The 71,336-nt window shown below is 48.1% G+C and overlaps 5 protein-coding genes across 5 annotated transcripts; 4 read left to right on the forward strand and 1 right to left on the reverse strand.

Moving 5' to 3' along the window:
* The first annotated feature begins 28,887 nt into the window (after positions 1-28,887).
* LOC124698095 lies at positions 28,888-29,505 on the forward strand. Its single transcript, XM_047230617.1, has one exon. It carries the CDS (start codon positions 28,907-28,909, stop codon positions 29,294-29,296), a length of 390 nt encoding a protein of 129 aa, XP_047086573.1. The 5' UTR covers positions 28,888-28,906; the 3' UTR covers positions 29,297-29,505.
* Positions 29,506-38,192: 8,687 nt separating this feature from the next.
* LOC124694550 lies at positions 38,193-43,508 on the forward strand. The gene is made up of 11 exons (XM_047227523.1): positions 38,193-38,443; positions 38,780-38,874; positions 39,015-39,208; positions 39,522-39,561; positions 39,806-39,887; positions 40,709-40,786; positions 40,872-40,997; positions 41,211-41,332; positions 42,711-42,750; positions 42,916-42,990; positions 43,112-43,508. Exons 1-11 carry the CDS (start codon positions 38,193-38,195, stop codon positions 43,278-43,280), a joined length of 1,272 nt encoding a protein of 423 aa, XP_047083479.1. The 3' UTR covers positions 43,281-43,508.
* Positions 43,509-47,647: 4,139 nt separating this feature from the next.
* Positions 47,648-50,720, forward strand: LOC124701344 (chitin elicitor-binding protein-like). The gene is made up of 4 exons (XM_047233403.1): positions 47,648-48,381; positions 49,870-49,987; positions 50,085-50,278; positions 50,378-50,720. The coding sequence occupies exons 1-4, from the start codon at positions 47,703-47,705 to the stop codon at positions 50,470-50,472; spliced, it is 1,086 nt and encodes a 361-aa protein (XP_047089359.1). The 5' UTR covers positions 47,648-47,702; the 3' UTR covers positions 50,473-50,720.
* Positions 50,721-65,817: 15,097 nt separating this feature from the next.
* LOC124695301 (uncharacterized protein At4g14100-like) lies at positions 65,818-66,676 on the forward strand. The gene is made up of 2 exons (XM_047228157.1): positions 65,818-66,286; positions 66,510-66,676. The coding sequence occupies exons 1-2, from the start codon at positions 65,818-65,820 to the stop codon at positions 66,674-66,676; spliced, it is 636 nt and encodes a 211-aa protein (XP_047084113.1).
* A 460-nt stretch (positions 66,677-67,136) lies between these two features.
* LOC124695300 (butanoate--CoA ligase AAE1-like) lies at positions 67,137-68,789 on the reverse strand. The gene has a single exon (XM_047228156.1). The coding sequence runs from the start codon at positions 68,787-68,789 to the stop codon at positions 67,140-67,142; it is 1,650 nt and encodes a 549-aa protein (XP_047084112.1). The 3' UTR covers positions 67,137-67,139.
* Positions 68,790-71,336: the final 2,547 nt, after the last annotated feature.

Consider the following 71,336-nt stretch of genomic DNA (forward strand, 5'->3'; position numbering starts at 1 on the left):
GTTGGCGCCGGAATCTCCGGTGTTGCGCCGCACTACATCCCGCCGCCATCAACCTTCAACGTGCTTCTTGACTCCTACTGGTTCGATTAAACCTTGGTTTCTTACTGAGGGAAACTTGCCGCTGTGCGCATCACACCTTCCTCTTGGGGTTCCCAACGGACGTGTCAACTACACGCATCAACGACCTCGTCGCCGTAGCCACCATGGATTCCGAGGGAACCCTCGCAGCCCCAGACTTCCACATAGCCACCATATCCGGCCAACTCAAAGCGTGCCGCCATCAGTGGCCGGGAAGCAAAGCCGAAGGTGCCAAAGAAGTTGTCGTCGAAGGGGGAGAAAGGCATCCAGGCCGCGAAGCGTCGCGGCCGGTGCAAGAATCTGAAGGAGAGGAATGCATCGGCGGCCTCCCAGCAGGCGTAGCCGTTGCCCAAATGGCATGGAAGATGCAGGTGAAAGCCGGCACCCACGGAGCCTAGAGGAGGCCATGCTCCTTGTCAAGCAAGAGAGGATCATGGCGTCGCTCCCCCGACCTCGTCGGTGAGCTCGGTAAGTTCCCAACTGCGTCAACGAACGCATGCACCCTCGTAGGTCCATGTGATGTCGCGATTTTCCTCCGGCGCCGCGCCGGTGCACTTCAACGGGCCGGGCCCCGGTTCCCGACCTGAACCAGACGTCGCGGGGCGGTGACTCGTGCTCGGCCGCGACACGGAAGACGCGATAGGTCCTGAAGGAGACCATGCCGGTGCCTCGCACCCTGTTTGAGGAAATGACACCATCTTCCCCGACGATGGACGACCCGGTACGTTTGCTCTCTCTGTGTCTCGCTATGCCGTGTGTCATTCGTATGACATCCGGTGATTCGTAGGCCTATTGGACGGGATGCAATAAGGGCAATCCAAGCCATGATCTTCGGCGGCGGCTTCGTCGACGAAGGCGGTGGCGGGACAGGGACGTAGGATCAGTGGGCACAGACGCATGATGGGTAAGACATCGATGGCAAACGGCTGTTCCCCACCCAGCCCATGCAGGCAACAACCATCTGCATCGATGCCAATGAGGAGGCGCCAACAGGGCCTGTCCTGACCAGGGATGATCCTAGCAAGAAGAATGGGGAGAGCCACATGACCAGCGGCTTCAACGACGACGAGGACAAATGTTTGTGCGAAGCGTGGCTCGCGACCAGCCATGACTGCATAAATGGTGCCCAACAAAAGGGCAAGGTCTACTGGGCCAAGGTGGTTCAAGAATATGAAGAAAGCGTCACACGCCCTATGAGATGAAAAGCGATAGCACGAAAAAGTCCATGGGAAAAAGATGGAACTACATCAAGCAAGAGACCTCCAAGTTATGTGTTGCCGTCGATCATGTTATTGCCCACCCTACGTGGGCGTGCTTGGAGTGGTAAAGAATCATCATTCCATCTATGTACTTAGCATTAGCAAACCATGAGACGTACTATTACCAATTGCAGGTATCCAGGACCTTGGAGAAGTTCAAGGCAAAACATATGAAGGACTTCTATATGGTCCATTGCTGGAAAATGCTGAAGAACGCGTCAAAGTGGGGGGGTGGCTATCAAGAATGGGACGACAAACGTTGGTCGTCGACAGCAAAGATGATGAGCACTGCCACCTCATCCCCGAGGCTATAAGGCTACCAAGGCCGATCTTACCCGGGAGGCATTAGCCCTTACGTTGAGCCAGACCTTGGAGAAGATCATGGCGAACTCTCTAAGCCGCCATGGTCTTAAGGGACAAGAAGAATCGTCTGGAAAAAGAGACCGCAGCTGCCATCTACCTCAACATCACCAAAGAGGTTATTGAGGTCCAAAGGATGGATGTCGAGGCTAAAAAGGCATACGCCAAAGCCAAAATGTGTGACGCCGAGTGACGTGGGCATTACCCTTCGGGTAACCGACATTGCCCTATCCTGTACAATCTAACTGGAGGCCCATGAAGGTACTCGATGGCAAGGCGGGCCACTTGGACGATGCAGCAGAAGATTCCTTGACGGACAAGACAAAGGAGGAGTCGAACAAGGAAAGTTTAGAGCTAGGACTATTGTAAACCTAGTCGTACCCGGTTAGATCTCTTGAGACCTGGCCTCCTATATAAAGGCCAGAAGAGGGGCTGCCGAGGGATACGATCAATCTTAGCAACTTTAGCCACCAGAAGTCTAGAGCTAGGTCGCCGCAACACTTAGCCTCTCGATGAGATCTCAGCCGAAACCTTCGGCATCCCATTGTAACCCAATATTCTCATAATCAAGATCAGACAGACAGGACGTAAGGGTTTTACCTCATCGAGGGCCCCGAACCTGGGTAAATTGCTCTCCCCGCTTGTCTGTGAACCGATGTCTCGTGTCAGCCTACAGGATTCCATCAACCCTAAGCCCCAATCGGAGGGCATTGCCGAGGAGTACCCTCGACACCGAGGCTAGAAGTATGGACGCCGAAGCTAAGATCCGAGCAGAGGACACAAGAATCATGCTGGCCGATTTGAGCAACATGGACTACGACGCCCTGACCCTTGTTACTTGTGAGTCTCGCATGGAACCGACGTCAGAACAAAACAGAGGGCAATTTCCATGGAGTTCAGCTGGAAGCATCTAACTGACACGCATGAATGCATATATCAGTGTAGTGTGCAGAAATTTACCATGCCACTTCAGTCGTGTACTAATTACTAGTGGTGTACGAGCCTGAAAGTAGTCAGACATTACGATAGCTTGCGAGAAATAATGCCAACTGGGTGTTAGATAGGCTAGACTAGGTTTGTGGTTGTTTTTGGTCATCTTGACCGACTGTGGAACGAGGACTGAAAATGACCAGTGTGACGAATCGAATGGATTAAAAAGCTTTGCTCCGTGAAAAAAATGTGAACGCTAAACTGGACAATGGAATTCTTGAGAGTCGTCTCATGCATGTCTCATGCATGATGCATGCAACAGATCACCAAGCGAAAATCCATGGACGTAGTTTAGCCTTGTCGCTGCGACATGCGACAACAACGTTTAGTTAGGCAAAGTGCCCGAGAATTCATGCCATCGTGGATTCGTGGGAGCCTGGGAGGTGAGTATGACTAGTTCTTGTGAATGCGTCGCGACCTCTGTTCGGCAACAATGGCTGGTGCAGTGCACGTTTTGTAGTGTACTGCTGACCGAAATGCGGCTGTAGATAGCTATACAACTGTCTTTAGACGGCTGCATTTAGAATTTATGCGATTGTTGGTTCTCCAGAATAAGGTACGGTCACTCGTGGATCTAATAAGTAGCCATACGGATAGCCTATATAAAAACTAGCATTTCCTCTATAATTATTAAAAATATCATTTCTACCGTTCCATAAAGCCTAAACCAAAGCACACGCCCCTACTCGAAAATGTGCTCTAGGTTTTTTATCCACCTTATTTAGATAATTTCTGAACATATTCGTAACATTAGCTGCTAGGTTTATTTTGGATTTTTGCAGGTTCGTGCAAGAAAGCAAAGAAGAAGGGAGGATTCTCTATTACCAACTTCCCCCATTGTCCTATCCTCATTGGCCATTCATCTTTCTCTATCTAGTGCCCCCTTTCTTCATGGTGTCCGAACATATATCCATAACGAATTTACAAATTAGCTTAGTTCTATGCGGGAATGAGCTGATGCTAGGTTGCAAGCGAACAACCCGCATAAGCCCGCAAAAGCAAAATCTAGTACAAACTAGATAATTTTGCTAAAAAATAATAGTACTAACCTAACAAACATAAACTATGAAGCGCGACGGATTGGGCGCCGCTCTACAGCCCTAGCTGACGCCACATTCACGGTGGTTCTTGTCTGCCACCTTTGAAGAAAGGAAATTAACCACAGTGCAGCATTTTCTTCACATCCAAGAAATTTCGTTAACTAAAAATTAATTAGGCACATCCAAGAAATTTGGTGCAAACTTTGGCGCCACACGACCTCTCCTTTTCCCGTGGAAAATAATTCTCAGATAGACAGCTGTGACGCGAGAGTAATAGTGCCGTTTTCTCTTGTCCTTGTTCTCTCGGCGACCGATTCAAAGTTGAGAACGCACCGTACAGAGTTCTTTGTCAAGTTCTTACAATTCCATTCTCCGACGCAAGTACAGATTCAAACATTTCATATTACTATATAGTACTACTGCTAGTGCATTGACGGATTTAGTTATGTTGTCTCATAAAGTACTCCGTATGTGTTTCGGAATGACCAGCAAAAGTTAATCTGACGATGCTGCCACCGGACCGGAGAGAGGAGACCTCGATCATGGTGGACTCCGCCGCGTGAGAGGGCGAGTGGATCACTCACCGGCATGTGTGTGATTTTCCTCTGCATGCAGGGCCGCCCTCCCTTCCAAATAGGGAACTCACGGACGGTCTGAGAGGCAGTGGTCGTGGATGGACTCTACGTCAACGCAGAGACGACTCGTCAAGTCGCGGGTCCTCCATCCGCGAGACTTCCCAAGCGAGTGACCACCTAGCTAGCCCAACCAGCATAGTATGGCTACGATTTGCTGCGAAGTTGCGCCGTTTCCATGGATAACTGGACAGCATCAGTTCAGATGTGCGCATCATTTACGTTCAAATTGGCCGATTACGCGTACGAGGACCTTTGATGGTGCATGCGCATTTTACAAGCGTAGAGTGGTGAGAGCATCTCCACTCGTCTCCCCGACGAGGCCCCGAACGCCGTTTTTTCCATCCGGACGGCGTAATTCGGTCCAGTCGCGCCCCCGGTTCCTCGTTTTCGTCTGGATTTGGGCCTAAATTCATCCGGTGATCCCACGTCATTCCCGCCCCCCCGGGGAGCTCTCGGGGACTCCGGACGAAACAAAAGCGCGCAAAACGGCGAGAAAACTTCCCGCGCGTCTGGTGGCCCCAACTTATCGGCGAGAGACACCGATCGTCGTTCTCATTGCATCGTCTTCCGCGCGCTGTAAAAGCCTGCCGCCGGTCAGGATTCGCCGGCCGCGTAGCTTCCACGCGGCGAGTTAATGCCGTCTCCTCGGTATCACGCGCGCCTACCTCTATTTATTGCCGAACTACCGCGTCTGCCCCGCATTCACCTCACTCGCCTTCCACCAAATCTCCCCCGAACTCGAACGTGCAATGGCGAACGACGGTGCGGCCAACAACGGCTTCGGCCGCCGCTCTCTCCACCAATGGGAGGGACGGCTCCTCTACACGGCGGGCTACCCGGCGCCGCCGAACTTCCGTGCACCGGGGGGATGGAGGCTGAGCGCAGGCGGTGTGCCGATCCCGCCGCCGCCAACGGGCGGTGCTGCACTCGAACGGACGATCAGCGAGGTGCTCGTCACTCTAAGTGACGAGCAGCGTGCGGATCCGCGTTTCTTCCCCGACAACCACGAGTCGTGGATCGCGTTCTTCCGGCGAAGGTACGAACGCGAACTGGCCTCCTACGACGGTCCTCCTCCTCCTCCGGCAAGGAACAACGCCGCCGGCCGCAAACGATGGTGGAGCGCGCCTAACCGCACCCTCGAGAATGTGCTCGCGCACATCGAGGACGGAAACTCCCCCGTCCTGGGGATGCCACCGCCGGTGGCGGCTACCGTGTCGCGCCGGCACGGTAGTTCCTGGATGCCGAGGAGGATGGCGCCGTCCTCCTCCTCCTCTGGCTCGCAGTCGGCATCCAGATCCGGCGGGTCGACGCCGGCTACCGTCAAGCAGGAGTGGGCGGCTCCTTCGACCATCAAGAAGGAACCGTCGTCGCCACCGCCGAGCAGACGGCGCAGTAGCGGCGCCCTCGTCATCCGCGACCAGCCGTCCTCTCCGCAAAGCGGGCGGAAGAGGAAGGCGTCGAAGAAGGAGGACGCCGCAAACCAGCTGGCCGAGGAGGAGGCGAGGCGCGCGGAGGACGCCGCGGTGGCGGAGCCGATCGCCAGGTCGCTGAAGGACCTGGTGCCCGCCGACAACGCCATCCCCGAAGACGCCGCACTGGAGTGGTCCAGGCGGGACTGGGAGCGCGAGGAGGCGGAGCAGCACACGGCCGGCCGCCGGATCTGGCTGCCGCGCGTCAACGCGCCGCCCGCGCCGCCACACCATCCGCCGCTAGGAACGTTGCGCCCAGGGAGGTGGTCAAGGTCGAGGACAGCAGCGACGACGACATGTACCGTCCGTCGCCGCCACGCGCCGGCGACGCTGGCCAGGGCACGAGCCGCTGGTACGAGGCTCCGCCGCCCTGCAACAACGCCGGCTCCAGCGACGACGACGACGGCGGCGACTACACGTCGTTCTACCGCCATTTCGGCATGTAGTAGGCCGTTCTGTAGTTTAAATTTTAGTTTGCCATCGCTGAATTCAAATATATGTTCGAATTCGGCCTACTTATGTACGAACTCGCCTCTATATGTTAAATATCATTAAATTTCGCTTATGTTTGAACGAACTCGGCAATTTTATCTGAATTCGTTACATCCATCCTGGACTCGCGGCTGGGAAAATGGGCCTCCCCAGGCCAAAGTTTCCTCCAATCCGGACAAAAATATCGTCGGATTTGGGCGTGGGGAGATCAAACGGCTGGAGATGCTCTGGTCTCTATCATCTCTTCATGTCAGTACAGACGCGTAGCCGGAGTGCGTTTTGGCAGGGACCGGGAAGGAATCAAACCACGCGTCTTTGGGCAGTCTCGACATGATCGATGATGGATGGAATAAGTATCAGACTTCAGACAGTACTGGCTTGCTTATTCGATTGGTTCTGCAGTCTAGCCTATTCTAGCTAGAGGGACGAAGGAATCCAATTCCACTCCAAAGCTGCTGCTGCTGCTTCACCGCGTCTCCGTAGCTAGATCGGATAGACGTGCCATCAGCTGTGGTTTCGTGGAAACGTCCCGACTGATCACTCTCTGTAGAGTACAACTGAAATTCGGCGTCATTCTCGCCATCTTTGACCTAAATGGCCTTGCCTAAACTCTAAACCATTAAGCACTTATGATCCCTATCGGATATCATGTACATTACACGTTATTTTTAGTTTCGCTACTTTTCGTTGAGTCCAGCAATCTAAAATAGTAGTATGATCTAGCTATCTTTTTTACCCTAGAGGGTTTAAGAAGTTTTTTAAGATCTAAAATCGGCGAGGGCATCTCCAACGGGCCAACCAAAATGGATAAACAGCGAACGTTTAGGACCACGTAGTCAAAAAATATATTTGCACCCAAACCCTGTGGCCCGACGCATACTGACCGATGGCTGGTTTTTCCGATGCACTGAGGCCGGATAAGTTTACCGGTGTGCACTTTAAGAGGTGGCAGGTAAAGGCCATGCTCTGGCTTACTCATCTGAAAGTATTCGAAGTTACTGATGGTTTACCTGAAGGAACTATATCTGACCAAGATCAGAACAAGTTCAAGGAAAACAACACTCTCTTCGTCGGATGCGTTCTAAGTATTCTTGCTGACCGTTTGTGTGATGTGTACATGCACATAACAGATGGTAAAGAGCTCTGGGATGCACTGAATGCTAAGTTCGGTGCAACCGATGCAGGCAGTGAACTGTACATCATGGAGAGCTTCCATGACATCAGGATGGTTAACAACCGTTATGTAGTCGAACAAGCTCATGAGATACAGTGCATTGCGAAAGAGCTTGAACTCCTTAAGTGTGCCTTACCTGACAAGTTTGTGGCTGGATGCATCATCGCTAAGTTGCCCCCTTCATGGAGGAACTTTGCCACAACTCTCAAACACAAGAGACAAGAGATATCAGTTGAAAATCTGATAGCATCTCTTGATGTTGAGGAGAAAGCTCGGGCTAAGGATAATACTGAGAAAGGAGAGGGTCAGTCTAGCGCCAACATGGTGCAGAAGAAACCCTACAGCAAGAACAAAGGGAATAACAAGCCCTCCTTCAATAAGCCTATGAAGACTACAACCTTCAAGAAGAAGAAAATGATAAACAAAGCAGATCTGAGCTGCTTTACATGTGGAGAGACTGGCCACTTTTCTAAGGATTGTCCAGAGAGGGCAGACCGCAAGAAAAAGGCGAGGCAAGTCAACACGGTGACCGCTAGCAATGCTGATGGGTACGGTAATCTCTTTACAGTTATTTCGGTATTTCAATCTCCATGTTGGTGGATTGATACAGGTGCTAATGTTCATGTGTGTGCTGACATATCCATGTTCACTTCTTACCAGGTCGCCCGGGATTCTTCCGTCTTGATGGGGAATGGGTCACATGCTTCGTTCGTGGTGTTGGCACGGTAGATCTGAAGTTCACTTCGGGGAAGATCGTGCGGCTGAGGAACGTGCAGCATGTCCCTACTATGAACAAGAATCTCGTTAGCGGCTCCCTTCTATGCAGAGATGGGTTTAAGGTTGTTTTAGAGTCGAATAAAGTAGTTGTTTCCAAGTTTGGACAATTTATTGGTAAAGGCTATGAGTGCGGAGGCTTGTTCCGCTTTTCGCTTTCTGATTTCAGTAATAAGTCTATGAACCATATTTGTGGCAATGTTAGTGATGATACCAGTGTTTGACATTCTCGTTTATGTCACATTAATTTTGGTTTAATGTCTCGGCTATCCAGTTTAAGTTTAATTCCGAATTTCACTATCGCCAAAGGTTCTAAGTGCCATAGTTGTGTGCAATCGAAGCAACCTCGGAAGCCTCACAAGGCGGCCGAGGAGAGAAACTTGGCACCTCTAGAACTCATACATTCTGATCTATGCGAGATGAACGGTGTGTTGACAAAAGGTGGAAAGAGATATTTCATGACATTGATTGATGATGCGACTAGATTTTGCTATGTTTATTTGTTGCGAACTAAAGATGAAGCTTTAGACTACTTTATAATTTATAAGGCCGAAGTTGAAAATCAACTAGAGAGAAAGATCAAGCGTCTCAGGTCGGATCGTGGTGGCGAATATTTTCCTAAAATCTTTGATGAATTCTGTGAGGAACATGGCATTATTCATGAGAGGACGCCTCCCTATTCACCCCAATCAAACGGGGTTGCCGAGAGGAAAACCGCACGCCGACCGACTTGGTGAATTCCATGTTAGCCACTGCTGGTTTATCAAAGGCATGGTGGGGGGAGGCTTTGTTGACTTCATGTCATGTCCGGAATAGAGTTCCTAACAAGAATAAAGATAAAACCCCTTACGAGGAGTGGGCTGGGAGAAAACCATCACTTTCGTATTTGTGTACATGGGGATGTTTGGCGAAAGTCAATATTCCAATCACTAAGAAGCGCAAACTCGGACCAAAGACAGTGGATTGTATCTTTCTAGGTTATGCTCCGCGGAGTGTAGGATATAGATTTTTAGTAGTTCAATCCGAGGTACCTGATATGCATGTTGATACTATTATGGAATCTCGTGATGCAACATTTTTTGAGAATATGTTTCCTATGAAAGATATGCATAGCATTGCTAGAATTTCTACTCGAGATAATTCCCGAGTCTAGTACATCTAATGAGTATTTTGAACAATCACATGAGAATGTTACGGAGAAGGATGACAATGAAGCTCCTAAACGGAGCAAGAGACGAAGGATTGAAAAATCCTTTGGTGATGATTTCATTGTGTACCTTGTGGATGATACTCCCACGTCCATTGCAGAGGCATATGCATCTCCAGATGCAGATGACTGGAAAGAAGTTGTTCATAATGAGATGGACTTGATTCTTTCTAATGGAACTTGGGAGCTATCTGAACGACCCCATGGATGCAAGCCTGTGGGCTGCAAATGGGTGTTTAAGAAGAAGCTAAGACCTGATGGTACTATTGAGAAGTACAAGGCGCGGCTTGTAGCTAAAGGCTACACACAGAGAGAAGGCGAAGATTACTTCGACACCTATTCACATGTCGCTAGACTTACCACCATTCGAGTACTACTGTCCATGGCTGCCTCCTATGGTCTTATCGTCCATCAAATGGACGTAAAGACAGCTTTTCTTAATGGAGAGTTGGAAGAGGAAATCTATATGGATCAGCCTGATGGGTTTGTAGTAAAAGGTGAAGAAAGAAAGGTGTGCAAGTTGCTGAAATCTTTATATGGCCTGAAACAAGCACCTAAGAAATGGCATGAGAAGTTTGACAGAACTTTGACTTCTATAGGCTTTGTTGTCAATGAGGCTGACAAGTGCGTTTACTATCGCCATGGTGGGGGCGAAGGTGTTATACTATGTTTATATGTGGATGATATTCTGATATTTGGTACAAACTTGAAAGTAATACTCGAGGTCAAGTCTTTCTTGTCAAAGTGCTTTTGTTGGGGGGATGACCACCGGTATGCCAAAGGCATGCCAAAACCGGATGGTTTAGGCCATCAAGATACCGGTTTAATGTTTATACCGGAGCACGAAGTTAAGGATTTGGCTAAGTGAAGCTAAGCCGGTATCCCCAGAAGGGGTATACCGGAACCGGATAGAAAAGACACCGGGCCACCGGTAAGAAGTGCACTGTAGCACGTCTGCAGGACTGGTCAAAGATTCTCTCCAGAGCTAGAAGACAAAGATGACCTAAGCAAAGTAGCTTTAAACGAAGGGCTGACGATAAAGAAGATGATGACGATGAAAGAAGCCGGAGGACGTCAGCCTCCCTGATTAAAGAAGACCCCGGTGTCATCCATGATTAAAGTAACTTTGTAAAGTAGTTTGTCTAGTCAAAGATGCCATTAGGGTTTCTTGCCCTGTAAGCCACCCTCTCCCCTATATAAGGAGAGGGGGTAGCCCTCTTCACGGGCACTATGAGAAAGGAGAGTCCTTGTACTGAGAAACTTGTAAACCTGAGGAGATCAATAAAGAAAATGATCTAGAGCGAGTTCTTCCTTATGTCTTTCTTCTTCTACCTCTAGCCTTGGCTAAGTTCTTGAGGAAAGCATCCGGAAGTTCATCCCATCTAAACCCTCCCCCGAATCCTCTAGCGTCCATTCGGCCCCAACTTAAGCCATCCTATGGCATCTGTCTGTTCCCCACGACGACAGTTGGCGCCCACCGTGGGGCATGAAGTGGCGCTTGCTGGAGTTCATATTCGGGCGGGCATCGTCGAGGTCGCCGGCGAGCGGACGGTGTCGGCGCTCGTCCAGCGCCTCTACTCCATGGACTTCATCAATGACAACGCGGGCTGCTTCACCAACGGCGGCATCTTCCCCAAGAACGGCCGCATCATCGAGTTCGGCAGCCACCGCGTCTACTTCGGCACCGTCCCTGTGCGCCAGCGCCTCTCGCCGGTGCTGGTGGCACCGGACCCGCCAAGGTGGCTCTGTGCTGGCCGTGCCGCCGGCAGCGTCGAGGTGATGATGGCTGGCGTGGTCGGCGCAGGCAAGGGGGCTATGGATGAAGGTGCTGGCCGTGCGGCTTCGACCCGTGCGGCCAAGCCACCGCTGGAGCGCGACGCTGGCGCCGCGGGAGCATCTTCTGCACCGCCGGAAACACCACTCCAAGCGGCGATGAACGTGCTGGCAACGCCCATCGCGCAGAACATCGACCCGGCAGCGGCTCAGGCGGAGCTGGAGGCACAACGCCAGAAGCTGCTCGCGAACGGCGCCGACATCGTCCGGGCGCAGCGCGAGCTGAACCTGACCCTACGTGAGTACAACGCTGCCCATGGCTTTGCTTCTGTTAGCGCTCATGCTGCTAGGATACCGGAGAACCGGCTTAAAGCTCGCAATCTAGATCAGGATTTGCGTAAGGAAGTTCTTTCCGGCAAAAGTACCTCTGCATCTGTGAGCGTTGTAGAGAAACCTAAGTACAGTAGCCCGGATAAAACTATAAAAGCTGCTAAGGCTGCAGTAGAGCTATGTGAATCGCTTTCCGGAGATGCTTTAGCAAAACAGCAAGAGCGTGTTAGAGAGCTGTTGGAAACTATCGAGCAGCAGAATGCTGAGCAGCTGGCTAAGCTGAACAAGGCTGCGGCCTCAAAATCCGCGCGTTCAACAAAGAATGCCGGAAGCAAGTCCCATGGGCATGCCTCGTCCCCCTATCCGGACAGAAGGAGAGAAAAAGAGATGAACGCACAGCAGATGACTGTGTACGATCCGGTTCTTGCCGGTAAGCAACAAGCCGGGCAACACGATGCCGGTAGAAAAAGCCAAGGGGCAGATCGAGGCTACGCCAAAGGAGGCTATGCCGGAAACAATCATGCCGGTAGATATGAAACCGGGCAAAACTATCCAGCTGCAAGGGCAGCGTACGATGAGAAAGGAGAGTCCTTGTACTGAGAAACTGATACGTCCAAAACGTATCTACTTTCCCGAACACTTTTGCTATTGTTTTGCCTCTAATTTGTGTATTTTGGATGCAACTAACACGGACTAACGCTGTTTTCAGCAGAACTGTTCTGGTGTCTCGTTTTTGTGCAGAAAATCCAACTTTCGGGAAAAACCTCGGGATTTTGACGAAAGGGCCTATTTTCCCGAATAATGACTGAGCCGAAGGGCAATTGAAGTGGAGGCCCGAGGGCCCCACACTACATGGCGGCGCGGCCCGCAGGGGGCCCGCGCGGCCATGTAGTGTGGCCCCCTCGGCCGGCCTCCGACGCCCCCTTCGGACTACTTATTCGCCTCGACCTAAAAACGCACGGAGAGAAGTCGAAGTCGCCGTAAACCCTCTAGAACGCCGCCACATCGCGAAACTCCGTCGCGGGAGCCGAAGTCTCCGTTCGGCACTCCGCCGGGACGGGGAATTGGAGGAGATCATCACCGCCATCACCGCCAACGCCTCTCCATCAACCAGCAATGTTTCCCCCATCCATGTGTGAGTAATTCCCCCGCTGTAGGCCGAAGGGGATGGTAGGGATTGGATGAGATTGGTCATGTAATAGCATAAGATTGTTAGGGCATAGTGCCTAGTGTCCGTAGATGGTACTTTTATGATATTGTTGCAACTTGTTATGCTTAATGCTTGTCACTAGGGCCCGAGTGCCATGATCTCAGATCTGAACATGTTATTATTTCATCATGATATTCGTTGTTTATGATCTTACCTCGCAAGTTGTATACACATGTCGCTGTCCGGAACCAATGGCCCCGAAGTGACGTAAATTGGGACAACCGGAGGGGATGGTAGTGATGTGAGGATCACATGTGTTCACTGGAGTGTTAATGCTTTGCTCCGGTACTCTATTAAAAGGAGTACCTTAATATCCAGAGAGTTTCCCTTGAGGCCCGGCTGCCACCGGCTGGTAGGACAAAAGATGTTGTGCAAGTTTCTCATTGCGAGCACGTACGACTATAATTGGAACACATGCCTATTGATTGATTAGTACTTGGATACCGTTTTATTATTATCTCGCAAATGCCCTGCTATGATTGTTACATGAGTTTCTCTCATCCATGCAACGCCCGTCATCCGTCCCCGTGCCTACGGTATTTTAATCCCGCCGTTTACTATAATCACTACTCGCTGTCTTTGTTACTCCGTTGTCGTTATTTCACTATCGCTATCGCTATAAAACCGTTACTACCGATAAACTCTTGCGAGCAAGTCTGTTTCCAGGTGCAGCTGAATTGACAACTCCGCTCGTTAAGGCTTTCAAGTATTCTTTGTCTCCCCTTGTGTCGAATCAATAAATTGGGTAATACTTCCCTCGAAGACCGTTGCGATCCCCTATACTTGTGGGTCATCAAGACTATTTTCTCGGCGCCGTTGCCGGGGAGCATAGCTTTATTTGGAAGTTCACTTGGATTGATATTGTTCGCTGCAAATTCTCCATCATGGGTAAACCTCGCGATACTAAGGTCGCCATATTACCATCCACTACAAGAAAAGGTACAACTCGAGTACCTCTGCTGCTCTTGATTCACCATCTCGTGATTGATAAACTTGTTTCACCGCCACATGCTTCAAATGCCGGTACTTCGCTGAATCTGAAAACTCTCATAATACCGATAATATTTCTGCCGTGCTTGATGATAGTGGTTCATTGGGAACTTTTCTAGATGCTACAATTGCTAGGTCTAGACAAATTGAAAATACCGAAACTCCCGATGTTACTACACTCGTTAATTCACCCGAGCTTGAATACTCTAGTGATGATCTTGATGAAGATTATGTGGAACTTGATGATGATTTTATTTAAAAATGCCATGCTACTACCGATGCAAGAAAAATTAAAAAGTTGCTTGCGTAACATACCGTTAGATATAAACTGTCTCCCGATCCTAAATTTGCCACATCTCCTATAAACATTAGGGATAAAGATTATGATTTTTCTCTTGATCTATCTCATATAGCTATTGTTGAGAAAACACCTTTTTGTGGTACCGAAAAAGAAAGTGCCGTTGAACACATGACTCGAGTTATCTACTTTGAGTAGCTTGTTTTCTCGATGATGTTAAGAAGCGTACTTACTTTGTTGCTAAAATCTTTCCATTCTCATTAAAGGATGACGCTAAAACTTGGTATAATAGTTTGCCACCTGGTTCTATTAAAAGTCCAAAAGAATTACTTGTCGTTTTCTTTCGGAAATACTTTCCCGCTAGTGCTCAACATGCCGCTTTGCGTAGAGTTTATAATTTTGATCGTGGAGATGAAGAGAAATTGCCCGAGGCTTGGGCAAGATTTTGCTCTCTTATTAGAGCTCCGTCCGACCATGATTTAGAAAAGCATGATTTACTTGATATATTTTATAGTGGACTAACCATTGAGTCTAGGGCATACCCGGATAGTTGTGCTCGGTCGTGTTTTCGGAAGAGAACTCCGTACGACGCTCGAAGAATTATTGGCTAAAATAGGCCGGAATTATGATGATTGGAATACGCCCGAACCAACTCCAACGCCAATAGTGAAGAAGAGGGGTTTAATTAAATTGAATGATGAAGATATGAGGGAAGCCAAGAAGTCTCTCAAGGAGAAAGGTATTAAATCTGAAGATGTGAAGAATCTACCTCCAATAGAAGATATATGTGAGATAATTCCCCCTTCATCCATGATTGAGGTAAACTCGCTTCAACGCTTTACTAGGGAAGATATTCCGTATTCAAAACCTCCCGCGCAATGCTTAGATGAGTTTGATAATTATATTGTTAAGCAAGAAAATTTTAATATGAGAGTAGAGAATCATCTAATGGAAAATTCTCAAGCTATTAGTCAATTGCATGATATTGTGGAGAGAACCTCCAATGATGTTAAGATGCTTGTTAAACATTTTCATATGATTCAAACTCAAATTGATCAACTCACTAAAGTGCAAAATGACTTGTTAGGAAATAATGCTAAAGAAAAACATGCTTATGAAGTAACAACTAGAGGTGGTGTCTCTACCCAGGATCCTCTATATCCCGAAGGGCATCCCAAAAGAATTGAACAAGATTCTCAACGCATTGAACCTAGAGCTCATTCTAAGAAAAAGAAGAAGAAACATAAAAATGTTGTAGAATCCTCTCGAACCCGTTAATGATCCTAATAGTATTTCTATTTCCGATGCCGAAACCGAAAGTGGTAATGAACATGATAATAGTGAAGATAATGATAAGAATGATACTCCTGATAAAGAAGAGGTTGAAAAAGAACCTGAAAAGCATGCTAAAAATAAAAAGTACACTAAAGAAGATTTTATTGCTGAGAAACATGGTAATGAAAGAGAATCTTGGGTGCAAAAGCCAATGCCTTTTCCTGCTAAGAAACTAAAATCAAAGGAAGAGGAACACTATAATAAATTTTGTGATTGGATGAAACCTTTATTCTTGCAAATCCCTTTGACTCGATGCTATTAAATTGCCTCCTTATTCAAAGTATATGAAAGATATTGTTACTAACAAAAGGAAAATCCCCAATGAGGAAATTTCTACTATGCTTGCTAATTACTCTTTCAATGGCAAAGTTCCAAAGAAGTTGGGCGACCCAGGTATACCTACTATTCCTTGTTCTATCAAGAATAATTATGTTAAAACTGCTCTATGTGACTTGGGCGCCGGTGTTAGTGTTATGCCTTTTTCTCTATACAAGAGACTTTACTTAGATAAGTTGATACCTACTGATATATCTTTGCAAATGGCTGATAAATCTACCGCTATTCCCGTTGGTATATGTGAGGATGTTCCTGCTCAAGTTACTAATAACCGTTTGATATTAACTGATTTTGTTGTGTTGGAAATGCCTGAAGATGATAATATGTCTATTATTCTTGGGAGACCTTTTCTTAACACCGCATGGGCTGTTATTGATTGCAATAAAGGAAAGGTTACTTTCAATGTTGATGATAAGGAACACACCGTCTATTTCCCCAAGAGGATTGAAAAAGCGTGCGGAGTTAATACTATCTCTCATGTGAGAACTATCAAAGTGGGAACTATTGATTGTCCTATATATGAGCCTAAAGAAGAATATCAAACTCTTGTGATTGGATCCATATCAATACAATTCAAGGTAACATGATTGATTTGAGGTTTATTTCTTCATATGCTATATAAAATTTATTTGGTGGCAAGACTTGATCAACCTTGTTAACAAATACCTTTTATATGTATAGAGGAGGTAAACAACATCTCTTTCTTTCTCCACTTGCTTTAGTTGCTGTAGCAGTTTTAATTTGCAAAGCTTCTTAGTTGATTAGAGATTTCAAAAAATTCCCGGCCGTAATAATAAACTTAATACCCGTAAAATGTGCATTTTTCAAAGTTTTCAAAAATTCGCGAAAATTATACCGTTGGTCCTATTTTTCGACGAGGCACCCGGGAGCACCGGAGGATGACCTCGTGGGGCACCGTAAGGCGCCAAACCACAGGCCGGCGCGGCCAAGGAGGTGGCCGCGCCACCATGTGGTGTGGGCCCCTCCTTGCCCCACTTTGCCATCTCTTCCTCCCAAAGACCTTCTCTCTCCCGAAAAACTCGAACACATTTCCTCTCACTCGCGTTTTTGCTCAAGAACTCCAGATTTCTCGATCTCTTTGCTCAGCTCAGATTTCCCGCTGAAATTTGGCACATTTGCTCCTTGGTATGTGACTCCTCCACCCATCCAAGTAGAATTTTGTTTGGTTGAGTATATCTTGAATATTTTGCTGCTGTAGGTAACATGTTTGGTGAGCTTGCATGCTTGTTCTAATTGGTAGAAATTAGTTTTGATGCACGATTAGTACTCTAGCAAGTTCCTATGGTAGTTTCCCTCAATTATATGTCACCAAATCAAGTTTTATATTGTTTGTTAAAAATTTCAGAAAATGGAAGGAGGTAGGTACCAACTCAACCAACATGAGTTGGAGGTGCCACAGGTCATGAGAGTTCACCGGGAAGAAGGAGTATATCCCACTTATTATCCGTGTGTGGATTTCATGAGAAGTGCAGGGATTTTGCAGGACATCCAAAATTTAATCTCTCGTGCAGGATTGGATGATTTTGTTGACGGGGAACCATGCCAATATGTGAAACTGACTATGTCAGTAGTGCAGGATTTTAAATTAAATTGGTCACGATCTAACCCCATGGTTGTACAAAATTTATAATAAAACTGTCAACTTGCCATTCAGTGATTTTTGTGCAGCAATCAGAGTGCCGCAGTGGGGATCATGCGAGAAAATAAAGGGATCGCCGCAAGAGCTCTTGGACCTCTTCAAGATGATTTGTCAAGGAAGAAGCTTCTCGAGGATGATGGTAAAATCAGTAGTATTCATTTCCCAGCTATTCGTTACTTCGCTTATTTCATTACCAAGTGCGTTCTAGCGAGAAAGATTGGAGGTAAAGTAACTATCCCGGATCTAGCCTTTCTAGCTGCTGCATTACAAGGTAATAGGACTTATAACTTGGGAGCTTTGATAGCCAACAGACTTGCCATTAACCGTGAGAAGGGAGGAATTTGTGGGGGTCTCATCGCCTCTCGCTTATTAGCTATGCATAATGTAGGACCTCACAGTCTTGATATTCCGCTCCCTATGGAGAAACTTGACATAGCTTCCATGATTAAGCATGAATTTCTTTCTAATTCGTCTAATTTAGAGAACCTATCTTATAGAATAACATTTTACAAGAAATCTTGGACAAGGACTAAGAAAGTTGAAAAATTAGTAGGATTGCCTGCACCTTCTCTCGTTTAACCTTGATTTCAGTGGGGATTGGTCAGCCATGGAAAGTGAGTTAATGCATACATCGAGGGAGGAAGCCATCGTGCACGAGACAACACGGATGAGGTCGAGGAACACCTCGACTCGTCATCCGATGCAGCAAGCTCTTCGCATCCACAAGCTGGGTATGAGGAACCCCCACGCTTTTCTTCTGCATCGGTACCTTATTATGACTACTCCACATATGATCCACCGGCGTGGAACCCAGGCCATCGATGGGATTGAGCTCCACTTAGGCCAAAAGCCTAAGCTTGGGGGGAGGTATACCGGCATCACTCATTCTTTGCATATTATGATTGCTGGATACTTGTATATACTTGTTTAGTTTGTTTGAGTGGTTTTCTAATGAGAGGAAGATGATATTTGGGGAAGTGCTGCCTGAAAACAGATTCTGGGCTGTTACCGTAAAAATTCGTGCGCCCAGCCAGAACAGTATTTTTAGTTGCAAATTTTTGTGCATGTTCCCCAGGTTGTTATCTAACTTTCATTAGTTGAACACTTTTCGAACTGAGCAACGTAAGATTTTTGTAAAAATCGATTTCTGTACTGCTGTCAGGTTTTGGCAGATTTCTGCCATCTCGCTTTTCTGTGTTTCTTTTAGTTTGCTATTTCTTGCTTTCGCTTTGTTTCTTTCCTAAAATACAAAAAGACCAAAAATATTTCTGTTGTTTCTCTTCACCATTTGTTTATCTTGGTTTCTTGCATTTGTTTCGCTTTATTTGCTATTGCTAGTTTGCTATAAGAAAACCCAAAAAGATTTTGCTTTGTTTGCTTGTTTCCTTTTGTTCTTATTCTCAAATTCGAAAACACCAAAAATATTTGCTGTTCCTCTTTGGTTTGTAAAGTTCATTATGAGTTCAATGGTCTTCGGTGGCTGGAGCGTGGTTTTCATTTCATATTATCCAAGCTACACAAGTGAAAAGGCAATAATGACGATCTACGACAATCCGATTGTGGTGAGAGGCTGGTATGAACTCTATTTGTTTTCATTTTTGTACATATACTCATCCATGTGAGCATGCTTAGTTGGTTCATGTGAGGTATATGTCATTTAAGAAAGTCTAGTAGTTCATGATCTCTCATGATTAGCTCCAATTTATTAATATGAGTAGCATGTCATGGATGTTTGCTTGCATTGTTTTATCCATAAGTAAGTATGGCATTGTGGTATCCTCCTCTGAATAATTCATTTATATCGACTTGGCACATGCTCACGCATGCATATGGCCGAACAAGAGTCAATTAAGCCTCAATGATTTACATTGCTTCAGAGTTCTTGTATCACTTTTATGCCTCAGTTAATTTATTTTACCGCAAGCATGATTATGACAAGTCATCGCTCTCTTGATTTGTCGCTCCCTAGTCTTTTGCTAGCCTTCACTTGTACCGAGCGGGAACGCTGCTCGTGCCTCCAAACACATGAAAACCAAGTTATTCCAGAGTGTCCACCATAAATACCTATTCATGGCATTTCAAACCATTCCAAGTAAATTCTCATGCGCTACCTTTAAAACCTTCAAAATGCTTCTTAATTTGTGTTAATGTTTCATAGCTCATGAGGAAGTATGTGGTGTTTAGCTTTCAACCTTGTCATTTACTTTTGACGGACTCTCATATGGAATAGTGGCACATCCGCTTATCCAATAATTTTGCAAAAAGAGCCGGCAATGGGATTCCCAGTCCCGAATTAATTAACTTAAATAGACACTCCTCCATGGTTTGTGATTGTTGGACGGCACCCGAAGGATTCGGTTAGCCATGGCTGGTGTAAGCAAAGGTTGGGGGGAGTGTCATCATCATAATAAAACTAAACTAAAAAGGGCACTCCTTCATGGTATGAGATCGTTAGTGTGCACCCGAGGATTCGGTTAGCCATGGTTTGTGTAAGAAAGGTTGGAAGGAGTGCCACATAAAAATGCAAATAATTCATGGGAGCCGCTCTTGAAAGTCCGGTTGGCGAGGTAGTTGGTGAACCCATTACCATTCGTTGACAACAACAAACACCTCTCAAAATAATTTTACTCCTGATTTACAAATGAAAAGCTCTAGCGCATGTTAATCCCTCGCTTCCCTCTCGCGAAGGGTCAATCTTTTACTTTTGTGTTGTGTCTCCATCCTTTCTTTGAGCACTTTCTTGAGAGCACAACTCGTCATTCTTAGTATAATATGCTTGTCTCAAAATATGATTGATTGTGGTATAACTTTGATGCTTTTATCTTTGACAATCACTACTTCTAGTCTTTCTATGAACTTCAAAGGTGCCCGGGCATTTATGTTTTGCCAATCAAATACGAGCAAGCGAGATACCACTTTATCATACTCTCTTATGAACATTGCAATCCTGCTTATATACATGATTCATGATGCTTATTATTAATTGTTGGTACCTCTTCATGATTGACATAGTTGTTAGATGATCTTATTTGCATGTACCTTATTATGAACTGCTCAAGTATTAGCCATATCATGAGAATATATACATCATATGAGAAAATGTGTTCGTGAAAGTTCTTTTATCGCTCAGTTGTTAACTGAATTGCTTGAGGACAAGCAATAAGCTAAGCTTGGGGGGGGTTGATACGTCCAAAACGTATCTACTTTCCCCGAACACTTTTGCTATTGTTTTGCCTCTAATTTGTGTATTTTGGATGCAACTAACACGGACTAACGCTGTTTTCAGCAGAACCGTTCGGTGTCTCGTTTTTGTGCGTAAATCCAACTTTCAGGAAAAACCTCGGGATTTTGACGAAAGGGCCTATTTTCCCAGAATAATGACGGAGCCAGAAGGGCAATTGAAGTGGAGGCCCGAGGGCCCCACACTACATGGCGACGCGGCCCAGGGGGGGCCCACGCGGCCATGTAGTGTGGCCCCCTCGGTCGGCCTCCGACGCCCCCTTCGGACTACTTATTCGCCTCGACCTAAAAACGCACGGAGAGAAGTCGAAGTCGCCAGAAACCCTCCAGAACGCCGCCACATCGCGAAACTCCGTCGCGGGAGCCAGAAGTCTCCGTTCTGGCACTCCGCCGGGACGGGGAATTGGAGGAGATCATCACCGCCATCACCGCCAACGCCTCTCCATCAACCATCAATGTTTCCCCCATCCATGTGTGAGTAATTCCCCCGCTGTAGGCCGAAGGGGATGGTAGGGATTGGATGAGATTGGTCATGTAATAGCATAAGATTGTTAGGGCATAGTGCCTAGTGTCCGTAGATGGTACTTTTATGATATTGTTGCAACTTGTTATGCTTAATGCTTGTCACTAGGGCCCGAGTGCCATGATCTCAGATCTGAACATGTTATTATTTCATCATGATATTCGTTGTTTATGATCTTACCTGCAAGTTGTATACACATGTCGCTGTCCGGAACCAATGGCCCCGAAGTGACAGAAATTGGGACAACCGGAGGGGATGGTAGTGATGTGAGGATCACATGTGTTCACGGAGTGTTAATGCTTTGCTCCGGTACTCTATTAAAAGGAGTACCTTAATATCCAGATAGTTTCCCTTGAGGCCCGGCTGCCACCGGCTGGTAGGACAAAAGATGTTGTGCAAGTTTCTCATTGCGAGCACGTACGACTATAATTGGAACACATGCCTATTGATTGATTAGTACTTGGATACCGTTTTATTATTATCCGCAAATGCCCTGCTATGATTGTTACATGAGTTTCTCTCATCCATGCAACGCCCGTCATCCGTCCCCGTGCCTACAGTATTTTAATCCTGCTCGTTTACTATAATCACTACTGCTGTCTTTGTTACTCTGCCGTTGTTATTTCACTACTGCTATCGCTATAAAACTGCTACTACTCGATAAACTCTTGCGAGCAAGTCTCGTTTCCAGGTGCAGCTGAATTGACAACTCCGCTGTTAAGGCTTTCAAGTATTCTTTGTCTCCCCTTGTGTCGAATCAATAAATTGGGTAATACTTCCCTCGAAGACTGTTGCGATCCCCTATACTTGTGGGTCATCAGAAACTTGTAACCTGAGGAGATCAATAAAGAAAATGATCTAGAGCGAGTTCTTCCTTATGTATTTCTTCTTCTACCTCTAGCCTTGGCTAAGTTCTTGAGGAAAGCATCCGGAAGTTCATCCCATCTAATCACAAACCCTCCCCCGAATCCTCTAGCGTCCATTCGGCCCCAACTTAAGCCATCCTATGGCATCTGTCTGTTCCCCACGACGACAGCTTTGATATGAAAGATCTGGGAGAAGCTGATGTGATTCTGAACATCAAGCTTATTAATAACGAGAGTGGGATTACTCTAACACAATCTCATTATGTTGAGAAGATCTTGAGCCGGTTCGGCTATATTGATAGCAAGTCTTCTCCAACACCTTATGATCCCGAGTGTGACATTACGCAAGAACCGGAGGATTGCCGTAGATCAACCGAGATACTCTCGGATTGTTGGCTCACTCATGTACTTAGCGAGCGCGACTAGACCGGACATCTCTTTTGCTGTTAGCAAGTTGAGTAGGTTCATGTCAAACTCGGGTACTGATCATTGGCATGCACTTGATAGGGTCATGCGCTACCTATGTGGTACAATGAGTTATGGGATTCACTATTCAGGGCACCCAGCTGTGCTTGAAGGATATAGTGATTTGAATTGGATCTCAGATGTAGCTAATCTGTACGCCACAAGTGGGTATGTATTTACCTTCGGAGGTGGCGCGGTATCATGGAGATCTTGCAAGCAAACCATATTGACGAGGTCAACTATGGAAGCAGAACTTACTGCTTTAGACACAACCACTGTTGAATCAGAATGGTTGCGTGAGCTCTTGATGGACTTGCCCGTGGTTGAAAAACCTGTTCCGGCAATCCTTTTGAATTGTGACAATCAAACTGTAATTGTCAAAGTGAACAATTCTAAGGATAACGCGAAGTCATCAAGACACGTCAAGAGACGTTTGAAGTCTGTCGGAAATTGCGAAACTCCGGAGTAATAACTCGTTACATATATTCAAACAGACAAAAACCTGCGGATCCCTTTACAAAGGGACTATCACGTAATGTGATAGAAAGTGCATCGAGGGAGATGGATTTGAGACCCGTTGATGTTACACCATAGTGGTAACCCAACCTTTATGATCGGAGATCCCGTGAATTAGGACCTGGGAAGAACAAACTAGTGGTTTAATTGAGGAGAGTATTATGTAATCCTCTCTAAGTGAAGATGCACAACTCTCAATTGCTGTAAGGCAGGTTGGCAAAAGCCTTAATGTGTTTATGTTGGCTATTTTAGCAAAGATGCTGTCCTACAGAGCATTCTTGAAATAACACACCTATATGAGTCTGATTGTTAAACGTCACAATCTATGAGATTTGGGTGATCTCTAGTAAACTCATGAAGAGACCACGAAGTATGACGCATATGCTTCACCCGCGGGGTAGGCTACTGGCAGCCATGTACCGGTCATGACTTTGAGTGAAACCCCGTTCACGCAAAACTTGCAATTCAAGGCTTAGTCCATTGTTCAAGTGTGAATGGATGTAGCTTAAGGTTCTAGGCGGAAGTTCAACTTAACAGTCTCCGCTGAAACACTCGGTATATAAACAAGCAGTGAGTATTGGTAAATCTCTAAATGGGGATTTGAGATCTGGTGGGGGATTGTTGAAATATTGGGCCTACACTTAATGGCCCATACTAGATTTCAGATTTTCCTATAAATCTCAAAGCCCACATAGTGTAAGCCTTGTGAGTTTGAGCCCAAGTTAGTGGCAGCTCATTAGGGAGTGGCAAGAGGTGGGAAGTTTAGTCCCACATGGAAAGTTGGGAGGAAGTTAGACCACCTTATATAAGGTGGGTTGTTCCACCACTAGTAAGTGAGTGAGAAAAGGAGTGCTACACGCGCGCGCTCCTCCTCCTCCTCGCTCGCTCGACACGTCACGTCACGTCACGTCACGTCACGACGTGCGCGCCGCGCTCGTGGTGAATGGATTGAGCCTCGAGCCGAGACTTTCCTTACTTTTTGCAGCTCAGGAAAACGAACAGAGTCGGGTCGCTCCCGGATCGTGGGCTATCTGTAACCGACTCAAAACGTTCGTGTGACGTGGGCGTGGCCCACGTTACCTAGGGTTTTCTGAGCCTATATATTCTCTTGCCCGGCTACCGTGGGCGTGGCCCATGTTGCCTAGGGTTTTCTGAGCCTATATATTCTCTTGCCCGGCTACCGCAGAAACATACTGAATACACGAGTTAGGGTTTTCACCTCTCTCTGCTTGCGCCGCCATCGTAGCCTACTCCATCCCGCGCGCCGACGTGCATCGGCGAACGGGAGAGCAGGTCTCCGGAACCGCTCTGCGCGACTGCTCAAGCTCTTCATCACGGGTCGCCTTCCGTCCAAGAGTGCGGCCTACCGCCGTCTTCAACGCCGTCTACTACGACCCGTCGTCCCCGTCATCAACAACGTTGTCATCAACAACGTTACTGCTGCAACATCGTCTGCTACACCTTCACCGCCACCTCCACCAGATCGGTACGTGCGACATATCTTGATCTGTTTAGCGATGGATGTTGTACTGTTTGCTCTGCTACTGTTCATGTTGATCACTGCATCTAGTATGTTCGAGTTTCACATGTTAGTAGTTACTGTCGTCATGCTTAATATTCTGGAATTAATCATGGAAATTGTACCTAATTATCCAACATACATTTCATGCCGTACTATGTGCACTATCTGATGGACTCATTTGTGACCTATTTGAGCCATTGTAGCCGTTGTTTGAATGTCTTATTTTGGTAGAATTTATTTATTTTTGCTTTTTTGGGGATTTCAAAACAAATGTGGCCCGGGCGGACAAAATGCGCTAGCCCGTTGGGGATACCCCTCGGCGCAAACGGTCACTCGGCCCTTTCCAGCCAGTTGCGCGTCCGCAACCCAAATCAAACGGACACACGCGATCAATTTTGATATCCGAAATACGTCGGACCATTGGAGATGCCCTAAGCCCAGCCATCTAAAATTGTGTGACCTAACTACAGTATCCACACAAACAGACAGCGTTTTGCTATCTTCTACCCACCCTAGGATAAAAACTGGCTATGTTTAGTGACTTAAACGAGTTATCTAGCATAGCCTAACTACAAGGGGATATAGAAATTTTAAAGTTTTGGGATGGGCCATAAGTGTTTTATGTTGTGACGCAGCACACCACTTCTTTATGTTGAAGTGCGTAAGTCGTTGCATAATAGTCACGAAACATTGTTCCACGAATATTACAACCAGTAGAGTGGTACAATAAAAATATCACAAGTACAAAGGTGTCTAATTATAGTATTAAACTATTAATATCACAGATTCTTTACAAAAGATCTCAGAACTTCCTTGACACAATGACGTTCGCCAGATAAGTTCTCAATCAATCTAAGATATAGAAGAAACAACTCGTCGACTACTGTACGATGAGACCTATTTCAAGTACTACTTAGTGGTGATTGCTGCTACAACAGTATTCTATGGAAAGGTTCTATGATTTGGGAAATGGCCCCCTCTTATGCTTCGTATTAGTTTCCACTATTTCTAATCTCAACTATTGATTATTGTGCTCATACTATCTCACTTCAGCTCTTTGTAGTGGTCCTTCTTGTCGTCTTATTGGGTTTGGATGACGTCCTTGACTTTTCCAGAGGATAGCAAGGGATAAGAAGCTAGAGTGCACAATGTACTCAACAAGTTCTAATATATGGGTGTCTCATGCACTATCTATCGGGTTCCATTGCAGAAAATTAAAAAATTCCTACAATAGAATAACATAGCTAAGATCTACTCTATGGAGATGCAAAGTACTGCTAAAGTTTGATTAATACTTTCTATGTTTACAAATATAATATATTTTAGACATTTCACAAAGTGAACTAGATAAATGCGAATGTACATACTAAAAATAGACTAGGTATACTATATGTACCAATAAAGAGATGAATCTACAAGAAAATTAAAAAATTATAGTAGTGAACAGAAGGAGTATACAGGCTTGTTGAAAAAACAAATGCAAGACTATTATCCAACCCTGTCCATATGCAGGCACATGCACGCCGTAGCATAGTTCCACTTCCACTCCAGCTCTACCTGTAAACGCACCATGAGTGCGGGCGGGTGTAGCTGTTACCGCCGTTGACCCCGTGAGAGCATCTCCACTCGTCCCCCCGACGAGGCCCTCGAGCGACGTTTTTTCTATCCGGACGGCGAAATTCGGCCCAGTCGCGCCCCCGGTTCCTCGTTTTCGTCCGGATTTGGCCCTTAATCCATCCGGCGAGCCCACGCCACCCCCGGCCCCCCGGGGCGCGCTCGGGGACTCCGGACGAAAGATTTTGGCGCGAAACGGCGTGTGGACCCGCGTAGTCGGCGACTGGAAAACCAAATCTTGTGATTTTCCCTCCAATTTGCTTGCATATCCCCATTCCCTCCAATTTGCTTGCATATCCCCATTCTCTCCCGCCGAAATCCCCCAATCTCCTCGTCTTCCAGCTCCAGTTCCTGGCGGCGTCTTCTCGTCCACCACCACTCTCCTCCTCGTCTTCTCGTCCACCACAATGCCGCCGAAGGCGCCGGCGAGGAAGATGCGGAAGAAGAAGACGAAGCCGCCGGGCATGTCGAACGCCGAGTGGGCGACGGACGAGAAACGGCGCGACGTGGAAACAAGCGCCAGGGCGGAGAGGGTGAAAAGAGCCGCCGCCAAGAGGTCGGCGGAGGCGGACCAAGACGAACACTTGAGGTTAATCAGCATGGCCTATACCGGCGGCATGTTCCCCGGCCAATGGCCGACGCAAGGTACAACAAGTTCCCCGTCTTCCTTCTCGCCTTCGCTGTACTCACCGTCGCCGACTGCCGTGTTCCAAGAGGGCGCCTACGTCCAACCGTCCAAGCCCACACCGTCGCCGCCCGAGCTTAACGTCGGCGGCGGCGGCCTGTTCGAGGGCACCTCGCCGGCCCTGCGACGAGGGCCGCTCGCGTTCGGTGCGATGGCGGCGCCGAACGAAGAGGAGATCCACGAGATGATCACCTCCGGCTCCGCCGCCGCCGCTGCGAGCCCGGGGTTCTTCATGACCGCCGCCGCTGCGTGCCCGGGGTTCTTCACGCAAGAGGAGACGAGGGCGACGGCAGCCGTGGCGGCGCGCAACGAGCATCGGGAGGATGTTGCCGACGGAAGCCAAGCCGTCGAAGAAGAAGGCGAGGAAGAAGAAGAGCCAACCGAAGCCGCCGCCAACCTCGTCGAAGGGGAAGAAGAAGAGGAAGAAGGACTCGCCACCCGCCGAACCGCGTATCAAATGGACGCCGAAGGAAGAGGAGTGCCTCGCCGAAGCTTGGATGGCCGTGTCCACGAACGGCATAATCGGGGCCAATCGGTCGTTCGACACATACCGGTTTCGAGTGAGGCAGGCGTACGAGGAACGCAAGCTCGTCGATCCCTACTTCAACAAGACGAACATGAACGTGTACCGGGAGACAAGGCAATGGCCACCCATTGGGGGATCATGCGGACGGCGTGCAGCAAATGGCACGGCGTACATGGGAGGAGATCGACAAACGGCCGATCAGCGGCCACGACTTGGAGCAAAGGGTATGATCCGCCGGCCCTACACCACCGAGGTACATCGTCGTTAGCTGACCCGTATCGCCGTGCTCTTTTTTCCCAGCTGCGCCGAGCTTTGGACATGTACGCGGACGACACCGGCCTGCAGTTCAAGTTCCTCAACGTCTACGCCCGCCTCGAGAAGTGCGAGAAGTGGAAGGAAGTTCGCACGTCCCTCTCGAAAAGCAAGACCGAGCAAGTACAACCTCGACGCTCCGCCGGCTTGCGCGGCGGAAGGGGCGTCCGAGCTCGGCCAGAAGAAGCGAGAAAGAGCTCAAACGGGCGGACAATCCCGCCGACGAGGATGCAGGCGTCGATCGACAAGTGCTGGGCCGACTTGAGATCGCACGCCGACGGGAGGAACGACAAGTTCGACGGCAGGTGGCGGGAGATGCTCGCCAACCAAGGCGCCCGGATCGCCTCGTCGAAGACGACGGTGGCGGCGAAGAAGAGGAACACGGACTTGGCGTTCCTCATGGGCGGCGGCGACATGGAACCGATGGACGAGGAGACGAGGAATTGGTACCGTGGCCACCGCAACGACATCCTCCGAGCCACTACGTCGTCTCCGCCGGCTCCTACCTCGTCTACCTCACCATCCGCCTCGCCGACCGCGGCCGCTTCGACGTCCACCGCCGCCGCTTCACCGTCGCCCGCCGCAGCCGCTTCGGCCACGGCGTGTGAGGAAACCGGTCCGCTCGGACACCGCCGTGCCGGCCGGGGATCGCCGACGAGCTCTGTCTCCGTGTAATCTCCCTCCGATCGCCGATCTGTGGCTGATCCTTTTGCTCCTTTTGCCGATCAACTGCCCGTACTTGTAGCGCGGGACGGCGATTTGTTTAAATTTAAACTCTATCCGCCGAACTCCGGGTGGACGACTGGAAATATGGTACTCCCCACGATTTAATTTCGTCCAATCCGGCGGTAGTTTCGTCCGGATTTGGGCGTGGGGAGCGCCAACGAGTGGGGATGCTCTGACGTCCACGAGTCACGCTTCGCCGGGGCTGGAGGCACCGACCAACCCAGGTGTGCGCGGAGCGGGCCACGCGGCCATCGGAGGAGGCACCGTGCCCCATTGCCCGACCTCTCCACAACACCTACGTGGTATCCCCCAGGAACCACCACGCAAGCATGCAGGCGTTCTTCGCGATATTTCCTGCCCGCCCTATCCATTCACCCAGCCAATGCCAATCCGATGCTCATCACCTATAAAATCAAAGCTCACACGAGCTGCTACTCAAACAGTCTCACTCAACAGCATCTCTGAAGCTTGCTAAGCCAACAGCAAAGACCGAGCTTTGCAATGGATCACCACCCGAAGCTGGCGCCGAACGCGACGAAGGCGATGGAGGACAAGGAGCGGAAGCTGCAGGTGCCGGCGAGCGACCCGGACGACGACGGCAGCCTCCCCGACCTCGTCGGGCGGCAGCAGCCGCAGCTGCGGCGCGAAGAGCAGCAGCAGCAGCAGCACCAGGCACCCAACATCTCCGAGATGAAGCCGGTGACGCGCGAGGCGTACGGCGGCGGGATGTACGCCAACGAGGAGGGGAAGAGGGAGCCCGGGAGGCCGCGCGCCAGCGCCACGCAGAGCGCCGACGGACCGGAGGAGCCAGTGTGCAGGCCCAGGCACCCGCCGCCACCGTCCACCGGCGACCGCGACCTCGACATCACCGGCATGTCCTACATCCAGTAGTGGTTCTTTGTTTTCAACATGGCGTGTACTGCACTGGCGCGGATAGTTTTGTGGCCTGCGCCTGCGCCTGCTAGAGCTGTTGTGTTTTGTTTTGTTTTCGCTTCCAAGTTCGAACTAGCTGTGTCTGTTTGTGCGCAGCCGAGTTGTTGTAACTTGTAAGTAAGTCTACAGTGTAAGCACTAACGAATAAAAATGTGAGTTTTTTCTTCAAACTAGGCCCAACACTTCTCTTTTGTATTCCGAGCTTCAGAACAGCCTTCTTTGGGTTCAGGCCTCATTCCGCGAAGGACTCCCGGTTTTCATTATTCTTGGCCCTGAAGTCTATGGGCCGCTCAGTCCAATCTTCCAAGGATAATGACAAGCCCAGATTCAAGGTGTCGGTAGCTCCTATTTCCAAAATATAAACCCATTCTCAACAAAAATAAAAATAAGCCGAAAGTCCTGTAACATTCATTGTTAGCATAAACCACCACATCTCAGAAAATTTTAACAAATCGTACCATTTTTTGTATTTGGGGTAAGAAACAATGATATTTTTTCTGAAGTTTTCGGAAAAATACTGAAGATCCGAAGCATAGTTATCATCACTGGCGCACCTTGCAGAAAATCTTTGGAGGGGCGAAGCAACAAAATGACATGTAAACTTTATTTCGAACACCAAATTATAGCACAGCAATAATTATTTTCAGAAACTTTACATTAATTTGTCCACAAAATACATTTCTAGATGCAATATATGCATAAACTACTCCAAAACAAAAGAACTAGATACTATAGGATACCATGAAACCATGTAGTATTGTAGTTGATCACACTACAGATCCGCTCTTCGTCTCTTTGCGCCGATGAAATGCTCAAGAACATCCTGTAGCTACACTTTTCTGCGATTTCACCCCCTCGATGTTAACTAGCAAACTGTTGGCAAGAAACCCGTCTTTCATCTTATTGCGCAACCACCTTGTCTTAACAATTTTCAAAGCAGAAAATGCACGTCCCAAAGTTAAGATGCAAGAATGAGAACCAGAAATTTCAATTTCTACAACAATCCATGACCTGAAATCTTCACAAAGTTAAGATGCAAGAATCAGAACTAAAAAATTAGCAAGCAAGGACATGGAGGATAGGAGACTGGAGAGGGTTCTCCTCGCCGCGCCGCCGTTGCCGGTCGGCCGTTGGAGAGGGAGCCGGGGGCGCTCGAGTTGTAGCTCAGCGAGCGGGGGCGCTGGACGCGGAGCCGGGGGCGCTTGGTCGCTGGAGGTGGAGCGCTGCGGGCGGGGGCGCTGGACGCGGAGCTCAGCGAGGGGGGCTGGAGGCGGAGCTCGGCAGAGGATCGATCGCGTTCTGCGAAGGAGAGGACGAGCGTCGAGAGGCAGAGGAGTCGGTCGATCCAGACTCCTCTTTCCCTTTTTTCCATTAGCCTGAGATAAGAACTGGGAAAGGGAAAAGGCCTAAGGCCTTGTGGGCTGAATATACGACTAGGTAGTAGTAAATTCTTCATTTTGCTGGGGGGCGACAGCCCAATTCGCCCCCACTAAGGTCCGCCTGTGGTTATCATGGTTCTCTTAACATAGAATAGCTTGCAGTGTATACTCCCGCTTTACCTTAACAACATGAATTTAAACAATAGCTTCACATGAAGTTGAACAGTAGTTTTACCTCAACTACATGAAGTTGAACAGTTGCTTTACACTGACAATCCCGCTAACCGCAACCCCGCAACCAGTCCAGCGAGCCTTCACGCGCCGATACGCAAACTCCCGGTTTTCATTATTCTTAGCAGAGAAGTGCTACTGGGCATATGCTATGGGCCGCTGTCCAATCTTCCAAGGATAGTGACGAGCCCAGAATCAAGGTATCGGTAGCTCCTCTATTTTCAAAATATGAACCTATTCTCAAAAGTTTTAAGAAATAAGCCAAAATTCTTTACACTCCGCGATAATGCCTCATTCTGGTCCTATAACATAGAATACCCTGCACATAATTCTACTATTTCCTCTACCATAATTCTGTTATTTCCTGAAAACATGGAGTTGAACGGTAGCTTTACACTAACACACTAATCGCAACCAATCTAGAGAACCTTCGCGCGCCAATAAGCCTTCAGTTTATCATAAAAACAAAATAGCATTTAGTTGAAACTTGACACTTGATTAATTAGTACTTACTTGAAACTTACACTTAATTAACTAATTAAATCATACATCTTGTGGCATGCTCACAATTATCAACGTGAAGTGCGGTGATCAGGGTTGATGCTGTGAGCAAAGGGAAATAGCCACTCAATTCAATTTAATGTCGTAATTCGGGTCTTACTTTTCCTGTTCACACTTGGGATAGATTGATACTCGTATTTTGTTGAATTTGAACTTGCTTAAAAAGAAAAAACAAACTCCACAAAAGTGATCGATGAAGAAGCTCAAAATTCTCAATTCACCACTAGCTATCATTCAAGTTTGAACTTTTCAAGCTTATTTTTACCTTTGCGCTTTAGCTACTTGTTTCATTTCATCTTAAGTTGGATCCTTCAGAAAGTCTCTCTTATCGATTGTACAATGCTAGATGTTAAACTTAGCTAGAGCCTAACCCGCCTAATGTAACTATTTGATGGTGTAGTCTGAGACCTACTTGTTAAAACAATTAGAAAAGAAACCCAAAAGCCTAGCTTCCTCCAATTGGCGTGTTCCCCTCTCGAGCATCATGCACTCTCTCTGGTGTCCTCCTCTCTCTCCGTTGCACCTCCCCCTCTCTCTCTCTCTCTCTCCGTCTCCCTCTCTCTCTCTCTTTCTACACCTTCATCTAAGTCTATCATATCCATACTGCCTCTAGCTGCTTGCGAATCAACACATGTGTGTTACCGTTGTGCCCTGGCTCGTTGGGAGGCTATGGGGGGAGCTTCCTTTCCCCGACCGTGTCACATCTACCAAGTCAATGGCCCTGATCTCCTCTGCGGGAACAACGTCCACCTTCCCCTACATGGCGCCAACGACTTCATTCCCGACCCCCATGGCTCCGACCTCCACTGAACGATGTCATGGGAACTGACCTCCACAACACGATTGTAGCGGAAGTCTTCATCGGCGAACACATGGTTGAGGAGCCCAAGCACCAACCCTAGCTTGACCATTATCGTCTTCCGTCGACGGTCGTGTCTCCGCATCGTTGGGCAGCCGTAGCAGAAACATCTAGGAGAAGGGGAAGCGTTAGAGACGTAGCCAAAGTTACGATGAGGGGAAAAAGCAGGGTCAACAGGATCGGAGATAGGGGTAAAAGAGGAAATTAAATTTTCTTAATAAGGCAGACAAAGTGGGTCCTGTCCACGTTAGCAAATTGACCCAGACCATGGACCCCATCTACCAGACATAGCATCAATTTGTGCTTGGTGTTTTCCGCAAAAACTAAAAAATATGATGAGTTATTTCCCGAGACCAAGAATGATACCATTTGATAAAAAAATTCTAGAAATATGATAGTGCAAAAGAAGGAGAAGAAAATCTTTGAAGCGCAAGACCCACAAAATGATGGCCGAAAATGACGAGCACGAAATCATTTTCGCACGGAAGACGCAGTCGCTTTTCCTCTTCCACGACAGCAGCACACAGCAACAGATGCTGAAATCTCGTCCAAGCATAGGAGATCGTCCAAAACTGTGAAGCTGATCACGCCACTCCAAAGCTAGCTCAATGCTTATCCACTACCAACGCATCAACACATCGATCCAAACCAAGCCTAGGTAGGAAGGAGATGAGATCAAAAACTTGGGGAGAAGGAAACATGGAACAAGTTGCAGCCGCGCTGCGCGGCCACGAGGACACGAGTCAGCGGCTCCCTGAACCTGAGCCACGTACCGTGTCTCTGATGTTTCAATGTTGCGGCCGGTGACGTGGATCTGGCGTGGCCGCGCTTTCCACGTAACCATGTCGGGGCATCCCTCATCCAGTCGTCCAGATCCGGCTTTCAGTTAGACCCGTCGTGTCGGTTTCTCTCACAGCTCGTGGCTGGCCTCAACATGGGTTGTCCACACATTCTCCTCCCTGCTCGGCTCCTCGTGGAGGTGGAGCACAGGCAAAGCCGAACCATGTGGCACACGTCAACAAAAAGCACGCAATGGCGACGTGTTCCATTTATTCCTTCTTCTTATCCAAGACAAACTTCAGTACTACTTGCGTCTCTAGCAGGCGGATCCAGTTGTCCGTTTTAGTTCCTGGGTACAGTAGGATAGAAAAGTCTGATCCTACGGCTCGACATAAATGGAATAAGAGCATATACCAGCCCATTTCTGGTTTAAATTTGGACTTAAAATGCGTTGGGGTTTAGAAGTTGCGGACGTCTCGCCCATCCACCACGTTCGCGGGACAACAGTTCAGTGACTCAAGAAATAGTTAGGGAATTTTCCATTACATTTGGCAGTCGCGCGCTCCACTAGCCACCATATGGATCATCACCGTCAAGGGCCCTGTGCCCGCCTGATGGCATTCCAAGACCTCACGCCGCCGCATGACCCTAGCTGGGTGGAAGACGCCTGTCGCGAGCACTATTTGTCTCCTCCACCGCCCTCAAACGCTGCATCATCTACTACATGGCAGATTGGCAGCGTCCCGGTGGGGTCTCTCCGCTTGCAATGTCGTCGTAGAGAGCTCTACCCCTTGGCCTCGCCTGCTACCCCACCCCCTTGGCATATGGCCCCCTGTCGCTCCTCGCGCGCCTTGATCTCAGCATATCTGGTGATCTCCTCTACCTCTCCTCGAACTCCTCCCTCATGGTGAGCTCGGCCATGTCAGTGTTAGTTAGGAAACGAGGCGCATATTTTTTTTCGATAAAGGAGCATAGCCCCAGCCTCTGCATCAATAGATGCACACGGCTTTCTTTATTAAAACTCAAGTGTCAATTCACCATAAACCATCCTCACTTATTACAATCACTGAGAAGTGAAATTCGAAACAGAAATAACCAGTCAACATAAAGTCTAATAGAAAGGCTATGCATTTGCTATTCTATTAAGATGTCGCCACCCAGTAGCCTGGAAATAGAAGTCCTGAGCAACCCGTAGCATCCGGTTGCATCCAATAACCATAGCCTCCCGCTGCTCCATAGGGAGGAGTAACGCCCATTGCTGAATTGAATGAGCAGCTCGCCGGATAACCTGCAAAAAATTAGTCCCACTTTGTTTGTTAAAGATCATATCATTTTTAGTCCTCCAAATAGTCCAACATAGGGCCGAAACACCTATTCGAATTTTTTGTTTATCCTCTTTCCTCACTCCATTGAGTCATCTACCAAACATATTAGTAATATTAGCTGGCAGAGAAATGTTGTAAGTAAGGTACATCATACGTCATATTATCTGTGCAAACGGGCAATGAACAAATAAATGATTCACGATTTCCATGGAATCACAAAAACAACATTTTTTACAACCATTCCACTTCCGTTTAGCTAAATTATCCTTAGTCAAAAGCACTTTATTATTAAGGAACCACATACAGATTTTTATCTTCAAAGGGATCTTCAACTTCCATAAATACTTACGAAGATAAACAGTGTGCCCATTCATCATATCAAGATACATATACTTAACTGTAAACATACCTGACTCATTTAGTTTCCAAACAAACTTATCTGATTCAGATGTTAAATTGATTTTAATTAATCTTTGGCATAAATGTAACCACTGCAGCCACCTATTATCATTCAAGCCTCTTCTAAATGTAATATTAATAGGTTGCGTAGCAAGCACAGTCGACACTAACACATTCTTATGCTGAATAATATTATACAACGCCGGATATTGGTGAGATAATGGCGCATCACCCAACCACACATCTTCCCAGAACCTCACAAAATTTCCATCCCCTACTTTAAAACAGCCTCTCTTAAAAAATCCTCTTTGACATGCATAAGACCCTTCCAGAAAGGTGAGTCTGTTGGTTTAACCTCAACTTGAGCTAAAGTTTTATTTTTAATATACTTGTTATATAAGAGTTGTTGCCACATACACTCCTCTGTAAGGATTTTAAACAACCATTTACTCAATAAACATCTATTCTTCAACTCCAAAACCTCAATTCCCAATCCCCCTTGATCTTTTGGTCCACACAGAATACTCCATTTAGATAACCTATACTTCTTCTTATGCTCATCAGATTGCCAGAAAAAATTAGATCTATAGAAATTCAGCCTCTTCCTCACCCCAATTGGGATTACCAAGAAGGATAGCATAAATATTGGCAGACTTGTAAGAACCGAATTAATTAGAACCAATTTATCACCATACGATAACAATTTACTACGCCAACGCCCTAATTTAGAGGCAAACCTATTTTCAATGGGATTCCATTCCGCGTTCCGCAAAGTTCTATAATGTACTGGAATTCCCAAGTATTTTAGGTGTAGAGTTCCTGACTCACATCCAAAAATGTGTCTATATTGATCCTTCATATCTTTTTCCTTACCAAATGTAAAGATTTCACTCTTGTGGAAATTAATTTTCAGACCCGATAATTGTTCAAAAATGCATAGAATCAATTTCATATTAACGGCCTTAGCAATATCATGTTCCAAAAACAAAATTGGGGAAGGAGGCGCACATGAACTCGCTCAGGTGGATCTAGGCGATGATGCGTCCGCCATGGGTGTACTTAGTAGGGTTTTGCACGTTCACCCAGTGGTGTTGTCCCTCTTATAGCCATAGCCGGGGCGGGAAACGAGCGGCCTGGTGCGGACCGAAGGGGCCGCGTGGCAAGTGGCGTTTAGCTGGCATTAAATCGCCGCGACATCGAAGACGGATGGAAAAAATCGTCAAGCCGCTAGGTTTGCCCCCGACCCAAACGAACAAGTGGAGGATGTAGTCGCAAATCTGTTGACGGGCGGACTAAATCAAACATTTTTGTGTGTCCGAAATAGGTCGATGTGAATGTGTGATGGAGATGTCCTAAGATGTTATTTCAACTAACATGTGTGACTACATATAGTAGTATATGTGGTGTTGATTTCGTTAATTAAACTACGCCCAAAAATTGCTTAGTATTCTAAGGGCATCTCCAACGGGGCAATCCAAATCAGACGCCCAAAGTGACCGCACACACCGTTTGTGTCGTCCCACGGACACGAAAATAGTCATTTTACCGCGCATCCGTTTGCGTCTGGGGGTAGCCCCAACGGGCCGACGTATTTGGCCCCTGGACATAAATTTTGATGTTCAAACAAAAAATAAACATGTTCAAAGTACTCAGTTATTACATCCAAATATTTTAAAATCTCCATGAAGATAAGGTGATATTGACGACATGTATTCATGGCCAGCCAATGCCCACTGTTGCTCAATTATCACCTAAAATAGCGTCCAAAAATGAATTAGAGAACCTATCGGTGCAATTTACCGAACAAGTCTTGGGCGGCAAGGTCAGGGGGCGCAACCGACAAATGTTTGGCCCCCAAAGACGCGATAGATGTGGTCATGAATCTACCTGACTCCGATCATGTTCTCCGCCGCTGCGAGGCCTGTACATACGTCGGGTACTACCGCGGTGCGGCGGGGTGGGATTGGGGTGGCGGCGGCGTCCTAGGGCAGCAAAGAAGAGGATGATGAAGCAAATCCATGCGGTCGATTTTGCTGTCTCTGACGTGCCGGACCGGGTTAGAATACAAGGACACTCGGCGCGATCGGGCAGTGTCTGCTGAGATGCATCCGAGGCACATATTTGGACCACATTTGCATCTCTGCAAACAACCCTAACGCCAACATCTTTGTATCAGAAATCTACTATACCTGTATCCATAAATAGATTTTATTTTTTCTATCTAAATTTCAATATACCTAGATGTTTTTAGTGATATATCTACATTTCGATAAATCTTACTTTTATGAATCGGAGGAGTATATTTAATAGGAGTTGATGCATGAATCGTAAACCAGACCATGGTCCATCCTGGTACATGAATCTAGCACAATGATATAACAAGGACCACTAGAGGAGCTACAGCAAAGTCAGGGAGGGGGGGGCACCGCCCCCAGCCCATGAAAATTTAGCGAAGGATCTATACGGATTTGGCCCATTTGTCCTCCTAATTTGACCTAAAATAGTGTAATTTAGCCTCTTTCAGCTCATTTATCCTCTAAATTTTGGCCCAAGCACCGCCACTGACAAGGACTAAAAGTAGAGCCACAACACATATGCTCGCACTAATAGTAGATGATGGACCTCGTCATCGAACAGTAGTTCGTTTTGGTGTCCGATTTGCGTGGCTCCGTTAGAGATGCCGGTACCAAACCCTGCTCCAGCCTGGTACATGATGAATCTAGCACAATGATGATACAAGTACCAAAAGTAGAACCGCACTACATGTGCTGGCTCGGTCGACGCCGATGGTGGGTGCATGCGGAGAGGCTTTGGGCAAGCGTCCACGCATGCATATCGGCCGTTGGTGACATCCGCACGGCGCACGTGAAACGGACCAGGCTAAGGCAACTCCGCGCGCGCCACGCAGTGTTGTTCCCGGCGAGAACATCGCATCCTATACTGACGATGGGGACCCACCCCTTCGTCTCCCTCCAGCCCCATATTGGTCCGACGAGAGAGACGAGTGCCCACACACTGCCATGCCACTCCGCCAAGATCTCCCACCGTCCTGAACAAATCCGAATAAAAACCCACGAAAAGCTCCGCTCGTCCCTCTCCTGTCCTGTCTCGTCTGCTTCCCTATCCAAGATCGCCAGACGCCAGTCGCTCTCTCTCCCTCCCTCTCGCGCGCGCGAGCTGCACCGCGGGAGCCGGAGGAGATGCGCCCGCCTCGCCTCCGCCCCGCCCATTTAACGCCCTCATCCACCTCCCGCTCCCGCCTCCGCCACTGAGCCACCCATCCACTCCTCCACGCGCCGCCGCCGCCGCCGCGGAGAGGAATGGGGCTCGTGGCGCCGCCGCCGCTCGATCTGACGCCCAGGCACGCGGGCGCGGGGCTGGTGTCCTGGCCGCGCCCCGCGCGCGCCGCGATCCGCTGCTGCTGCTACGCCCGCCCCGAGCCGCGGAGGCTGCTCTCCCCGGAGCGCGGGGAGGACAGGCGCGCCGACGGGAACAAGACCGCAGCCGCCCGCGGACGGCGCCGCCGCGGAGGCCTCATCAACGTGCCCCCGCTCCCGTTCCCGTCTTCTCGGTACGTGCGCGGCGGCGAGCCACTGCCCATCACAGATTTATGTTCCTACACATTATTATTCTTCTGAGACTCTGAGTAGATCACACGCCCTATCTCAGTCCGTATTTGCAGCAATCATAGGTTTCGTTGTTTATTCCATCATGTGCACTTTTATTAGTTTACTGACATGTTTATTCCAGCATCTGCACTTTTATGCCAATGCTGCAGACACAAGCTTCATCTATTCTTATACTAGTAACGTAAAGCATATATGTTTCTGGTGATACGGGAATGGTATCCTCTTGTTTAGGGGATGAAACATTCTGACGCTGAATTCTCTTTTCTGCGCTAGTATAGTTCTAGGAGGCAGCAGCCCAAGCAGCACGATTTCTACCCACGGTGCACGCCAAGAGGACCAGCTCCCCAATCCCGCGACACCCCGCCCAAGAGAGGTGGGTTCCCTTTCTGACGCTTTCAGTTTGGAAGGATGATGGATTCCCTCTGTACACCAAAATGAAATGCCCCCACTTGTGTAGTAGCTATTCCACCGTGCTAAGGATATGTGTGTGTTTCTTTGTCACCTGCCTTCTAGACACTGGTATTGCTAGTGAGAAGGAGTGGGGAATCAACCTGCTGGATGAGGCCGTCAAGGAGTCCGGCACGAATGAAGACGGAAGCACCTGGTACAGGGAGAGCGGCGACGATCTCGGCGAGAATGGCTACCGTTGCCGATGGGCTAGGATGGGGGGACAGACTCAGGATGGTTCCACTGAATGGAAAGAGACCGTATGTTTTCGCTGCTCTACTAATTCTGGATTATTGTGTTATGGTTTTCCTTGCTGTATGCTCTTGTTTTTTTCTTTCCCTTATCTGCTGATTCTACCATGGTGCTTGAAATATGCATTTCATTCGAGTGAACAATGTTTTCGGCGTTGAATGGCTGTTGCTCGAGTATGCATGTAATAGCAATAGCACATATAGCGGATCATTCTTGGTCGTTGATAAGTTTATAACTACTCCTTTGGAGCTTATGAGTTTCATAATCATGTCCATTATGTTTTATGTAACAGATCTCTTATGTATTTATTCTATGTGGCAGTGGTGGGAGAAGAGTGACTGGACTGGATACAAAGAGCTAGGTATGCAATTACTATTTGTAATGGAGACTCTGGTAATACAACTTGCTTAATTTTCTTGGAGTGGTACATTGTCTTTCTGATCCCATTCTTAAATAACATGATTTAATTGATGTTATAGGGTACCAACTAGTTAGTAGTAACACAGAAATTGCTCTATGTAACTATGTTAGTTGGCTTTATATTGAACCTTTATATAGCTCTTGTCATTATGGATTGACCTCTCAATACAATTGTAACACGTTAGGCGCGGAGAAATCTGGGAAGAATGCTGAGGGTGACTCCTGGTGGGAAAAGTGGAAAGAAGTTCTGCACCAAGACGAATGGAGGTGAGTTAGCTGACCCGCGAATTCAGTGGTTATAAGTATATCAACCCCTTTGATTGAGTAATAAAGAAGTCCATTCCATGGTTAACTACTTGACTACAATTGTAACCACAACAATCCTTGTTGCCCATTAGACATTGGTATGGAAAGCTAATGTTGGAAAATTAATACCATAGTTGTATTTGCACATATGCGGACATGACACCTAAGGTGGCGATAAGAGGAAGCAGTATGCTCATTTGTGGCGTTAAATATCATCAATAAATTATAACAACAGGTACACAGGTCAGCCGTAGTTTTGTATTTTCAAGTGCCCCATGGGTATCAGATCCACCAAGAACATATGGGATCATGATTTCTGACCAACATGTGGCACCTCTCATAGTACACCACTAATGTTCTTCCAGTTATCGCAAATAGTAATTTTTTTTCCTCTCCACTATGCTTCCAGTCTTTCGTTCTGATAGTGCCTGCTGCTGGAAAAATGGATAGTCGGTGCAACATATACCCACTTTTGGCGTAGTATTTGTAGCACTACTCTAGACCACGATTTGCACTCCCTCCGATCCATAATAAGTGTCGGGAATTTAGTACAACTTTTGTACTAAATTCCCGACACTTATTACGGATCGGAGGGAGTAGGATGGATTACAGTATCTACGGGAATATAAGTAATGACCATCTTTTACTGTCAATTTTCATCCAGTAAGGGCGTAAGGGTATATCATGGTATGTTTGTTTGTTTGTTGGTTGTGATTGCTCATCAAGCATGCCGCTCGATAGTAGGCTATATCATGGTTTAAATCTTTAAGTTATGTGTACAGCAATCTTGCAAGACTTGAGAGGAGCGCAGAAAAGCAAGCGAAATCAGGGGCAGAAAATGCTGGTTGGTATGAAAAATGGTGAGAGTTGCATCGTCGTTTTGTTTAGGTTTGGTTAAAAGTCTGCTGCAAATTATTTGCTTGAACTGTTTATTCTTTCTCCAAGGTGGGAGAAATATGATGCGAAGGGATGGACAGAAAAAGGTGCACATAAATATGGAAGGTTAAATGAGCAGTCCTGGTGGGAGAGGTGGGGTGAACATTATGATGGTCGTGGTTCTGTATTGAAATGGTGAGCCTCTTAAGCTTAACTATGAACTAGCTCTAGAAGAATCACCTTTCTACCTGTTTTATTGCGTTATCTGAATATATGGATGCAGTGATTTACCAACCCACTTGTAGATTTAACCATTAGGCCTTAGGTTACCAGAACATGCAGTATTTATCAATTTGCCCGCTCCAGTCGAGATTGATAACCTTTTGCAATGTGTGGATGCTCTTACAGGACAGATAAGTGGGCAGAGACAGACTTAGGCACCAGATGGGGAGACAAATGGGAAGAGAAATTCTTTTCTGGAATTGGTTCGCGTCAAGGGGAGACATGGCATGCATCTCCTGGCGGTGACCGTAAGTTTACAGTGCACATTTTGCTGATAGCGTTTTACCCTTCTGGATGCTAGCATTAATTTAATAAAACATTGACATACGTATGTCTAGGGGTATTGTGTCATCTCACCATGCCTTGTATTTTTGGGCCTATATATGTAGTTCTTTACTAAAGGACGTACCCAGTGCTGAGAGCTCCCGCACTGTGCGGGGTCTGGGGAAGGTGTTAGTGGCAAGCCTTACCCTCACGAAGTGCAATGTGAGGAGACCGCGACTCGAACCTGGGACCTCTCGGTCACAGGCGGTGAGGCTCTACCGCTGCACCAGGCCCACCCTTCTAGTTCTTTACTACATTATACAAAATTATTTGAAAAGTACTACTCTAGGAAGACCACCCTATTTATTGGACAAGGATTTGGTGCACATGGGCACCAGTGCTCCCTTATCTTTCAGTTTTTTGAAAATTTCAAAACCTCAAACTTTTATGTTTTCAAAAATATGGTGTTAAATATGCAGATATATATGTACATGAGAAGTGTATGCAAAAAAGTCCCGGTAAAAAATACTTTATATTTTGGGAAATAAAAAACAAATTTCTGACAAAAGGATACACTATTGTAATACTATTTTACTACCATGTACTGTCAGAAATTTGTCTTTTTCATTTTGTTCAAAATACAAAGTATTTTTTAACGGGACTTTTTTGCATACTTCTCTCCCGTATATATCTATCTATATATTTAACTCCATAATTTTTTGAGACTTAGAAACGTGAGGTTCTAAAAAAATTTAAAATCTGAAAGTCAAGAGAACATTGGTGCCCATGTGTCAAAGACACTTTCCGCTATTTATTTGGCTAATCATGCATGAGTCTTTTTTCATTCCCTTTGACATACAGGCTGGCCCTTTGCACACTACTTCCATGGTGACACAAAATACTTGCTGAACATTCCTGCACCAACCGATTTTCTAATAGAACTTCCACAAAACGCAAAGCATTGTGCTTCTTGCATTGATAGATAAAAACCTTTATGTACATTCCTAAAAGCTGGCCAAGCCAACCAAAACTTTCAAGATGTTCACCGATAGTTTCCTGAAAATTATACGTAGCATATGTTGTGTCATTGTATCTAACTAGCTAAGATGTTAGTTGTCTACTCAAACACATATTCAACATCATTAGCACCCTTGCTTCTGTAGTGCTTTGTTGTCTTAAAATTTCTGTCCATATCAGACTTGTTAAAAAAGAAACCTGAGTTTGCAGCGTTGGCGCATACGTTACCAAGATTCCTCAATACTGTATATGAATTGCGATGGTGACATTGTAGATAGCATTAGCAGTATAACCTACATTACAAAATCTTCATAGCCGCCTACTGATCTGGTTTGAAACTTCCAGGCTGGTCAAGGACTTGGGGAGAAGAGCACTTCGGCAATGGGTATGGGCCAGCGTGCAATCATAATGGTTTTATATCATTTGCTATTATGATATGAACTAAGATAGTCCTATCAGATATAAATATAATACTACTCGTGCTGTGATTTTATTATGCTGTCACTATCAGTGGATCACGACTGAACTACATATCTGTCTCGCAATGCAGGAAAGTTCATAAATATGGGAAGAGCACAACCGGTGAGAGCTGGGATTTAGTTGTTGACGAGGAGACATACTACGAGTAAGAATCATATTCTCTTCAAAGCTTTTTGCCAACTCCCAGATCAATTTTCAGATAAGATCAGTAGTAAAATAATCCTGGGCGGGTTGAATCTCATAGTTTTGTGCATTTTGTCTACCAGGGCCGAGCCTCACTATGGGTGGGCTGACGTGGTTGGAGATTCCAACCAGCTGTTATCGATACAACCTGTTGAAAGGCCACCTGGAGTGTTCCCAACTTTTGACTTCAGCTCTTCGCCCTCGCACATGGACGAGCCGCCCGGCATGATGCCGCCTTCGTCCATGGAGTGAGTTGCGTCGCCAGTATAGCCCGTCTCAAGCAGGAAATTTCCTGTCCAGGCACCAGTTTTGCCTTGCAAGGGAACATTATTTGTAGAAAAGGGGATGAAAAGCGCAATCTGCTTTCATTGGTTCATTGATTCTTTCCTGTGTTTTTCCCTTTCCATGCTCTAGATTTTTACAAAGGTTCTAACTCTTTTCTGACAAACTAGGTGAAATAATCAACCGCTTTCGATTGAATTGCAGTGTGGTGGTGTGCACGGATTTTCTTTGTAGTGGTGCAGTGTAGCGTGGTTTGCAGTAACTAGGAGAAAGGTAGGCATGGTACTCATGCGTTCGAGATTTTTTAGCTGATGTGGACTGCACTGGTGTCCGGCGTTGAGACGTCGAGCTCAGGGCGTTCCCGTTTTCGTCCCGTCCGGGCAGATGATCTTGGCGGCCAGCCTGGTGTTCAGACTTGCAAGTCCCCACCACTTTGACCAGTTATTCTTTTTATTGAGACGATTAGTCTGGCACTCTGGCTGGAAGGGTCTTAAATCATTTTCACAATAGTGCTTGTGGGCGTGGAAGTCCAGCTCCTCTTGACCCCTTCATACCGTCACACACGTTTTCTGTCGCAAGTCGCAACCCTTGTGGCACGCCAGAAATATGTGAACAGAATAATTATCTGCGCTAGTTGAATGCACTTGTTTTGTTATGGCTCCAATTTTTTTCTCGCAATATATGACAAAACAATAGATGTAAAAATTTACGTGTATAAAAAAAATAGCCACAAAATATTCTGAAAGTTCATAAGATTGTCTGAAGTATATTTTAACAACCGTTATAAGTGACATCATTTAAATAATTGAAATAAGCACTCGACTAATTATTTTATATGAAGAAATTTACTCGTCCATGCTCCTCAGATATTATGGTATATTGTGAGGAATATTTTCTTCTGCTTCATTTTTATGATGCTTGTGCAAGCCTGCCAAAAAATTATTCCTGAGCCCGAAAATATTCTACACAATGATACTTGTCATTAACGTGTATATTCACTTGGAAAAATAAAAAATGCAACGTAGAATACCCACCGTGCATATTGGATGAACCACTTCTTTACCGTTCCATGAGAGCATAATGTGAATAAAATAAAATAACCATGCACATTATTTGGGTTTATTTCTAGAGAGATTCACATGTATGGACTTTCTGGCAACCGGGGAACTACATGTCCATAAAAATATACGGGTATCCCAACCGGGATGAGATCCCACTTTTAGCATAATAAACACATTTTACTGTCTTTCTTGTGCACTTTTACTTTTGGTTCTAATGAAATCCAAAAAAATACAAAAACACTTTGTATTTCCGTTGTTAGTTTTGTTTGTTTACATATCTAGTTTGCATCGTTATTACCACTATCATCGCACCTTTACTTTTACCATTGCATTTGCATTAGGTTTATCTTTATTTTATCTTAGCATTTTTTCACATCGTATATGTCTAACATTCCTAAAAAATACCGCAGTGAAGTTGGGAACACAAAACTGATGCTTTGCTATTGCAGATTGCTAGAAAAGGATAAGGAGAGGGAACTTTTTTCCCCAGAAAAACTGATATAAACCCTCGAGTCATTCTTTGTGCAAAATTTCTCTTGTTGCATCACTTTACCCTTGGAGTTCTGACATGTTGCTACTATACACATGTAGTTTTATTGCCATGAATCGCGTCAAAGGATGCCTTATATGGCGCCACCATTGATCACAGCCAGTCGCAGTCTTTGTTGCTGCATCGGTGCTCCTCTTACTTTCTCTCCATAGAGCGCACGAATCTTGGCGAACCAATGGTTGAGGAATGATTGAGTTCTATATTAGTTCCCGGTTAGCCAAAAATTTGCAAAGGAGTCTCTTTAGATATGAGCTACAACGAAGAGGGGCATACTTTTTTAGTCTATATCTCAATACTAAAAAAACTCATAATCATAAGTAGGGAGGAGAGAGAGATCGATGGATGAAGAAGAGCTCTAAGATATCTTGAACCGGATCAACTTTACTTCTATCTAAGCTAAAGCAAAAAAACAACTAAAAAAATAAACGAGGGAAGCAAATTAGAGTATTCTTTTTCCTCATTTACTTGTATCTACCTTTTTTGAGGCATAATTTTGTCTATTTTTGCTCGCACAAACTATAGTGTATGGAGTATTATCTAATAAGATATTTCTCTATGCAAAACACATACGTATGCATCCACTGAAAAAAATCAGTCTTTCGAACCAAAACGACTCACTCGACCACTTATCAGACGTCTCTGATTTCTTTTCCCATAATTTGCGCACTTCCGGGTGCCTCAAGGGCTCAAACCAGGTTTCTCGCGAAAAGGTAGTAAGAGTTAGTCGGCTCAAACCGGAGATTTCGATCAATGAGAAATTTTAACACAGTAAACTCAGGTGAAAGGCAATATATTCCAAACCCAAGCATCTGGAACGATATGAATGAACTTGAACCTGGAGGGCCAACTAGGCAATGTTTTCTAGAGGGGACACTACTGTTGGCCTCCCCCTTCGACGAGGCTGGAGCTATCTTCACCTTCATGGTCGACATGAAGATATCATTATCGTCCTCGCTCGACTCTGCCCAATGCATAGGGTATTTTGCAAGAAATTATCTTTCCTTCTCATTCCCGGGTTTCTGCTTGTGAAGCCTCGCTCGCAACCTAACAAACTATTGTCGTATTTCTACCGGAGTTCAACCAAGCTTACCTAAGTGCCTAGAAAAATGCCTACGTACCTCGACGAGGAGGGTCACATTCGTGATAGATTTTCAACATAATCTATATTATTAGCATTCATAACTGAACAAGCAGAAGACATAAGAGGTCTAGGGGCCATATACTTGTCAAAACTATGATCGCCAGGAGAAGACATCTTGGAGAGAATACTCTGGCCTTGAACAAATGAACGACGGGGGAGGGGTTTTATAGCACGCGAGGAAGAGAAAATATGTGAAATCTTGGCGACAGATCTTGCTGGGAAGTTTTGGGCGGAAAAAAATAGACGGGAAATCAACATTACTTAGTTAAGATATCTCATAAAATTAAGATATGATACAACTAAAATTGAAATATGGCTAAACCCTACAACGAAAATTAAGATACAAGGACAAACTAAAACTGAAATTAAGATACATAGCTGCTACGACACATCACTCTACTTGCCATGCATCCAGCGTGGCCATTTTTCGGGTATGTCGCCAGTTGTTCTGCTGCCCACGCCTCATCAGCCATTTCTCTTAATCTCTTTCTTTCCGCTTCATGGGCCTCCTTGTGCACCTCTTCCTTCGCTTACATGCGTGCATCCTCTTCCTCCATACTCTTATGGTGCACCTCACGGTTTCAGCTCGCTCTGCCCTATTTTTTTTGCATCTCTCTCTTCGCTTTATCATTAGCAGCAGCCTTCTCTCTACGCTCCCCTCGAAGAAGTTGCTCCATGCACATCAATACCGTTCCTCAATTTCACGCCTCACCCAATCCGGCTCTGTGTCACTCCAATGAAACCATGGAGCGCAAATAAGACGGTAATTAACAAAAACTAATGACATACAAATATGCTTAGTCATCATGATGTTATAATATACCGCGAGCCACGAGGACGACGAACTTGTTTATGTGAGCGGATCATATATGATCGTAGTTCGCGCGCACGAAATATTTCATGCCGAACTTATCAGAAAAATCCACCACCTCCTTCATCTTCGCAAGGTGGCCGCACCAACACCTCTCTGCTCTCACCCCCGATGGCAAGCTTGCATTTTCCCCCTTCATCTGCCTAAAATCCTGATTCGAGCAAGGCACACTCATAGTGGCTAAGGTACGAGAACTTGTGTACCAAACAATATAGACGCCTCTTTTCATAGAGAACATGGAGAGAATGTGGCGGGAGAAATTAAGCGGGAATCAGTTGACGGGGGAAACTAGCGGGAAACTAAACCCTAACCCTGAACTGCAATGCTAAGCACGTTGGTGCAGTGATAATACAAGCGTCGGGGGATAGAGAGCCGATCGGAAGCCTGCATGCCATTTAGTTGCCATCGACGGTGGCTGGTAGGCCGGTCGACCTACCTCTGGCCGACCTGCCCTGCCACCTGACGCAAGCCGACCGGTCGACATGTGGCCGGCAAAGTCACATATTTGATTTTTTTTTTGAAACGTGCAACATTCCCAAAAATGATTAAATAATTCATATTATTTCGTTCTTTTTTTTTCATCTACATCATCTGCTGGAGCTGTTTTTTTTTTTCCAACGTGATGTAAATGGAAGATTTTACCTTGGCGCGCGAGTGGGCTCTTTTTAAGACGGGCTCCCTATGGTGACGGCGAGCTGCCGAGCACCCTCCTCCACCCGCGTCAACCCTCCAGTCTTGGCATTTCCACTCCCTCCTCCCCTCTTCCACCATGCCGGCGCCGTCGCCGTCGCCACCCGCCAGCCTGGCCGTCCCGGCCACCGTCCTCCTCCTCCTCTCTCTCCTCGTCGCGACCACCTCCGCGGCCAACTTCACCTGCGCCGCGCCGCCGGGCACTACCTGCCAGTCCGCCATCGGCTACCGCGTCCGCAACGCCACCACCTACGGCGCGCTCGCCTCCCGCTTCAACACCACCAACCTCGCCGGCCTCCTCGGCGCGAACAACCTAGCGCTCACCACCCCGCCCTCCTCCCGCATCCCCGCCAACGCCACCGTCAGCATCCCCTTCCGCTGCCTCTGCGCCGGCAACGGCGTCGGCCAGTCGGACCACCTGCCCATCTACACCGTCCAGCCGCAGGACGGGCTCGACGCCATCGCCCGCAACGTCTTCGACGCCTTCGTCACCTACCAGGAGATCGCCACCGCCAACAAGATCCCCGACGTCGACAAGATCAACGTCGGCCAGCAGCTCTGGATCCCGCTGCCCTGCAGCTGCGACCAGGTGGGCGGCGCCGACGTGATGCACTTCGCCCATATCGTCGCCGGCGGGGAGACCACCTCCGGGATCGCCGCCACGTTCGGGGTGACGGAGTCCACCCTGCTGAAAATCAATAACATCGCCGACCCCAAGTCCCTTCTCAAGGACCAGATTCTTGATGTCCCGCTCCCTGGTAAGCGCTTCTGCTCTGTTCTTCTTAATGTCACTTATACAAGTGCTTCAATTCATACGTGCAGCTTGTTACTTAACATGCAACTTTAATTGTTCTTGCAATCTTATGAGTTCTGAGCTCGGATTTAAGTTCGTGCTGAAGCTTGCCACTAGACAAGTAGTACCAAACAAGGACACAAAGCTAGGCTTACAGTAGGATAAACTAATTCTAGTCAACTACACGCAGGACCATCTAGCAGCCTAGGGAAACTGGGGAAATATTAGTTCCGTTTGTTTGTTTGTTAATTTACCCTGTTGAGCTTAGGTGTTACTGTAGTAGTTCTGTCTACTCAACAGGGTCAATTCAGATTAATTTGAGACTGCAATTCTGACAATTCAGATAAATTATTGCAGGATACTGCAGTTAGTTAATGATACATAGTACAATTCTCTAGTAAGTACGTACTACATTTGTGTTGAAGCTTTTCAGTTGACTAGTCCCAGTCTGCCAGAATGCAAGTTAGCTTGCAATCCAATAAACTAATTTTTCGCGAAAACGCAAAGATTGCGTTTCGATTCATTGATAGAAAAGGAGTTTATATTACAAGCCTAAGAAAAGGCCGAACGCCCACAGTACACACCCGGCACTCAAACTAGACTACGACAAAAAAGCCGAATATCCGTCGAGTGCTCCTCCAGGACGCTGCAGAGTGAGCTCCAATAAACTAATGAGTTGATTATAGACAGTCACATGCATGACCTCGGACTGGGGAAAGTAAAAAATACCACAGTTATGTTTCTTTGTTTAATTAGCCCTATGTAGTACTGATTGAAACTGAAATCCGGGAATGCAGTTGTGATAAATTACTGCAACATGCTAGTTCTTATATTTCTTGGATTTAGTGTGATCTACACATCTTCAATGAACTTAAGCCATGGTGCCTGTCCCCCTTGGATAGAGCTTTAGTCGAAATATTCGGTGATGACTCGAGATGCATAAGATAAGGTTGCTTCACATGTTTCAGTTGTTCAGAGGGATTGAGACCTCATGCCTCCACCGTGAACGTGGTAGCATTTAGAAATGTCGCTATATGCCCATCATGTGTGCCAGGGCACAGGGCTAATAAATCGCAACCGTTTAATTGTTGCAGAAAAGACATACAGTTCTCCTGCATTGTTTGGAAAAAAAATCTTCCAGAAAAATGCGTCCGAGATAATTCTGTTGAAGAAAATAAGATTGGAAACTTGAGCCTTGTTTGGACTTGTTTAATTGGTTGTTAGCTGTTGCTGTCTCCGGACAGACTGTCAGACTTTTTGGACTCAAACTATGAACATACTACTAATCCACAAAGTAGACTCTGACTAGACTGCTCAGTGCTCATATATATTTGAAGATTGTAGATGGATTCTTTTGACTACTATTTATTCTAGTTCATAAAAAATCGCCACATGTACTAAATAGTGTTCTGAACCTGGTATTAAGTGCTTGCCTAATTTTGGTAATGCTCAGTTTGCAGTTCATCGATCAGCAGCACCTCAGCTGATCACGATCTGCGCGTCCCGAATGGCACTTACGCGCTCACGGCACAGGAGTGCATCAAGTGCAGCTGCAGCTCAAACACATTCCAGTAAGCAAATAATTAAGCTCACATGCTTCCACATCTGCAAGCTATATCTCAAGCAGTGACCAGGGGAATAATCATTTATTTTCAATGTGACGATCAGGCTAAATTGCACCGCCGTGCAGGGCAAGAAGGAGTGCCCAGCAGTGCCGTCGTGCAGCGGAGGGCTGAAGCTTGGGGAGACGAGCGGCGCTGGTTGCGGATCCACGATGTGCAGTTACAGTGGTTATTTGAACAGCTCATCACTCAGCATACAGACCACAACTGTCAGCAACCAGACAAAATCATGCCAAAGTAGTAAGTGTAACCTGTAAACCTAGAGACTTTCCGAGGCTCTGAGTCGCAGAGTTTATGTGAATCTGGAGTGTTATGGCTATCTAACTGTTGGTATTGCAGGTGCAGGATCTGATGGGTCGCGGTTCGCGGGATCCATGTGGAGGGTGTCTGCTATCTCATTCCACATGGTGCTGATCATGATCTGTTTCCTTTGATACTGAAGACGACAACTCTAGATACATATATATCTTTTAAAAAACTCACAGTATGCCAATTTGTCGATTGTTGTGATTGTTGTTGTAACTTAAAATGCCGGCTTACTAGCTTTTCATTTTAATCATTCTTCTAGAAAATAAGTGGTACTACTTAGTGTAGCTGTCTGAATAAAGCAATCATGCACGTATGTGTTATCTGGAAATGAGTACTGAATAGTACTTAAACAGCTTTGGGAGTTGTTCTGTTAGAGCATCCCCACCCGTTGGCGCTTCCCACGCCCAAATCCGGCGAAATTTTCGTCCAGATTGGAGGAAGATTTGGCGTGGGGAGCGCCGAAGTTCCAGCTCGCCCCCGGCAGAGAAACCCCAACCTCGACCATTTGACATATTTCAAACAAATTTAACATAAAATTTAACAAGTTCGGCGACCAAGAGTACAAAAATTGCTGAAACAAATTCGGCGATAATCAGTACAATGTTTAACAAGTGCTGAAACAAATGAAGCACACAATTTCACAATTTTTCAAACAAAGTAAGACAGACTAGTTGGCGTCGGCGTTGGCGTTGCCTCGGAGCCTCCATATGTGCTCCACCAGATCATCTTGCGGCGGAATCTGGGCAACAAGCCGGCGGGGTGGTGCCGACGGCGAGAGAGATACGAGGAGTGGGGGAGATTTTGAGCGACGTGGCGGTGGGGTTCGTGCGTCGAGCCACCGACAGATCGGGCCCTTCCCCGCTTTTCACTCGTCCGGAGTCCCCGATAGGTCCCCGGGGGGTCGGGGATGCCGTGGGCTCGTCGGATGGATGAAGGGCCAAATCCGGACGAAAACGAGGAACCGGGGGCGCGACTGGGCCGAATTTCGCCATCCGGATGGAAAAAGCGTTGCTCGGGGGCCTCGTCGGGAGACGAGTGGAGATGCTCTTACAATCGTGTAGTTAACACGTCGCTCCCTCCTGATGTTTGTACTAATCAAGCTTTACATACTTTCTGTACGGCTGTACGCTGCTGCTGCTGTCACTGCCAGGAGTTTCAGCTTTCTAATAGGCATTTATTATCTGTTTGGTGTCTGCAATTGCTAGTAGTATCAAGTAACTAGTGCTGATGTTAGGGCATCTCCAGCGGCGCGACGCAAACAGACGCTGAGCGACTGTTTGTGTCCGCCGTGACCGGAAATGCGTCTGGGGCCTGTTCCAGCGGGGCGACGCAAAGTGACCGGGCCGTTCGCGGAGACGCAAACCTGGCCCAAATATGCGCCAGGTTTGCGTCTCGGCGGACGCGCAAAGTGTCCGCTCGCTTCCCCACCGGGCCCGCCTGGCAGCGGCACAACTGCTTCGTCTTCCGCGGTATTACTTCTGGGCGGCGCGCTGCAGCCTTTGCAGGGGCCGCGTTAATGACGTGCCTCGGCTTCCGCGAGCGTGCGCAGCTAGTAGGCGTTGCACTGGCAGGCCATTGAAGGCGAGATGGCCTCTTAAAGGGACGCTGCCGGCGGCCATTTCCCCGACCAAAACCATTGGCAAAATCCCACACTAGCCACCTGATGTCTACGGGAGCTTCTATTCTTGTAGACAGTGTTGGGTCTCCAAGAGCAGAGGTTTGTAGAACAGCAGCAAGTTTCTCTTAAGTGGATCACCCAAGGTTTATCGATCTCAGGGAGGAAGAGGTCAAAGATATCCCTCTCATGCAACCCTGCAACCACAAAGCAAGAAGTCTCTTGTGTCCCCAACACACCTAATAGGTGCACTAGTTCGGCGAAGAGATAGTGAAATACAGGTGGCATGAATAAGTATGAGCAGTAGCAACAACGCCAGAAAAGTGCTTTGCTGTCCAGGACTGACGTGTGATTGATGGTGGTAATATTGCAGGCAGTAGAAACGCAGTAAAACAGTAAACAAGCAGCGATAGCAGTATTTAGGAACAAGGCCTAGGGATCATACTTTCACTAGTGGACACTCTCAACATTGATCACATAACAGAATGAATAGATAGATGCTAGACTCTACACCCTCTTGTTGGATGATGAACACCACTAATCGTGTAGGATTACACGAACCCTCAATGCCGGAGTTAACAAGCTCCACAATATTCGATGTTCATATTTAAATAACCTTAGAGTGCATGACAGATCAACATAACCAAACCAAGTACTAACATAGCATGCACACTGTCACCTTCACGCTACGAAAGGAAGGAGGCATAGATCACATCAATACCATCATAGTAATAGTTAACTTCATAATCTACAAGAGATCACAATCATAATCTACGCCAAGTACTAACACGATGCACACACTATCACCATTACACCGTGCAGGAGGAATAGACTACTTTAATAACATCACTAGAGTAGCACACAGATAAATTGTGATACAAAACACATTGCAATCATAAAGGGATATAAATAAGCACTTCACTATGACATTCATAACAGTAAATAAGTATTCTGTGAAATATAGCCTAAGAGACCCACACGGTGCACACACTGTCACCTTTACACACGTGGGACAAGGAGTCTCCGGAGATCACATAAGTAAAATCCACTTGACTAGCATAATGACATCTAGATTACAAGCATCATCATATGAATCTCAATCATGTAAGGCAGCTGTTATCACCAGAATTTGACCGAGTCAGAGGTGGGCCGCGATCAAGATTGGGCTTGAAGAATATACATAGAAGAAATACGTGAACCGGCCTTATACACGAAGATTGGGTAGTTTGCCCTTGTATCTGTAAATATAGTAGGATACGTGTCGGTTAGATAAAACTTGACTCGTGCACGGTTGGGATTATTCCCACGTTAGAAAGTCTACGGACTATAAATATGTATCTAGGGTTATCGAGAAAAACAACAATCACGTTCATCACAAACCAATCTAGGCGCATCGCCAACCCCTTGTTTTGAGGGTTTCTTCCGGTAAAGCATCATGTTGCCTAGATCGCATCTTGCGATCTAGGCAGTATACGTTTATTTCGTTGTTCATGCGTTGCTCGTGCTGAAGCCTTTTTGATGGCGAGCAACGTAGTTATCATAGATGTGTTAGGGTTAGCATCGTTTTACCTTGCTACATGCTTTCGTTCATGCAACCCTTAGACGTCTAGCCGTCCTTACACCTTAGGTGTAAGGGCGGCACCTTGCTTGACCATTATTTAGTAGATCCGATCCGTTATGATTGTTCCTTGTTCTTCAAGGATTAGTTTAATATCTGCATAGTTAGGCCTTGCAAACGGGTTGAAGGATCCGGTGGCACGTAGGGTGCAGTTTGCTAACCCTAGATAGGATGTTCCGGGGATCAACTTCATGTTGGTTTTTAGGCCTTATATAGGGTTGGTTTATTGATACCGTGCGTGGCTGCTAGGCTCAATCACGAGTAGGATGTTCCGATTATGCGGTGAAAACCCTAAATCGTTGTAGATCGTTTTAGCTTTATGTTGATCAAGCAGGACCACCATGCAATCGTAAACCCCATACGAGTCATGGGTGGATCGGCTCCTTGAGCCGATTCACGGGACAACCTGAGAGCCGATCGAGGCTCGTATTTAATGTTTACGTGTATGCCATGCAGGAAACTAAGCGAAGCAAATCCATCACCTTCCCGATCGGTATAGATCAGGTGGCACGCCCTTGCACCAGCATCGGGACGTGTGTACCAGGAGCTTTGCGGGCCGTCGCTCGGAGGGACCAGGGCTAGCCGCAGCCCTAAGGTTGTTCCCGGCTCTTCGTGTTGCCAGCCGTTGCTCGCCGGTGGGTTTCGGACGCCAACACATTCTGGCACGCCCGGTGGGACAGTCTTCGACATCAACTGCATCGCCGTCTACATCTGAGATGGCGGAAGGTACTCCGATCACGTACGAGGATCGCGCGAGGAGCTCAAGAAGAAGTATGACGATGTCAAAGCTCTCCTCGAGGCCGACCTCGTCGGCTCTTTCCACAGGACCCGCTCACACGGCATCGGGTGGAGAGGGTTCTCACCGAAGGCGCGCTCGATGGAGTGGACCTGTCCACCCCTTCGAAGAACGCACCACGTCCTTGCGTCAGGAGATCAATTTCATGCTAGCTCATTCGCTACACCGCCACTCTGAGAGCCTGGTGAACACTTTGGAGCGGGTCGCTCTTCGAGTGCTCCATGAAATCTTGAATCATCGGTACTCTCCGTCAGGACCAGCTCTAGGAACTCATCAAGGGGAGCTACCACTCCAGAGCCGACCACCGCTGCCATTCGCGCTGGCAGCACCAGAGGTGCCGAATACACCGGCATTCGTTGTCTACAAGATCGGGGGCGATCCTAGTGATTACCAGTTCTTGTACGAGGCGCCCAAGGAGATCCCTCACGGATACACGTGCACATACGTGCCAGACAGCAGCAACTGGGCACTCATGAACCAGACCGGCAACAAGCAGGGACTTCTGGAACAGCAGGAGGAGTTTCCGGATCAGATCTTGAGAAGCGGACGTGGCTGGCTAAGTATGCCGCTCCGACGAACCTCCGAGCTCAACTCCCGTGGCTAGCTCAGATCTCGAGAAGCAAGCGTGGCTAGCTAAGTACGCCACCCCAGCAAATCTTCAGAGTTCAACTCCTGCAGCTAGCACGGCGGATCAGATCAGCACGATCTTAAGAGACCAGTTCGGCATTGTGCCGAAAAGGAGGGCAATCGGCTATTCCAAGCCATATCCCAACGACTACGATTTGATCCCACTGCCACCCAAATATCGGCTCCCTGAATTCTCCAAGTTTAGTGGGGCAGATGGCTCCAGCTCAATCGAGCATGTAAGCCGATATTTGGCGCAGCTGGACACGATCTCAGCTGCAGATCCACTACGCGTGAGGTTCTTCGCACAGTCCCTCACAGGATCGGCTTTCGGGTGGTACACCTCGTTGCCACCAGACTCGATCCGAACTTGGAAGCAGTTGGAAGAACAGTTCCACATGCAGTATCACTCAGAGGCTTCCGAGTCTAGCATTGCCGATCTAGCACAAGTACGTCAGAAGCGTGGAGAAACTGTGGCAGAATCACATCCGGCGCTTCGAACTGTTAGGAACCGATGTTATTCGGCTCGTGTGACCGAAAAAGAAGCGATCGAGTTGCCGGTGGTGGGCCTTGCATCACCAATCAAGGATATGGCCTCCCAAGCGAGACTCACCCTTCACCGGCGCACATGGTTCGAAACCGTCGTTGTATGAACAAGCGCCACCCGTACTTGTACCGGGACAAATTCAAGCGTGCGATAGTCTTGGTTGAAGCGGATGAAGATGAAGGGTCCGCGGGAGATCAAGAGGTAGCAGTAGCTGAATGGACTCGGGGGGCAACCCCGTGTCCTGCAAATGGGTGAAGCCACAAGGTCCTCCTAGAGGGTTTGACTTCGACGTGACCAAAGCCGAGAAATTTTTTTATCTCTTACTCAAGGAAAAGCAGCTGAAGTTACCCGACGGTCTCAAACTCCCCACAGCACATGAGCTGAATGGAAAGCCATATTGCAAATGGCATAACACGTTCAGCCATAACACTAACGACTCGCGGGGTGTGGCGTCGGCAGATCCAAATGGCGATAGAGCAAGGGCATCTAATCTTCAACCAGTACGCCATGAAAGTCGACACACACCCCTTCCCCGCCGTTAACACGGTGGAGTACGCTTACCCCGAGGGGTGCCAGCCAGGTTTTTCGTTAAGCATCAACATGGTCGAGCCTGGGCACCACTCTGGAAAGGACAAAGGCGAGGGCAGCCGCTCTCGTAGCAAGGACAAAGAGGAAACCGCTCCACGCGATCGGCTCCGACACGATGGCAAGCGCTACATCACAGAGGGAGAAGTGAAGAATGTACGATATCAACGACCTCTCTCTGATCATCTCCTCAATAAATACGTGAGTCAGTATGACCAGCGCCGGCGGTACAATAGCGACGATGAAAGGGATCGTCTAGCTAGCAGGAACGCCAGGAGACATCATCGGCATGATCACGACGAGGAGGGATATGAGCGCTACGCCAAGGAGAAGTCGAGAGAACAGGACGACGTGGACAAGCACTGGGATTGCCCTTTCTTCAAACACTGCTGGGATTCAGGAATGAGCCGATTGCCTACAATCGGCAACTACCCAGAATGTAGACAGAAGAAGAAAGGTGCAACAGACGTGTCAGTGTTCAAACGTCTTGGGCCTCTCCCATCTAGGAACAAGCCAACTGAGTCCTCTCGGGAAGAAGACCTCGAGGAGTTGGAAGATGACTATGAAGAAGAAGAGGACAAGTACCACCGGCCAAGGTGGTGCCTCGATGGACTCAGCCGTTCCCAAAAGCGTAGGGTTCAGCGGCTGCGCGGTTTGGAGGAAGCCGAAAGGTTATACCTGCACACGCTAAGGAAGGCGCGGCCCAATCTGGCCGTGAAAATTCAACGAACCCTAGACGATGAGGGTCGACCACAAAAGATGGAGTGGCGCCCCAAGCAAAGGAAAGCCGATGATGAGACATCGGCTAGTACAAACATGGTGTTCATTCTTCCGGCAGAGTTTTGTGCTCCTGGAATAGACGAAGCACCTGTGGCACAACTTGACTGCGGCCCACGGCCGGTTATCTTTGAGAAGCCACGTGAAAGAAGTTACAGACACCTGAAGGCCCTGTACTTACGAGGTTATATCAATGGGCAGCCTGTCAATAGGATGCTGGTGGACACCGGAGCGGCAGTCAACATCATGCCATACTCCATGCTACGTCGGTTGGGACGCTCTAGCTCGGATCTGATCAAGACCAACGTGACACTGAGTGATTTCAACGGCCAAGCATCTGATGCACAAGGTGTTCTAAACGTGGATCTGACCGTAGGAAGGAAAACCATCCCTACGACGTTCTTCATTGTCGACAGCAAGAGCACTTACGCTGTCCTGCTAGGGAGAGATTGGATCCACGCCAACTGTTGCATTCCATCCACGATGCACCAATGCGTAATACAGTGGGATGGAGATGAAGTAGAGGTCGTCCATGCAGATGACTCAGCCGAGATTTCAACGGCTGGCATGAATGTTTGGGAGACAACAGGCCAAGAGCCACTCTCAGGCATCAATTTGGATGACTGCGAGCGCATCGACGTGATGAAGGACGGGGTTAGGCTGGTCTTATCCACCGGCCTGACTGTATAGTTAGAACAAACCTCTGGACAAACGTGGCGAGGCCGATCCTTGGGATCGGCCCCAAAGATCTATGGAGGAACATTGCAAAACCTTCATTGAGCGATTCAATCAACATGGAGGCCGATTCCAGCAATCGGCCAAAATTATCCTCACCACACGTTCTGCATGTGTTCAATGTCGATCTAATGGGCAGCGGTTTTACGTCGGCTGATGAGAGTCAACATTAGTCCTAACGGAGCTGACGTTCAAATACAGTGCCTTGGCTAACTACAGAGCCGATATCCGCAGTTACCTGACAGATTCGGCTCGGGGGGCACCTAATCAGATGAACATGTGCGATACATGTGCAGTGAAATATTGGGGGCCGATAGAAAAATCGGCCAGTAAAAAAACAAAATTTCTCATGATGAACAGCCGATGCACAGCCGTCGACTCTAGTTCAATTTACACAGGATCTACCAGCCGCGTGTTCAAGACGCGTTTTTTCGACCAAGTCGGTCTTCAGTTCAGCCCCGAGGCCTTCTGCTTCCTCGAGGGAGTGAACGATGAGAGCTTCCTCAGCTTCAATGAGCTGTTGCCCGAACCTTCTCTTCGAGGACCTCCAACCCTTTGTGCAAGGTCGCCAGTTCAGCAAGTCGTTGTTAGAGGTGTCATCAGTTGCGAGAGGAAGAGGTTAGCCGATAAGAACGACAAGGGGTCAGCATGCAACATGAGCCGAGGAGAGGATGGAGCTGCCCTGCCCTTTTTTGGTGGGAGTTTGGGAAACGGCAGGTTCAGGGGCTGACCTTTTCTTGAAGCCGACGGTGGCAAGTCTGGTTGGCTCTGCGTGGTGACTGTCTCAGAATTGACTGAGTTCGAGGCCCTTCGACTGAACTGTGCATCCTCGCCGCTGTGCTCGCCTTAACTGAGGCTCGGGGGGCAGCTGATCTGGTAGACCTTCTGTTTTTAGAGCCGATTGGAGTGTTGTCGGCTGGCTCTGCATCATAACCTTCTTCAGAAGCGGTGAATTGTTGCAGGAGAAGACCACCAGAGCTGTTGAAAGGAATCTGAAAGGGGATCCATCATCATTGACAGAGCTCGGGCCATCTTGTTGCTGCAAAGAAATAGAGCGAGGGTTATAAAGCATCACCGGAAACTATCGCGGGGAGATTTGCGAGCGGGTGGCACCTGTTCTGCAGAGTATCAGCTTCAGCGTCAAGTTGTTTCAGCAACGGTCCTAGGGCTCTCCTGAAGGCATGGGTCTCCCACATTTATACACCAGCTCTCAGAGTCGTCAGTCGAAGAGTTGAAGGATAGATTGCGAGGGACCGATGCGTTACCATCGGCTCATTGGGCATTGATTAAGTTGACAATCGGCAAAGGCAGTATGAGGGGAAATCGGCTAAATTAGCATAAAGGAAATCGACAGAATCAAATTAAAGGAAATTCTTCATTGATAACGGGATTCCTTACATAAAAAGCTGAGCGCTCTCAAAAGGAAGTACCAGGGGATACATTGCCCCGTTTACTACTGCTAATCCTATACTAAGAGTCCTATCTATGGGCCGTCGCTGCCCTCGTCGTCACCGTCGTCGCCGCTGTCGGCGCTACTCCCGGCTGACTCGTCGTCGCTGCTGCCGCGGCCGCCAGCAGGGCCCTCGTTGTCTCGTCCTCCTCGTCAGCATCGTCGTCGCTGTCGAAGTCGCTGAGGTTCCCCGGCCAGGGGCAGAAGCGCTTGGCCGGCGGTTCATCGGAGGAGGTGTCGTCCTCCTCCTCTTCCTCCTCCTCCTCCTCGAAGGAGGAGAAGTCGTCCCAGGAGAAGCGATTGTCGTCGCTCTCCTCTTCCGTTTCCCCGTCAGCAAGGAAGCGGAGGTCACTTTCTCCGTCGGTCGAGGACTGGTCATCCTCAGACCAGACAGAGAAGTCGTGACTGGACTCATCCCCGTCTTCTATGGCGCGGCGAATGTGGGCCTCGTGGGCCTTCTTTGGGTCCCACTCCGGCGTCGGCTCGCGGGAGGACTGGGTGGAAAGACCCGACGAGGCAGAGGAGGAAGAAGACATGGTGGCAGAGGAGGGCCTTTTGAGTGCTAATGCGAAGGGGGTGAAGAAGTGAACTGTTCAGAGCGGTTAAATAAAGGGGATATGGTGGAGATTCAATGCCACAGCAGTTTCCGAGGAGGTGGTACCCAAAGAAAAAAAAACTGCCAAGTCACGCGGAGAAGTTGAGAAGGCAAGGCATCGTGATTAAGGATACTGCGATGGTTCTGCTCTGCTACGACATGACCCGACGAAGAAAGACGAGTGATTTTGGAATTATCAATTCCAAAACCAGGGGGCATGTGTTATCACCAGAATTTGACCGAGTCAGAGGTGGGCCGCGATCAAGATTGGGCTTGAAGAATATACATAGAAGAAATACGTGAACCGGCCTTATACACGAAGATTGGGTAGTTTGCCCTTGTATCTGTAAATATAGTAGGATACGTGTCGGTTAGATAAAACTTGACTCGTGCACGGTTGGGATTATTCCCACGTTAGAAAGTCTACGGACTATAAATATGTATCTAGGGTTATCGAGAAAAAACAACAATCACGTTCATCACAAACCAATCTAGGCGCATCGCCAACCCCTTGTTTTGAGGGTTTCTTCCGGGTAAGCATCATGCTGCCTAGATCGCATCTTGCGATCTAGGCAGTATACGTTTATTTCGTTGTTTATGCGTTGCTCGTGCTGAAGCCTTTTTGATGGCGAGCAACGTAGTTATCATAGATGTGTTAGGGTTAGCATCGTTTTACCTTGCTACATGCTTTCGTTCATGCAACCCTTAGACGTCTAGCCGTCCTTACACCTTTCTTAGGTGTAAGGGCGGCACCTTGCTTGATCATTATTTAGTAGATCCGATCCGTTATGATTGTTCCTTGTTCTTCAAGGATTAGTTTAATATCTCGCATAGTTAGGCCTTGCAAACGGGTTGAAGGATCCGGTGGCACGTAGGGTGCAGTTTGCTAACCCTAGATAGGATGTTCCGGGGATCAACTTCATGTTGGTTTTTAGGCCTTATATAGGGTTGGTTTATTGATACCGTGCGTGGCTGCTAGGCTCAATCACGAGTAGGATGTTCCGATTATGCGGTGAAAACCCTAAATCGTTGTAGATCATTTTAGCTTTATGTTGATCAAGCAGGACCACCATGCAATCGTAAACCCCATACGAGTCATGGGTGGATCGGCTCCTTGAGCCGATTCACGGGACAACCTGAGAGCCGATCGAGGCTCGTATTTAATGTTTACGTGTATGCCATGCAGGAAACTAAGCGAAGCAAATCCATCACCTTCCCGATCGGGTATAGATCGGGTGGCACGCCCTTGCACCAGCATCGGGACGTGTGTACCAGGAGCTTTGCGGGCCGTCGCTCGGAGGGACCAGGGCCAGCCGCAGCCCTAAGGTTGTTCCCGGCTCTTCGTGTTGCCAGCCGTTGCTCGCCAGTGAGTTTCGGACGCCAGCAGCAGCTCATGAGATTATTGTATTGAAGTACATAGGAGAGAGATTAACCAGATAGCTACCGGTACAGCCCTTAGCCTCGATGGAGAACTACTCCCTCCTCATGGGAGACAGCAGCGTTGATGAAGATGGCGGTGGTGTTGATGGAGGAGCCTTCCGGGGGCACTTCCCCGTCCCGGCGGCGTGCCGGAACAGAGACTCTTGTCCCCCAGATCTTGGCTTCGCGATGGCGGCGGCTCTGGATGGTTTCTCGTACCGTGGCTTTTCCGTATCGAGGTTTTAGGTCGAGGGGGCTTAAATAGGCGAAGAGGCGGCGTCAGAGGGTCGAAGAGGCGGTGTCACCATAAGGCGGCGCGGCCAGGGCCTGGGCCGCGCCGGCCTACCTCCTGGGCCCCCTGTGGGTCCACTCTGGCGACTCTCGGGTGTTCTGGATGCTTCCGGGGATTCTAAGATGCTGGGCGTTGATTTCGTCCGATTCCGAGAATATTTCCTTACTAGGATTTCGAAACCAAAAACAGCGAGAAAACGACAGAACCGGCCCTTCGGCATCTCGTCAATAGGTTAGTTCCGGAAAACGCATAAATATGACATAAAGTATGCATAAAACATGTAGATATCATAAATAATGTGGCATGGAACATAAGAAATTATCGATACGTCGGAGACGTATCACCACCACGCGGATGCCATGGGGAAGAAATGCTGGCCGTTCCGGAAGACGAAGAACGACCAGGAGGCTAGCGGCTCGCGTTCCGGCAAGAAAGCACGCCGGTACGTCCGCGTTGACCTCACTCGGCAGCTATGGGAGGAAAACCGGCAGGTACCATGGCCGGACGCGAACTTGCCGGGAGGGGGCTGATACCTGAACTCGCGGCGCGTGCCGGTCCCCCCCCCCTCCCCGCCGCGCTCAGGCCGAGAGCGGCGCGACGAGGTGCGGCGCCGCCGCGAGGTGTTGCCGCCGGAATCTGCGGGAGGATCCGGCGTACGCGCTAAACTCCTACAACTGGATTTCCTTCGGGGCGTGGGAGTTCGACGCGCGGCTCCGCGCTGCCTACCTCGCCGACGTAGACTACTTCGAGCGCGAGATCGCCGCCGAAGAAGAAGAGAACGACCACGAGGACGCGGACGAGGACGGCGACGAGGACGAGGACGGCGACGTGACCATGCCGCAGTACGACCACGACGACGGCGGACCGGCGTGTGATCCGGAGAACCAGCCGCCGGACATTTCAGAGGAGGAGGCCATTGCCATGGCACTCGCCAACAGCGAGCGGGGACGAGCTCAACGAGCTCGCTTTGTGGGACGGGCTCGCAATCCAGCTCCGCGAGTCGGCGCTCGCGCGAGGGAGGCCGGCGACTCCTCCGGCCACGCCGACTCGTTTCAACGTCCGTGCTCCGCCTCGCTGCTCCGGCGTGGGATCCCCGGCCACGACCTCCTGCCCGTGCGGCGGTACCTCCTCCACCGCCGGCGTACGAGCTTCCATGGCCGACGCCGCAGCTGATTGACCTCGTCGGCGACGACGACCGATGAGACATCGCCTATTTTAGCACCCCTTTCTGGCTTTTTTATGTCCTTTTTATTATTATGTAAATTATGGCGTATGAATGAAAAAAAATTATGCGTCGTGCCGCTGGAGCCACCCCCGACGCAAACGGACACCCGGACACTTTCGACCATTTGGCCCGACGCAAACGGACACGACGCGTCCGTTTGGACGTCCGAAATGCGTCGCGCCGCTGGAGATGCCCTTACCAAAGGACATGGTTCTGCTGCCCAATTCTCAGCCTGACCCAGTGCTTGGTTCCCTCTCTAGGGAAGGCTTCTCTGCATGGAATTGTTTATTTAAGCCACAACTAGATATAACCCCTGATGCAATTGTCTCTACCCTGCTGATTGGGTGGATTTCCTCACTTCTAAGCTGCTCACATCTGATGATTTTGCCTAGACCAAGTCACTTCTGCAGTCCAAGGTGTGGAGCATCGCCACGAGGCATTCTGATGTGACTACTAGAGATTTCATCCTTCCAAGCTGCGCATCAAGAAGAAAAATGTTATGTTGCCCTTAGTGGACACTACAGTCAGGCGCAGTGGAAGGATTCATGCACAGACAAAAGGGTTGAAAAGGAAAACTTGTTTTGACAGGAATTGTCTTGCATGTGCCCCACTAGCTCCATTTCTGAAGAAAAAGGTGGTGCAGAATTACATCATATGGTACAAGATATTTTTGCAGCGTTAACAGTTTTGATGGTTAGTTCCTACACGAACATGTAAGTTTAGGTGAAAGATGGTGTTGAAAAGCTTGCCATCACTGGAGGTGGTGTTTTGGCACATAGGTGCATATCAACCTACTATATAAAATGCAGAAAAAACAATATTTAAAAATGTCAAAATATTCTGAGATAAAATTTCGTGTGTACATATGAACATCCTATATTCGCACACAAGTTTTCGGGGGAAACGAACATTTTATGTGGTCTATATAAATAAGAAAAAAAGTCATGTGAATAGTCATGTTTTGAACATTAAAATTTGTCTTTTTTACATGGGACATAAAAAAAGTTACTTTTCCCCGAAAACTTGTGTGCCAATATAGAATGTACAAATGTACATGTGCAATTTTGTTTCAGAATTTTTTAATATTTTAAAATATGCTTTCACATAGTGGGTTCATACGCACCCGTGAGCCGAAATGAATATCCCGCCATCGCTGCATTAGAAACTTGGCTGGACTAAGCCATGGGTTCAATTAGTAATTTTCGGATGACATATAAGCACGGTACGCTGCCTACCAAATTGATGCGATGACACAGATTCAGTGACAACTACATCAAATCTTTCTTCACCTTCACCTGGAGAAAAAAAATCGTTAATCTGCTACTCCCTCCTCTGCATAAACAATATCTCAGATATGTCTAAACTCGAATCTAGACAGTAAAACATCATTTACCTGGAGAACAAAAATCGTTAATCTAGACGTATAGTATAGTAACCTGACATATATATAAACAATACCTAATACTAGCACACATGTAAAAGTTAAAAGTACATAGTGCCCTTAAGTTTTGATAATTAATGACAATTACTATGTACTAATGACTGGTTTGAGTTTTGTTTCTAGGTGTTGTCCATAAACAAACCACTTGAACCATATATTGGCTTTAAAATTGAAAGAAGTAAGTGATGAAGTTCAAGTGATGGCCAAGATGTGATCCAAAGGTCATGTGAGAGCGAGCATTCATGTAACTTCGAGATAACATCTCTAGGAAAAAAGAAGAAATGAATCGAGGTTGATCAAGCCAAAACACAAGTTCAAAATGAGCATCTTTTCGATAAAGAGCATATATTAATATCGCGGAGATACCAATTACATCCAACCCCTAGAAGATATCATATACTTAAAGCTTGCCGCCTATTGTGTGATCATAGATATGTCAAGATATGCCTAAAGAAAATCTCTTCCGTAGTGGAGTATGGGCGAGCGATCCATAGGACTTCACCAAGCAAGCACACAATTAAGAAAGGTGTTTGATCTTGAAATTGTCAAAATTCTCATCTTCTAGCTCAAGTTGAATATGTGCAAGCAAACGTTTATTTTTAGTAGGGTTTATTTCTTCTAATCTCGCGGTTTTAGTTGACTAGTTTATAAGATAGTTTGACATACTGGCAAGAGAGATTATCGAATGAGTAACTTAATCGTATCGTTTAGAAAGAGCTCAACCACCCATCACGATGTCTCCAATGCTCGCTCATAATTCAGTCATCAAGTATATTAGGTCCACATAATACATTATTATTAGGTCCCATAAACTGGGTGGCAGAAATCCAAAAACAAAAAAATGACACTACTGTCCATCGGATTATCCAGAATTGCAGATCCAGTTAACGGCTATTGCTCCGGTGTCCCCCCTCTAAATTTTGTTCTATTTAGACGGCTAGGATCTGCTGATACCCCTTCGTGGGTTGACTTAACATGTGTGTTTGGTTCATGGGCAAACATGTACAGGATGGGATGGGGTAAAATATGTTTAATTAATGATTAATAGAACAAGATAAATATGCCATTAACACACCGGTTAATATGTAATTAACGGGTCCTTTTCCCTTTGCGGTGGTGCAGGCCGGACCTAGCGGGCGGCCGCCTACCCGTGCCTAGCAAGGTCACTACCCGCACATATTTAGCGAGGCCGTTTCTGTCGACTGGGTGTGGCGCAGACGTAGCAAGCTCGTTGCTCGCCACGCCATGAAGGCCGCCGCCGCCGAGCTAGGGAGCCACGTTGAAAATCAAACCCGCCGCTTACCGCGCCCTAGAGGCCGCCGATGTCGAGCTGGGGAGCCACGTGGAAAAGCAAGCCCACCGCTCGCCGTTACATGGTGGCCGCCGCTGAGCTAGGGAGCAACACATACGACGGTGGCAGGTGTCGGAGTCGCGTCGACGGCCATGGATTCTCAGGTGGCTAGTGAGATTATCATGAAATTCACGGATCATATGGTCCAGCCTTTCTCAGAAATATTCGGCTTTTGAGATGGGATCATCCATATTTTCTGGTCACGAACCAAACACACGTTTACCACCTGAACGTCGTTCGCTGGGGGGGGGGGGGGGGGGGGGGGACACCGGAGCACAGCCCCCAGTTAACAGTGCATGCAGTTGCTAGCAGCAGCGCCGTCTCCTCGTTGCTCAGAGCTTCAGATTACCGGTGAGCCGTGGCCGGCTAGCCTGGCATTGCGCGAGCTCGCGACAAGAAGATGTCGCCTCTGCCTCTCGTGGCCGTCCTCCTCCTCTGCCTCCTCTCCCCGCACCCGCACGATGCCGCTGGCTCGCCCGACCCAACCCCAACCCCATGGCCGCTGCAGTTCCACGCGACGCTCCTCATGGACTACCACGGCAACCTCTCCCTCGACGACCTCTGGTACGACTGGCCGGGCGGGCTGAACCTGCAAGCCATCCGCTACCAGCTCGCCGCCGACGCGCCCTACTACAACGCCGAGTGGAACAATGGCACCTCCTTCTTCTACACCCCGGCGCGCCGCGCGTGCCGCTCCGTCCAGGTGCGCGTCGGCATCCTCAGGCCCGACTGGCTCGTCCCCGGCGCCGCCTACCTCGGCCGCGTCCCCGTCGGCGGGTTCGACTGCTACGTCTGGAGCAAGGGCGACTTCATCACCTATTACGAGGATGTGGCCACGGGGCGCCCCGTCAAATGGGTCTTCTACACCGGTAATTAACCCTCCTGATCCTGCTGATTCTTGTGATGAACTTAGCTACATACCTACATCTACATGGCTACATTGGTGATTTATTATCCCGTTGATGAAGGAGCTACACTACACTCTATATTTTTTAAATCTCGTGTGTGATTAGGGGTTTTAAGAATCCATTAATTTTGGGAGTGCTACAAACCTGAATTTGGAGAACACTAACATTTTTCGTGATCCTGCAGGCCGTACTGCGTATGTGATGAGCTTCGATCCAGGGGCAGTGCTGGAGGACGTCGAACGGCAGACGCCTGCCTACTGTTTCACCGACAACGATGCCCTTGTCTCTGAACCTGAGATGCATGACGATGGGAGCTTCATCCCCAAGAGCAGAATGCTGAGAGGGGGTTAATTAGCCTATCTCGATGGAATAGAACCATGGTCGTCCATGTCGAGTGAGTTCGGTCTTGCTACGTCGGCACTTAACGCCTAATGTAGCGACATCACTGTGCTGCTGATCAAGCGTTTGTGTATGTTGATATGATATCCTCTGTCATCAGCTCTTTTGCGTGGGAATCAGTCTGCTCAATTAGCATGGCTCAATTAAACGAAAGAAAATCCCAGCAATGGTACGTACATGGAAAAGCATAGTACGTCTGGTCTGAAAACTTGGGATGTTGCCCCAGGAGCATAGCTGTTTTTGGTGTTTGCTGATGCTAGTAGTATCAACTAAGAAATCGTGATTTAGCTTTCATTCATTCTGTGGTCAAAGGAGATTAAACACAAGCTTAGTGTAGAGGATGGTGCCATCATCTCAACAAATCTGAGATGCAATACAAGGTACTAGTCTGAAACTGAAAGCGTGTACGTATTTGCTACAGCTTGCTTGTGCCCTGCTTAGGCAGGCTTCCCATGGCCCTGGCCTTCTCCCGGAGGAGATACTTCTGCGTCTTGCCCGTCGATGTCTTGGGCAAGTCGGCGAAGACCACTGTCCTGGGCGCCATGTAGCGCGGCAGCCGTTCCCGGCAGAATCCAATGATGTCTGCTTCCGTGGCATTGGCGCCGTCCTTGAGCGTGATGAACGCGCACGGCGTCTCGCCCCAGTGGTCGTCCGGCCTGGCGACCACGGCGGCGTCCAGCACGGCGGGGTGGCCGAACAGCGCCGACTCCACCTCGATGGAGCTGATGTTCTCGCCGCCCGATATGATGATGTCCTTGGACCGGTCCTTGAGCTGGATGTACCCGTCCGGGTGCCTCACGGCGAGGTCCCCTGAGCGCAGCCACCCGCCGCGCATGGCCTCCGCCGTGGCAGCCGCGTCTTTGTAGTACCCGCTCATCACCGTGTTCCCGCGGAGCATGACCTCGCCGACGGTGCGCCCGTCGGATGGCACGGTCGCCATGGTCACCGGGTCCTTGATCTCCAGGCCATCCAGCATCAACTGAGGCACGCCCTGCCGCGCCATGATCCGGGCGCGCTCGGCGGCCGGTAGCGCGTCCCACTCCGGCTTCCACACGCACAGCGTCGCCGCACCGTACGTCTCGGTGAGGCCGTACCCGTGGACGACGTTGAACCCGAGCTCGTCCATCTTGGCCAGGATGTGCGGCGGCGGAGGCGCGCCGCCCGTGGAGATGCGCACCGTGCCCGGCAGCGGCCTCTGCTCTGACGCTGGCGCGTTCACGAGCATGCTGAGCACCGTGGGCGCGCCGCCCATGTTGGTCACCCTGTGGCGCACGATCTTCTCGAAGACGACCTTGGGCGACAAGCTCCCGGCCATGCAGACGCTGGTGCCGCCCTGCGCCGCCGTGCCCCACACCATGCACCAGCCGTTGCAGTGGAACATGGGCACGGTCCAGAGGTACACCGGCATGGTCGGCATCTCGTTGGAGACCACGGCGGCCAGCGTGTTGAGGTACGCGCCCCGGTGGCTGTAGATGACGCCCTTGGGCCGCGATGTGGTCCCCGACGTGTAGTTCAGGGATATCGGGTCGCACTCGTCGGCGGGCCACCTGATCTCGAAGCCGCGCGGCGCGCTCCTCAGAAGGGCCTCGTACTCCGGCGCGCCCTCGCTGCTACCATCGCCGTCGGCGTCAATCGTGATGAGGAGAGGCACGGTGGCTTTGTCTTCGGCGAGCAGCGCCAGGGCGTCGCGGGCGACGGCGAGGAACTGCGACTCGACGAGGAAGACCTTGGCCTCCGAGTGGCTGAGGAGCACGGACACCATGGCCGCGTCGAGCCGGGTGTTGAGCGTGCACAGGACGCCGCCGGTCATGGGCACGCTGAAGTGCAGCTCGTACATGGCCGGCGTGTTCGCGGCCAGGACCGCCACCACGTCCCGGCGGCCGACGCCGAGGCGCGCGAGCGCGGACGCGCCGGCGAGGCACCGGTCCCGCGTGTCGCGCCACGAGTACTCCCTGTCGCCCAAGACGACGGCCGTGCGCGCGCCGTACACGAGCGCGGCGCGCTCCAGGAAGCTCAGCGGCGTCAGCGGCACGTAGTTTGCTTCGCACCGCACCGATCCATCCATGGCGCGCGACCGATGTCTGTGAGAAATGAGATCTACCGAGGACTGAGCCTGTGCTTGATCTGAGCTCAGTATTATTCGTCAATCATCTACTCGTACTAAAAAATGGTATGCCGGCAATCCATTTCCTGCCCTGATTATTTGATTATTGTTACGTTCATGCATGTGTTCATCTTTTTGGACTACGTACTGGTGGTATCTATTACAGTATATTTAAACAAACGCACGCTATCAACCAGCAAGTGGAATCTCTTTTCAATTGTATACTTGCAGCTGGCTCTAGCTGGCTTTGTGGCAACCTGCAAGGGCACTGATCGAGACTGTCCGTAAGCCCTTTTCCGTAGGCGTAGGATTACCGGTTTTCTATTCTGAACACGGCCAAAATTTCCAAACATTAGAGGCTTTACATGTTTCTAGCCTGACGCATTACCTTAAGATTAGTCACAATGCATAGTATTGTATAGATGTATCATGCGTATGATACTACTACATGTTACAATATCCATAATGCATGGTATCATATACTAGTATCATAGTCTTCATATATTAATTGATTTGTAGAATCTCAATGCAAATATATGTACAAGATTTACTTGACATTAATTTTTCTAGTAGTATGTGCTATGATACAGTATCTACCTATGATACGGAGTACTAGTACTCTCTCTCTCTCATCCTTAATTGCACTGCCACATAAGCATTATGCATGCATGAAATGCATGATACTACCTATGATACTCTCATTGTGAGTAGTCTAATGGTACTCCGATACACATGGCCTTAAAACAAAAAAAAAAGGCAAAATAGTAAAAGTCCTGCTACACTGCTCTATTTCTTGTAGCAGCAATACAACCACCATTAAGATAACACCTGAAGTTCAAATTTTCTAAAGGCGACGCTTCCAAACGGAAACAGTGCACAATCGTTATCATCGTCCGATCACAGATCTTAGGTTTCACCATAGAGATAATCCCCACTCTCAAAACAATATCCTCAACAAGAAAATTACAAGGCACAACCAATTAAAATCAGACCTTAGATTTTCACACTAAAAGGTCAGACTAATAACTTCTCATGTGTTGTCGCCCCCATTTGCATATTGCTGCTACGAGTCCTGAAACACCAAGCAAATTCCTCATTGCTGCAATGACTTGAATCGCCATTAGACCTAAGCTCTCGGCTTCCATGACATTCTCCGCCTCTAAATTAACCATGAAACGAAACATGTCCCAAGATTGGGGCATATAGCAGAGCTTCACGTCGCTCTCTCCTAAAACCAAACGGTTGGAAAAAAACATAGGTGCGTCAACTAGATCCCATCCGATCCAGCAAACTACAGGCATGATGTGCCCAATGGAGTTCGGGCCGGCGGAGCCTGCCGAAACTCAATAGTTTGGTCAAATCAAAGAGGACAAGCATCAAACAGATCTGCGTCTAGGTGCAAGAGGAACCATAGGACCGCCGTCATTATTCTGGCGAGACAACGCCCCCATGCCGCCGCTTGTCGGCTGACCCCCTCCGGCGGAAGAGGAGGCAAGCCTACGCATGAACCACGTGCTCACAACGGCCCGCTAGTCTCCACACCTAGCAAGATAGCCATCACGATGCCACAGCGAGGCCGACAGTGTGAACCACGCCGCTTCCCCATGCACCTACGGACGACCGGCGGCCACAAGGGAGTCGGATCTAGGCGGGAGCCTAGACCTACAACCGACGTGTCACCTGTGATGACCCAGCGTACCACTGCATGGTGTAGTACACAAGTCGTTGACATAACACAAGTGAAACACCGTTCCACTCATATTACATCTCTCAGAGTGGTACAACAGAAACATATGCGAGTCCAAGGTATGTCTATAGAAGTACACATGAGTTGTTTACATAAGATCAACACAACCTCCTACTTTACAGTGAGGTAAAACTTCAAATAAAGCTCCAGAAGAACGACTCGTAGTCTATCTTATTGTTAACTCAAGTTCAAGAGCTACTTGGCTTGCTATAGAAATCTAGCTACTTAGGTGCTATGATTAGGGAAAGGTTCCCTTCTATTACTAGTCTAAGTTTCCACTCTAGCTGATGCAGAAATTGACTCCATTGACTTCTTTGATTGGATTCTTCATCTTGTTGCAGTTGACTCCTTTGTCTTCGAGTTCCACGGTAGTTTCTCCTTCGGTGCCTTGATCTAAGAAGGGGGTTCAAATGGGATAGAATGAGTACGAGCGTACTCAGCAAGTTCATATTAGGAAATAGGTGTATCATGCACTAGCTACAGCCATAGACCAGAAAGTCATAGGCCAATGCAAGTTTTCATAAACATTTCTTCAAAAGGTTTATTTTATTCTAAAAACTATGCCCGTCGGTCTTCACGGGTTGAACAGAACTTCGTGGAGTTCCTTTCCGCCGCGTTCGCAGTTCCCTTCCCGGAACAGGGAGTGACAGATCACAATTCGAGTATCCTCTGCAGAGGTGCGTTACTTTTCCCATAAGAGAACTTATCCTTGATGCCTTGCCGAGACGAGTTTCTCGTCCACACTTCCTTGGTGTGGGGCC

Source organism: Lolium rigidum, chromosome 3, assembly GCF_022539505.1.
Source record: "Lolium rigidum isolate FL_2022 chromosome 3, APGP_CSIRO_Lrig_0.1, whole genome shotgun sequence".
NCBI classification, from domain to species: Eukaryota; Viridiplantae; Streptophyta; class Magnoliopsida; order Poales; family Poaceae; genus Lolium; species Lolium rigidum.

Coding starts and splice junctions, on each gene's coding strand:
- LOC124698095 (XM_047230617.1), top strand. CDS start 28,907: ATGGATCACCACCCGAAGCTGGCGCCGAACGCGACGAAGGCGATGGAG.
- LOC124701344 (XM_047233403.1), top strand. CDS start 47,703: ATGCCGGCGCCGTCGCCGTCGCCACCCGCCAGCCTGGCCGTCCCGGCC. Junction 48,382..49,869: donor TCTTGATGTCCCGCTCCCTG/GTAAGCGCTTCT, acceptor GGTAATGCTCAG/TTTGCAGTTCATCGATCAGC. Junction 50,279..50,377: donor GACAAAATCATGCCAAAGTA/GTAAGTGTAACC, acceptor TTGGTATTGCAG/GTGCAGGATCTGATGGGTCG.
- LOC124695300 (XM_047228156.1), bottom strand. CDS start 68,789: ATGGATGGATCGGTGCGGTGCGAAGCAAACTACGTGCCGCTGACGCCG.
- LOC124694550 (XM_047227523.1), top strand. CDS start 38,193: ATGGGGCTCGTGGCGCCGCCGCCGCTCGATCTGACGCCCAGGCACGCG. Junction 39,562..39,805: donor GACTGGATACAAAGAGCTAG/GTATGCAATTAC, acceptor GTAACACGTTAG/GCGCGGAGAAATCTGGGAAG. Junction 42,991..43,111: donor GACGAGGAGACATACTACGA/GTAAGAATCATA, acceptor TTTGTCTACCAG/GGCCGAGCCTCACTATGGGT.
- LOC124695301 (XM_047228157.1), top strand. CDS start 65,818: ATGTCGCCTCTGCCTCTCGTGGCCGTCCTCCTCCTCTGCCTCCTCTCC. Junction 66,287..66,509: donor CAAATGGGTCTTCTACACCG/GTAATTAACCCT, acceptor GTGATCCTGCAG/GCCGTACTGCGTATGTGATG.